Raw genomic sequence first — 54,096 nt, 5'->3', positions numbered from 1 at the left:
ACATTCGTCAGCATGTTACAGTGTATTAAATCTTGACTTAAAAGCTTTCGTGACTGCCAGAATTCATATTGTTTGGATCTTTCGGTAAAGTCACGGAGATAGGTTCAAAGAAATGAACAAAAAAAACTACTACGTTTCGACAGTGTATTATCCGTTCTTTTTAAATCCGATATATTTAGTTCGCTTGCTTGCTTGCTTGCGTGCTTGCTTGCTTGCTTGCTTACGACCGTGCAAATCTTTCGGTCGTTTTTTAACCCACTTCCCGTGATCCAATCGAGCTGACATTTTCCACACAGACTCGTTGTGCGAGACAATTAATGTTCGTGAAAAATGCTTTTCCAAAATTTTACACTGTTTAGGGAAAACAAATTAAATATTTAATTACCAATTGTTTAATACTGGCAGACAATCATCTGACCCATAGGTGGCAGCCATCTCAAGCCAAAGGACGAGAAGACTCTAGCCGCCACGCATATAAAGGATTTATAGTTAAAAACTTTGTTTTTACGGGTTTACTTGTTCCATTTTAAACCAGAGTCCCATGTAAGTGTTAGCATTTTTTTGAAGCACCCACCCTGTGTATACGTTATACGTTGTCCTACTGCATGTGATGGATTAAACGTCACCCCGCAGCCACTGGAGACGCTAGACAACGAGGGACGGTGAACCCAGTAAACATTGAACGTTGAGCCAACGTTGGGCGAAATGGTTCCAACCACTTGCCCAACATTGATGCAACGTCGCCACGTCCACCGTGCGTGCAGCTGGGTGGACGGGTTTCGTCTCGGGACGACTCTATCCAGCAGCAGATAGACCATGGCTAATGATGATGACGATGATGTTGTTGTCCACAATCGTTACCATGACCGTACAATTTCACAGGCTGAAATGGGGCCCGTACTGTTCCTTGCCCTCCAGCAAACCCAAGGGTACTTTTGTTTTTATTTAACGTAAAAGCTCCGAGCTGCTAACGCAGCCAAAACTAATTATTTTTTAAAAGTTTCTCGCCCTTGTGCAGTGCAAAGATCCCCCGTGTACCCTGCACAGACTGTTGGGGCAAGTGCTGGTATCGAGTAGCACCGATGAAGGCCGGCACTGTGGCAAACGAGGGAGTGGGTGGTCAGCACCACGCCCGGCCGCCTTTGTCTCCCACCACTGCACCAGGTACTCATTTGAGGCTGAGTCGGACCTCGGGGAGACCCAGAGGACCGGTTCAGATAATCGTCACTGGGCGTTGGTGGCCGTGAGCGGGAATCGAACCCGGGTCACAGACGGACACACAACACACACACACGTGTGTTGCTAGGGCGATGCAGTGCTTTGAGGTGACGTCGTTTATTTTATTTTTGGGGGGGGGGCCGATTCTGCTGCCTCCTCTACTGCCATCCCATTCACTTCACACCCCCAAACCTACCCAGCCACCCACCCCAATCCACCCTCCCCAATCCTTCCATCCACCCACACACCAAACCCCAATCCTTCCACCCACCCTCCCCAATCCTTTTACAACCCCCACAACCACCTCCTTTCCCCTGCCCAGACTCACACTAAAGATGTGTAAACTTTAATTTCCATGACCGCATTCTAAAACCCACACCACCGATGTTATACAGTACATCGCCAGACATTGCAATGAACGGCACCCGTCTCAATGCTCTTGTGTATTTTTTTCGTTACGCTGAATTCTTTTCGCTTCGTAGCCATGCGTAACTTTTATAGTGTTCTTGTATTGCTTGTACCATTGTGGCAGAGGTCGCAAACGGGGTTTGATTCCTTACCCGTACCCGGCCGCACCAGGGTCGCACCCGACCCCCGTACCCTGCCGGGTACGGGTATCGGGTACCCGATTGCGACCTCTGGGATGAAGCCATGTTGCAGGCGCGGGTGGGTTGATTCTAGGAACTTGAATTGTGAGAAGAGACAAGACGTTGGGAAATGAGTGACAAACGGTTAGTCACCAGTGACTTACGGCCTACCCGTACCCGGCCGCACCAGGGTTGCAAACGGGTACCCGTACCCGGCTGGGTAAGGGTAGTCAGGTATCGGGTAGGGTACGGGTATCGGGTACCCGGTTGCGACCTCTGCATTGTGGTGGCCCAGACTGATGGTGACCTCGTGAATTCTCTAACCTGGTTAATTCGAGTACAATACGGTACGGTAAATTGGGACGTGATTGTAGGAACCTCCCGAGTTCTCAGCACCGAATCTACAGGATGATAACTGATTAAGACGAATCTTTCGGCATATGTAAATCCACTGATGGTTCATGAAACCTTCGACCATGGGGGATTTTTTACCATACTTCCCCACGCTGGGCAGTACGAGTTGGCAGGGAATCACCGATTTTAGCCGTGTTCGGGAATAAAACTCGGGTCGTCGGGTTCATAGTGCAGTGTGCTAATCACTGCACCACCATTCTACCCCTCACTGTATACACATCTGAAGAGTATTATTGTACAACATTTTTTGGTTCCAAAAACGGAATTAACATACCGTCAACAATTATGAACTGAAAGCAAACAATCCTTCACCTTTCTAGTTATAGCCCAGCCGTACTCTTAGCTCTCATTAGCATGCCAAATCCAGTCAGCAAGTCGTGGCCAATGATTCAGTTGTTTAGCGCAACAAGGATCACTTGAAGTGCTTTCTCACTCTTGGAACTCGTCAACGGGCATTGATGAGTTGAGGTTCACACCTGTGGTGTGTCTAAAGGAATTTATATACTCGTATTTTTCTTTATTTTACCAGGTGAAGGCCCACTGATCTATACTGTACAGTTATTTTCAGAAGCGACCTGGCCACAAATGATAGCTCAATGAAGTGGCTTATCACGTGGACATTTATAACAGCGAAATACTCTCTGCGGATGTTTGTACATGTGGAGGGAAAAACCGGAGGACCCGGAGAAAAATCCACGCCACCACAAGGAGAACATGCAAACTGCAAATATACAAGCATCGAACTCACAACCTCCTATATACCAGGCAAGGTAGTTAACATCTCGCCACCGTGGCGAATGGACTGGCACTGCAAGTTTCCAGCTCCTTCCTTTAAAAGGTTACATTCGCCATGACTGACAGCGCGTTCACGCACAAGGCGACTCGCCTTTGTAAACTATGCCTTATTTTGGATTTACAATAAACATGCGTACATGCACGCACGCACGCACATACACGCACACAAGGTTATCTTCTCAGCCTGTACACTGCTGGTGCAAGTGTTCAAGTAGCTTCACCACCTGGCCTGTTCAGTTTTTATAAATAGTCTACCATCTCATTAGCGATGATATTCAAGATCACTACGTCACCATGGCCAAAGTCGTCGATGCCAACGCCACATCTCAACGCCAGATCCCGCGGCTACTCAACAGTTGACATGCCACCTCCTTCAAGACCGGCTCTAAGAGTGTCCCACCATCTGGCATTGAGATGGAGCATTCTGTTTCGTCAATTGCACAATAAATGTGTGCTCGTTCTCAAACAAGTGTCAATAACGTGGTTCATAATTTAAAGCCCTTTTGTGAATCCACGGCTGGATGAGTGCCTCCCCCTCGCACCGTGGCCGATATCCAGCGCTGTGCGTCCTCGCCACAAAACCAGATGGAGGAAGCGGTGACTTTGTTGAGCGGAACATGGCTTTAGGTATCTAGTGCCGGGCCAGGAAAATACACACAATGGCATAAAAAGGCATCGGCGGTTTGCACAAGTGGCTGCCTTTGTTAATTCATGCATACACCGATCCACAAAGACAAAGATCCCCCGTATAGCCTTAACAGACTGTAGGGGCAAGTGCTGTTAGCGAGCACCTATAAAGGCCGGATCGGTACACGAATGAGGGGGTGGGTGGCTAGCACCACGCCCGACCGCCTTTGTTTCCCCAGTGGCGATGTTTACACACCGCACCAGGTACTCATTTCAGGCTGAGTCGACCTAGGGGAAGCCCAGGACCGGTTCAGATAATCGTCACTGGTGTTAGCCGTGAGCGGGAATCGAACCCGGGTCGCCAGGATCATAGCGCAGCGTGCTAACCGCTACACTACCGCTCCCCACACCGATCCACACACACATTCACGCACACACGCGCACACGCGTGCTGGTGACACCAGGGCAATTGGGTGGTGGCCACGGAAACTTTCATGGCTGGCCCCCTGGGGAGCCCAGTGATCAAAATGCGTGAATCGTTACACAAGGGGCACGGCTCATTGGCGGCGAAGCGCTTTCTACTTTGCGTTTTGTTTTACCCCCGATCACCACTCACAGGCGTTATTGTTCGTCGACAGCCGTCACAATGAAGTTAATAAGGCAAAATGAAGCCCATAAGTGGCAACCGAAGCGTTTGTGAGTTACAAAGGCATCCCATGCGGGGAAATATTAATTATGCATCTATGTATTCTGTCTACTAAAATAATTATGATGCGTTTTCGGGTCATGCCACGTGTTGTCCTTTGGCGTTTCGCTCCGTGTGGCGGGTGCTTCTCTTTAGGAACGTGAAGAAGCATAAAAGCGGCCATAATGTGGTGCGAAACGTCGGCCATCGTGCTGAACGAGACGCGGCACAACCCAAAAACACATCGGAGTGCTGTACAGCAGCACAACCGCGTAACTCCACACAGCCGTAACATTTCAAGTGCGTGCGAAAACATAAAACGATGCACAACTCCACATGGAGACACGTGTTTTATGTCTTTCTCTTGGTCCACAGCGTCTGAGCCACAGATTCTGCCTAATTTGGCGTCGTTATGAATAAACATGCGTCAGCGTCTCACGGCTACAGGCTTAGGGCGTTTACAGCTGCCAATTAAATCATCATGACTTGCTGAAGTGCAGGGTCGGTGAGTGGAGGGGAGAGTGGTGGAGATGGGTGTTAGAATTGGTGTGGGGGATACTTTGAATGCTCAGCAGTGATGCGCAGGGGATACGATGACACTTGCGATAAATAGATTCATATTGATTCTTGCAGGATACATGCACCGGATCGTTCAGTACGTATCAACATGATGTATTTATTTATTGCACCGCGGGATTGTGGGATATGGTGACAGCCTGGGCAGGCCTTCATCCAGCAGTGGATTGACCATGGCTGCTGCTGCTGACAATGGTGATGGATATGCAAGTACTGTAATATGCTAATATTACATTTAGGCACATGGGGTGTAAAAACAATTGTACAAACGAGATCTAAAAAAAAACAGAGAAACAATACACGAGGCTGGAGAAAAAGAGACGAAAGGGAATTGAATCGTGAAATTCAATGGCAGAGGAAATTAAAAAACACTGCCCTTTCCTCTTTCCTCTGATGAGCCACTGACGCAGCTGATGAGTCTATTTTTGGGGTTTTTATTGTACCAACTCATGCTGAAGCTTGTCAAGCCCACGGTTAACCTTCGCCCAGTGGGAGGTCACTCATTGATGTCTGCTGCCTGCATGGTCTGGGAATTCCCTTCCCATAGTCGTCTGTGCTACTGACTCCCTGCCACTGTTCCAAGTCCAGGCCTAAGATGTTCTTTCTGATTACACCTCTACCCATGACCGATTGCCTCTTTCTATAACAAATATAACCAAACCGTTTCTGTGCAGCACATTGAGATGCGCTCACATTTATAAGCTCTACCAATATAAATTGTATTGTGCAGTGTAATATGAATGCAATATGAAGTGGCTTTCCCTGCCATGGGAATGTGGAATTTTAATCACCAGCTCAGGGTCACGAACGCATGTAATGCACTTCAGTTGATAATTACGCCACTCTAACTTGAACTCAAGGAACATCTGCAACGTGCATTCTCGGGACTCGAATTCTGTGAGCTCTAACTCGACAAATCCCGCTCTCAAACGCCCACTCTTAGCAATAATAATACTAATGAAGGGAAGTATATCATCATCAGCAGAGTACAGGCTATCATTAGCAGATGGCCAGGATACAGCTTAATTGCTCTAATTGCTAGAGCAGAACGGCTTCTATTATTGGCATCACGGGCTAAAGCCTCACGAGTGAGCGCGCCGTTCCATCGATTAATGTAAATTCTTAAAGATTACAATTACCCGTGTCCAATCACTCATGTTTAAGAATCGATATGGTCTACACGATAATTATTGTATGTTGCGGACAGTGCAACAAAATCCACTGTTGTACTGCACTTCTATGCTGCCCTAGACATTAACGCACCCCCGCCCCGCCTTCATCATCCCGCACGGACCAGCGTGCTGAAACGGACGTCAAATAATGCCAACGAACCACGTGGTGTGTGTAGAAAGTCCCCCCACCCTCGTTCAATTGTGGATTGACAAAGGGCTGTACATATACACGTTGTATGTAATTGGTTCACGTAACGCCCCCTTGCAGCCGCTGTTAGTAGAAAGCAAGGGTGCAGCCCTGCAATTGCTTCGTTCACACGCACTGCTGGCAGAAGGGACTGCACGAAAGGAAGCTCTCTAGAGCCCCCTTCTAGAGGGGCAGAGGCGGCCACTGTGTGTGCGCTATTATCCTCACCACAATTTGAATATAATACAGGGAAGTGAATCATTGGGTCCCTACTGACGGCTCTGTCACCGTCATTGTCATTCCTCCAAGGTCAGTAAAATAAGCACTTAGCTGCCGAGGGTGCAGCACAACCCTGAAGGGTAGCTTTCTGGTTCTCACCTACAGTGAGGGAAAAAAGTATTTGATCCCCTGCTGATTTTGAACGTTTGCCCACTGACAGAGAAATGATCAGTATATAATTTTAATGGTAGGTTTATTTGAACAGTGAGAGACAGAATAACAACAAAAACATCCAGAAAAGCGCATGTCAAAAATTTGTATGAATTGAATTGCATTTTAATGAGGGAAATAAGTATTTGACCCCCTCTCAATCATAAAGATTTTGCGGTCGAGGCAGGGTGGTTCAGCGGTCAGATCGTTGAGCCGACAACTGCTGAAATATTGGGTTTGAATCTGGGTTCTGTGAGAGTTTAATGGGTGCTTTGCTGGCTTGCGTTACGGCACCACCGATAGCACAATTGGAATGGCACTAGGGGAAAAAAAGGCAATTATTGTGAAGTTTCTACCACTAAATCATCTGAGATAAGTACTGCATAACACACTGTGAGCAATGGGACATTTACTGTACTGCACATCAACAGATGGAGGTCATATAAACGATTAAAACTCCTCTTTAATTCTAAATCCACAAATGGATGAAGGCCTCATGTCCGGGCACGGGGAGTTCTTTGACCATACTTCACCACGCTGCTCAGTATGGCTTGGTGGAGCTGGAGGGCAGTGGAGCAATTCTGATATCACTCGCCACTGATGTTAGCCGTGCTCGGGAATCGAACTCGGGCCGTCGGATTAATAGTTTAAGCGAACCACTGTATCACTCTTCTTCTTGGTTCTTTCGGTAACGTCACGTAGAATGGAAATAATAAAATAATAAAAATAAAACATAATAAAATAATTCTCACGACGTTTCGGCCACAACGCAAGCAGCCGTCCTCAGGTGAAGAACATGGTCTGTCGATAAGACAGAGTCTGAATGACACGTCCTGGGCTTGGAGCATCTATCTAAGCTGGGAGGGAGGAGGAAGAGTGCCTTGACAAAATAATTTGCATATCAAGAGGATTTTTTGCATATTTATGTAATATTACACTATGTATTATTCTATCCACCCTACTGCACACCACACTGCTGCATATTCACCATACAACTACGACACCATGTATTACCTTGTACATTGTATTAAACATTAAAATTTTATACTATTTATTATTATACAATCCGCTATACACTATATCCCTGTTCCGCAGCGTAAGCGACAGGTTGTCAATATCAGATACAAAGCAACACTCCCCATTATCTTCACACGCGTGTCTCCGCTTGAGTTAAACATCAGCGGCACTCGACCTTGCTTGAAAGTAGTGACCATTAAGGACCATAACCTCTAATTGTTATCATTCAAGTGTCTGGCTCCTCAGCATGACAAACGCACTTGAACGTTGCAAAGTGGACTCTGATGACCCTTAGGCACAGGAATGTATCCATACTGTACTGACTGTATTGGCCTTATGACCAAAATATACGGGAATGTTCCCGATAGCGCATGGCAGCTCTCTGAAGCTACGATTGATGATTGACAGGGCGTCCCGTGCTGCTGCCACGTCTTGGCAGCTGTCGGGCATCAGAGGGCAGTGCACCAAACGTTTCCTGTTGCACCTCACTTCGATGCCGCTCGTCTTCACCGGACCGCACTGACCAGCCTGGTGAAGTATGACCCGCATCGGGCTGAATACGTTACTGGATTTGCAAGGACAGACCACTGTGCCATGTTCAGGCCCCAACTATGTTCAATAAACGTAAACTTAACATGTTTTTTTTTTAGGATTGTGGTCGAAATCGGTCCTTGTTCAAACACTGTGCGAATCGATACAACATTCATTATATAACCACGGGGTCTTCCTGCTCAAACAAATATCCGTGGTGACTTGCAGAACGTGGCCCTTAGCATCTAACTGTGGGAATTCCACATTCCTGAGGTTCTGCCGTGGTGTTAATGTTTAGCGCAATGGACTTATAATTCATAGTTCGTGGATCCGCAACATCGAGGGAGGGGCTGTCCCGTGCTTCCTCTCGTGCAGGCTCTTCCTCCAGCAGTAGAGTGAGCAAGTAATTGCCGAGCTGCGCCTTTACCACATCCCGATAGCTGAGAGCTCAGTCCAGTCTCTGCGCATGAAAATCACTTCGGTACTCACTCCGCACACCTTATATCGTGACCCCTGCAATACGATTAGACAGTCCACGCGAAGCGCACAAACGCAACTCACCATGAGGTCGAGATTCTTGAAATCGTAGCTCCTTGGTCTCGTTGTCGCCCCGACCCCGACTCCGACCACTGGGACCTCGTGGCCAGCGGCCAGAGCCTCGGCCACCTCGATGTCCCTCTCCAACATGACCAGCTCGGGAGCAGGGCCTCCCATTCGGGCACCTCGTCTCGCCACCTCCAGGAGGCACAAGACCACCTGACGTTCGCCGCCCCCTCGCCGATCTTGTCGCCCGACTTCCATGAGGTCGTTGGTCTCGAAGGTGAGATGTTCTGGAACGCCAAGCTCCGAGCGGCACCAGCCCAAGAAAGTTGCCACACGATCTCGAGCGGCAAAAGTGGCCCTCTGCTCCATGACGCCGTTGGACCTCTCAACATCGTCCTGGTCCACCACCTCCTCCTCTTCCTCCTCCTCAACATCAACCTCCTCGTCTTTACGCCACGACCTCTGATTCAGACCTTTCTTCCAGTTGCAAGAGGACGACGACGATGAGAATAGTGAAGAGGACGACGACGACGATGAAGTGGGCGACGAACCGGTGGTGTTGGCGGAGGTTAGGAAGGTGTTGTTGTTGTTGGAACTCGAGATGGTACTAAAGGATGAGGACGAGGTCGAGGCCACGGGGAGGGCAAGCTCTGTGGGGACACCCCTCAACGGCAACCCATGGGCCCCGAGACCTGGGTTCGAGCCCTGTCCCAGGATCCCGCGCACGGGAACAGTCGGCGGCCCAGCGGCTCACGGCGTTGGCGAGGCGACAGAGGGGCCACCCGGCCGATAAGGTGGCCGTGAAGTTGTCGGCGGAGACGTCGAAGGCCACGTCGGAGAAGATGACGTTGAGCCACTGGGCGAGGTCCTCCTTCATGGCGTGCAGGTAGGCCAGCTCGCTGCGATAGGGCCTCACGGAGCGACCCGCGGCCGCGCGGACGGTCACCTGGGCCGGGTGCAGGGGCTCCATGCTGATGCTGACGTTGACCTCCTGACCCCCCGGGTAAGCCCGGGATCGAACCTGGATCCCGATAAAAAAAAATCTTCAGAAGTAACCGTACTGGAAGGAGAGTGGCTAGAGCATGCGACAGCTTATTCGTGACAATAGACGGATGTAGAATGAGGTCCACACTCGAGTCCGTCACGCCAACATTGCACTGCTTCAGTGATGGATGTCCAAAAGGGTGCGCATGAAAATAAACGATGACTCCTGGGTGCAGTACTCGCCCTGGATCCTATCTCCTACTGCGAGCTCTGAACCTAACCCTAACTCGACCAAGACGCTCTAACCCGATCTGCAACCCCGAACCTAGCCTTAACCGGCAAGCGCTACACCCCGACATCAAGATATGTGGCCTCCTCACCCTAACACCTACAGACCCAACTCTAGCCCCGAGGCTAACAAGACCCCAGCGGCATCGCTCGCCTCTTCGCCAGCGCCCGGATCATCATAATCACCCTGCACAGCGGCTGCTCCCCCTCCACGCCAGCACAGGCTGCAGACGCAAAGCACGAAACGCAACCCCCCACCACGCCTGGCGAGTAGTTGACTATAAGCTGTAGGCTCGCTAGCCCTACTAAAACCCTATAAGCTGTAGGCTCGCCGCTAGTCCTACTAAAACCCTATAAGCTGTAGGCTCGCTGATAGCCCTACTAAAACCCTAACCCCCCCACGAGCCCCAGGAGCGCACAAACACCAAAGTGGCCACCACACGCACACCACACCCCTACAGTATATGACACACACTCACACTCATACAAAGGACAAAGACCCCCCCCCTTCACCCCCGTGTAGCCTACAGAGAGTGCTGGTTAGCGAGCGCCTATTAAATGAGGGTGGCGGTGGTATGGTTAAAACCACGCCCGCCCGTCCGTCTTTGTCTCCCACGTGCTGATAAGGGTTTTTTGTTGTTAACACAGCGCACTCATTATTATTAAGCCCCCAGCACAAGATTTATGATCGGCTCGCCACTGACGTTAGCCGCGAGCGGGAAGCGAACCGCGGATTCGCCGGGTGCGTTACGCAGTGCGCTAAACACCGCGCCTATACAAAGACAAAGATCCCCCGTGTAGCCTGCACGGGGTGTTGGGGCAAGTGTCGGAACAGCGCACGAGGTGGGGTGGTCAGCATCACGCCCGGCCGCCTTTGTCTTCCCCCTCCCCCCTATACAAATACAAAGATTCCCCGTATAGCCTGTAGGGGCAAGTGCTCTCAGCGAGCACCTATGAAGGCCGGCGCGGCACACGAGATGGGGTGGCCAACACCACGCCCGGCCGCCTTTGTCTCCCCAGTGGCGCTGTTTGCTACACACCGCACCAGCTAACTCATTTGAGGTTGAGTCGACCTAGGGGAGGAGAGGCCCCAGTAACCGGTTCAGAAAATCGTCACCGACGTTGACCCCGTGAGCGGAAATCGAACTGGGGTCGCCGGTTTCGTAGCGCGGCGCGCTAACCGCTGCGCCACCGCTCCCCCCCCCCCCACACAGACACACGAACTACTACATGATATATATACTTCCATACAGTACTACATCAGCTCACCCCTAACTCTTTCCAGTCGCCGTTATCTAGTTGAGTAAAGCTACCGCAACCCACCCAAGAGTTGAGCGACTTAAACGCGACGAAATGAACGCATGACAATTAACCAGAACAATAACGAGACTGCAGCCACCGCCTATCCGCCGACACGCGCGCACAATAACGTACAGTCGAGAGAGCGAGCGGGCATTGTTTAATTATTGAATGCTCCGAAACGCGCGGAATAGTTTATTTATTATTTAGTTCGCCGCGCTGTCCGTGTGTGGGGGCAGGGAGGGGTTGGGAGCGACGCTCATTGTCGAGAGACGCGCGCGCACGCCCACGAACCCCTTCATCCAGCAGTGGATTGATCGTGGCTGATGATGACGACGATGCCCCCCAAAATCAACCCCCCCCCCTCCACTTTCAACCCTTCAACCCCTCCCCTTAACCCTCTAGCCCCTCCCACTTTACCCCTCTAGCCCCGCCTCGTTATCGTCAAGCCCCTCCCCTTTACATTCTAGCCACCCACCCCCCACTTCAATTTTCATGCGTTCTCAATGATCTTTAAACCAAGTGGTTCTTAAACCTGTACTGCAGCCTTGCACCCCTTTGGTTATTAATCGTAAAAAAATATAACATGTTAAAAAATACAGAGGTTCGATGAAACAAATTCAGATTCCAAAGAACACAGGATGAGATGTTACTATCCTTTGTGCAAGCACTTCCAAGAGTTCATGAACAGTGAGCCTGGTGAAATTTGGGGAGCGCATCGTCAGTAGTGACCCTTTGGTTCCTAGGGTGTTTCGGCCTTTCATACTATACACCCTCCCCAAAGGCGGCCAGCGACAGGGTGATCAATCCTACGCTTGCGTCCCATTCCCAATTAGTCATAGGAGTTGCCTTGTTGTTGGTAGCCAACATCCCATGGGACTATGCATGGCAGGGGCGTCCTCCTCCCTGAGTCAAGCATTGTTGACTGCATACCTCCTGGCCCTCTCACTTTGGGGCCCAGCTGGGGTCTTTCCTCTTCATCCAGAGCCACTGACTGCTGCCTTCTGCCGCCTCTGATACAGCTTTGATTGCCGAACGCTGGCTCTGGCCCTTAATTCCCAGGTCTCTAAGCAGTCTGGTTGTAGATGTTGCCACAAAACCTCTGCAGCCCACCTCCACTGGTCGGACTTCTGTGTTCCAGCCATGATGCCGTGCTTCGGCAGCTAGATCGGCATAGCGCAGATGTTTTCGCTCATAAGCCTCATCTACTGAGTCCTCCCAGGGTACTGTGAGCTCAATGATGAAGACCTTCTTGAGCGAACGGGACCAGAGCACCATGTCAGGTCTTAGGGTGGTGGTTGCGATCTCCGGAGGAAACACAAGTTGCCGGCCAATGTCAGCTAGCATTTTCCAGTCGCGGGCCAAGCGCAGCTGGTCTCGCTCTATTGGTGTAGAGCCGCTCTTCGGTAGTTTAGCCCCTTCGCGGACAAAGGTCGTCCGTAAGGGGTGTGATGCTGCTGGGGGTGGTAGGGAGTTGGTGGCAGCTCGCTTGTCCTCCAGGGCGGACGCAAGGTTTTTAAGGACTTGGTTGTGACGCCAAGTGTAGCGTCCTTGGGTGAGGCTTGTTTTACACCCTGTGAGAATGTGCCTGAGGTTGGCTGGCATGGAACAGAGGGCACAGTCCGGATCTTCACCATACCATTGGTGAAGATTAACTGGTGTTGGAAGGATGTCATATGTTGCTCTGATGGAGAAGCTCAACCGCCTCGCTTCCGTGGCCCACAGATCCTTCCAGCTGATCTTCCTCTTCTCCACACTGTCCCATCGAGTCCACTGTCCTTGTTTGGCAAGAGAAACTGCCTTGGCCCACCTTGCAGCCTCCTCCTGATGGCGTACTTCCTGCACTACCATCTTCCGCCGCTCTGGTGCAGTGGCCTTACTCCAAGCAGCACGGCTAGTTAGCCCAAGGCCTCCTCTCCCTTGCTGAACATGACCCACAATGTCAGCATGTCTGAGGGCTGCTGTTGCCTCCTGGACTGCTTTTCCTGGCCTCCATTTGCGCCCAGTTGCCAAGGTCGGCGCGTTGTTGCTCACCACTGGGTCTCGAGATTCATTCAGTGTCATCTGGAGCCTGGTTTTTGCACACTTGAATTTCTCGGTTAGACTGGTGAGGGGCAGCTTGAGGACACCATCTCCATAGAGGCCTATGGTGGTAAGGCAACAAAGTGGTTGTAACGTACGTGCGTAATTTGTCTTTCGATTATTATTTACCTTCTAATTAATCTGGCACGTCTCGCACCCCCAGAAAGGGCATCTCGCAGCCCATGTTAAGAACCACTGGTTCTTAATTGACAGACACCCAGCAACTCATACGCAGTCCGCATGGCCGGCACGAATCTACCCTGCATTGGACAAATTAGTTTCGTCATCGCCAACCATGATCTGCCCAGTGCTGCATCATCATCATTACCCACTCGTAAAACGTATTGCAACGGACTAACGTTTTGGGCAATTACCGTACATGGATATTGTTATATATAAATACGGTGATTACTGAGCGAATGCAATTGGTGCCGAATGGGTGCACTGGTCCCCATCATGGCAATGTGGAATTTCCATAATTGGCCCAGTTTTACCTAAAGCAGTTCAGCACTGCCCTGCTTTCGTTTGAGCACGAGGGGTTTGGGTGCGGAGAAGTGGTCATGGTTTGTTTTTTTGGCATTCAGGATGTACATGTAAAATATGGTCCCTGCATTGAACTCGCATTAACCAGCGTGGTGAAGTACGATCAAACAACTCCCACGACCGACCGGCAGAGCACGTGTAGGCCTTCATCTGGCAGTGGATTGACAAAGGGAAGACCATTTAATCTTTTTGTAAATTATACAATACATAATGCAGTGCAATATCATGTACGTCTAAGTGATTTATTATTTACACAACGACGCTCATGATTTTATTGAGGGTTTTTTTGTTATCACAGATCTCTCAATCCACTAATGGGTGAAGGCAGGGGTCGGTTACGCGGGGTTGTTTGACCATACTTCACCACGCTGGTCAGTGCATGTTGGCGGTGACCCGTACGGATTCAGACATCATCAACTCCTGACGACGGCTGGGAATAAGAACCAAGGTCACAACGCAGTCGCATAACCACTGCGCCACCGCCCATCCTCCTGTGATTCACGCACTGCTGGGAATAAGAACCAAGGTCACAACGCAGTCGCATAACCACTGCGCCACCGCTCCTCCTCCTGTGATTCACGCACTGCTGGGAATAAGAACCAAGGTCACAACGCAGTCGCATAACCACTGCGCCACCGCTCCTCCTCCTGTGATTCACGCACGCGCCATTTACGAAAAGTGCTGTAATTATACTAAATCGTGTTGTTTTCGTCGCTTACTTTCCGGGTGAGAAATTAAGGAGTGGGGTATCGTTGACAGCGCAAGCGAGTATTTGCAAAGGTCGCAGCAGCTGCTGCAGGCAAGAATACAGTGCAAATATAATGATGACGATGTGTTTTTTTTTGTATTGTTGAATTTGGTGTGGGGAGTTGCGCGCGCGTGTGTGTGTGTGTCACAGCGTCACACGTGCACCGCCTTAGGGAATGTTACCACGGTAGGTGAGGCAGAGAGAGGATCACTGGTGTGGCGCTCGGAATAAGCTACTCTAAGCAAAAGCATGGTGCCTCAAGTAGTTGAAGGGGTTCCATATTAAATTTCGATTTAAAGCTTTCGTGACTGCAGGGATTTATCTACTTGGTTCTTTCGGTAAAGTCACGTAGAATGGAAACAAAAAAAATAATAAAATAAAACATTATAAAATAATTCTCACCACGTTTCGGCCACAACGCAAGCAGCCGTCACCTGATGACAGCGTCTGACGCTGTCTCCCCGACAGACCTGGTCTTCACCTGATGACGGCTGCTTGCGTTGTGGCCGAAACGTCGTGAGAATTATGTTATTATGTTTTATTTTATTATTTTTATTGTTTCCATTCTACGTGACTTTACCGAAAGAACCAAGAACAGGGTTCCATATTCATGAAACAAAAATAGGAATACACCGGCTATATCAGCTCGAACTCAAATCCGAATTAATGTGAAATTTTCATTAAAATAAAATGAATGTCAAATCCTGTTTTTGCCTGCACCTGTCACATGTCACGACAACTGTCTCGTCCGTATCTCTCATCTCATCTCATGACGTATCTCTACTTTGACCACATTCCTCTCATCTCGCTACATCTCCGCCCCTTGTAATCGTATGTTACTGGTAGGAACCTCCTGGTTTCACCAGCCCACAGGGGATTATTGTGTCCGTCCGTCCGTCGTGCAGGGAGGGGCTGGGTGGGGAGGGAGGGGCTGGGTGGGGAGGGGAGGGGAAGGTGGGGCTGGGTAGGGAGGGGAGGGTGGGAAGGGGCTGGGTGGGGAGGGTGGGGAGGGGCTGGGTGGGGCTGGGTGGGAAGGGGCTGGTCACCCCGTGGTGCCTTTATAAAACTCAACGTTTAACCTACTCACGCCGGCTTGTGCCCGCCCTCACAGTCGGGCATATTTGCGGAATACACGACGCCGCCTTTGACCCTGACCATTGACCGAGCAACCCAACGTTCCTACCAGCTCCCTCGGCAGCAATGTGTTATCACTCGGTGTTTAGATGTCAAAAGGAGAGGAGGAGGGGGTCTAATCTAACTTCTGCTTTTAGCGCCACCAATCGGTGAGCACCGTCCATTGGAGGAAATTGTGAACAAGAGCTTCTTGGCTCATCGGATTCCTCGAGTCTAAATAGAGATTCAGATTCTGATAACGCGGGAGAGACACGGTACGAGGTGGGATCATGAGAGGGAGGTTACGCGCGAGAGACGATGAGACGGTGATAGCGATCGAACTTCCGGAAGAGTTACTCAAATCCCTACGCTCACGATGCAATGGAAATGAATCGTATGCATGGGTATCAATTATTTTCGATTTTTTTTCATGTTGTACCACGTCCTGTACTGTAAGTGATTCACGCGTGACCTTTGCAGCCACTGGAGGCGCTACGATCATCACAATAGTAATAGGTTTTTACCCTTTTAAACTGGTACAAAACTCACACCTTTATTCAAGGCATCATGTTTGCAATAACCACAACACAAGTAGTCAAAAAAGCAAACAAAAAGAAGCAACTCTGATAATGATATGTTTGCTTTTTTGACTACTTGTGTTGTGGTTATTGCAAACATGATGCCTTGAATAAAGGTGTCAGTTTTGTACCAGTTTAAAAGGGTAAAAACCTACTACTATATTTTGCCACTGGTAAAAGAGATCTCATAGTGATCATCACAATATTCGAGAAAATAATCGGTCCTCAGATCCAATTGCAACCCCGAATCTTGATAATGAATCGACGGGTAAAGTAGGCAAAGTTGAAATTTTCTTAGTACTTGGCCGAGGTATGCATTTGCTTTCGTGTTTAAATTGATACAGTATGTAACTATGTAAATGTATAATAGAAGTGTGATCTCAGAGTATACATTTTATTGTTGCAGTTGCTGCGTTGGCAGTGGTGCAGAAGCACAAATAACAATAAATACTCAACACGTCAATAACACTGGCCTTACAAATATGTTTCATATAATTAGATAATGGTCGACGTTTTCAGACTACTGATTTATGCGCTCTGAAGAAGGGCCATTGCCCGAAACGTCGCCTATTGTCTAAAATATTTAACTTTTCAAGCCACGGTGTTATTGACGAACGTGTAAAGTGTTTAGTTTGAAAATTGCACTTGTGCACCACTGCAAACGAAGTGTCTCCAAATAACGAATACAATTACATATAATTATTCTTAGAATGTGCTAATACCCCTGCGCCCAGGAATACATTGTGCTCTGTGAATATTAAACAGCATTTAGTCGACGGAATATGAATCACTCGTTAATGTTTGTCCTGGTCGCGAGTATGCTTCGTTGTTTTTATTACAGTGACCTAAGTCTCTCGTAACGCGTCCGATCTCGTCGTATCTCGGAATCTAAGCAGGCCTTGAGGCTGGACAGCGCTCGGATGGGCGACCACCGTGCGTGCATAACAGGTGCTTCAGGCTGCTTGCTGCTGCTGGTGGGTGCTACGTTGTGTGCGGCAGAGGTCTGTGCAGCAAAGTCAATCGTAGCATTGGACAGCACTCCCATGCTACGTTGTGTGCGGCAGAGGTCTGTGCAGCAAAGTCAATCGTAGCATTGGACAGCACTCCCATGCTCGCTGCTTTCGTCAACGCGCATCGACCAGCGTGGTGAAGTATGGTCAAATGGCAGCCCCGACAACTCGCGCGGCGTGAGAGGGGAGACTCCCCCTAGACCGACAAAAAGTGGCCCCACGTGTGCGTCGCCCGCCTTCATTTTTTAAAATCCTTTATATTAAGTTCACTTGCTTGCTTGCTTGCGTGCTTACGACCGTGCAAATCTTTCGGTCGTTTTTTAACCCACTTCCCGTGATCCAATCGAGCTGACATTTTGCACACAGACTCGTTGTGCGTGACAATTTATTTTCGTGAAAAAATTTTTCCAAAATTTTACACTGTTTAGGAAAAAAATAATTATATTTAATTACCAATTGCTTAATGGTGGCAGGCAATCATCTGACCAATAGGTGGCAGCCATCTCAAGCCAGAGGACGAGAGGACTCTAGCCGCCGCGCATATAAAAGATTTATAGTGAAAAACTTTGTTTTTACGGGTTAATTTTTTTTAGACGCGCGAGGTGGCCGAGCGACGTTGCCACTGGGCCGCTTGGTGCGAGCGGCTACGGGGAGGCAGCAGGCAAGGTGATGGGCCCCTTCGCAAAGCCCCGAACCACCCCTCATGGCGGCCACGCTGCTAAGAAGCCCCCTGACGCCGCCGCCACCGCCACCGCCGCTGCTGCTGCTGTTGTTGTCAAGGGGACGGCGCGAGGAGGGATTGAGACCGAGGCGCGGATGCGCGATGGGCACGCGGGCACTCGTCTCCCTGGGGGGTTGGGGGTGGGGGCCGGGGGTGGGGGGGAGGATGTGGGTGCAGGGGGGGGGGTGAATGAAATGGGTAGCGAGGGCAGGGTGGGTTGGTGTGGGAGAGAGGTGCGTAGGTGTGTAGGGGAGTGGGGCAGGTGTGGAGAGAGGGGGGCAGGTGTGGAAGGGAGGGGGGCATGTGTGGAGAGAGGGGGGTTGGCGTGGAGGGAAGGGAGAGGAAGGGGGGGGGTAAGTGTTGGAAGGTGTAGGTGTGTATGGTGGGGGGCAGGTGTGAAGAGAGGGGGGCAGGTGTGTAGGGAGGGGGGCAGGTGTGGAAGAGAGGGGGATTGGCGTGGAGGGAAGGGAGAGGAAGGGGGGTAAGTGTTGGAAGGTGTAGGTGTGTTGGATGGGGGCAGGTGTGAAGAGAGGGGGGCAGGTGTGGAGGGAAGGGAGAGGAAGGGGGGGCAGGTTTTGTCGGACGTAGGCTTGCAGCGAGGGGCTGCATATGTGGAATTGGAGGGGGGTAGGTGAGGAGGGTATGGTGAGGAATTGGGTGGGTGGGCCATGTGTGGGGGAAGGGCAGGTGTGGTTGTTGAGGGGGTATGTGTTGAGAGATCGGGGAGGAAGGGAGGTCAGTGTAGGGTTATGGTTTACGTATGGAAGGTTGGGGGGGGGGGGGGGCTGGGTTGGTGTTGGAAGAGAAATGCTCGGGGAGACATGAGGAGGGATGTTTAGGGATAGAGTCGGAGACACAAGAAGCGGTAAGCGCGCGATTCCACCGTTGTCTCGCGAGGCGTAACCATCGATATGAATCAATGAATCTATGCCACCTTGACGAACGCCCCATCAGTGACCGCTCTCACATCCCAGTGAGCCCTCTCTGATAAGCCCTCAGTCAAATCGCTTAATTGTAAATCTGACTCGTGCTCGTTAGCGCCGTTATTTTTCTACGTGCGGCATGAATGACCTCCTTCATGCTCAAGGTCACTCACCCAGCAAAGTGCTTACCCCCCCCCCCTCCCCCATATAATTTGCCACCAATCTTAATGTCACTTTGATCGATTTTGATTGTTTGTCCTGGTTTTTTTTTTCCGGCCTGCCATCGACAAACTGGTCCCCTGGCAGAGATGAGTCGGCCCTGCCATAGGAATGTAGAATTTCCACCAGGGCTCAAGCGCAACTTTCCCGCGCCGTTGTCAGAGACGTGTGCATCGCATGGTTCAACCCGACATGTCGAACCACCCGGGGAAAGAATGTCGACAAATATTGAATTCTCAAAGCCGAGTTGAGTGCAAAACCAAATTTAACGTTGCGTTCTGTGTGTGAACGGAGCCGAGGCGATCATTTCACTGCACTTAAACACCCGATGTCATCATGGGCGGCTGGAACCTAGACTCGAACCCAGGTGGTTCGTGGTCTTCTTTTATCGCGTGGCTGATGTTGATGTACAGCAGTGTTCATCAATAATTTCCAGAGGTCGGCGGGAGGAGGGGAGCACTTTCGCCGATAAAACATCAGTGTGAGGGCCGCCACACCGCCTGCAAGATGTGTTTTCGCACGTGCTGTGTATTGTCTGGGGACGTATGTCAGGGGCCGCGCTAAAGGCCACCAGGGGTCCCCAGTGGCCCGCGGGACTTGCAATGAAAAATCACTGAATTCGAGCAACAACCGGACTTTTATTTTGAGGTCGCCGAGCCAGAAAATCGTGTCAGGAATACATTTCAAGCTCTGACCACTGAGCCATCTCTGTAAACTTTTTTTATCTTCACCCTTATTATGTTTCTGCATCTTCGAGCCTACAAACCCCGTGACTGAGGCCGCTCGGCTCTTCTTTATCCATGAGCTTCTACGATTCTCTGCCTCTTCTCTGTGTCACATCCACGCTCATCAAATATCATTCCACCACGTCCTCCCATCTCACCGTCGATCTCTCTCTCTATCTCTCTGCTCCGTCTACCCTGCACCAATGGCAACTCCATAGCCCTTCTCATTTCACGCTCCTTGTCTCTTTATAATTCGTGCCCAAATCATCAACGCCTCGTCACCCTTGTCTTCTCAGGAATAATAGTGACCCCTTTTCCTTATAGATTCACGACATCTATCCCAGCATTCTCATCTCTGCCATTTCATGCCACTCTATCTCGATATATATATTTTCCCAATACCATCTTTTGTATTAGCGACACTTGACCAGTTCCTGACTTGCACAGAAAACCTGCGATAATGCATGGAGCCGGATTGAGAAAGTGGATTCATAAAAGTACAATTATGAAGGTGCAGCCCTGCAATTGCCTACTCGTGCCACAGCTGGAGGAAGGGCTTCAACTACAGGGAGCACTCCACAAGGGAGCCTATGTGGAGGGCAAGTTGGTCTACTCTCCCACACTGGCCAGACGTCTTGGAACAAGTGAGAATGCCCACATTTTACCCCACCACCTGCCGATCGAACTTAACTGTGGTGAGTGGGTGGGTGGGCAGAGGTGGGTGGTGGAGGCAGAGGTCGCAAACGGGTTTTGATTCCTTACCCGTACCCATACCCGGCCGCACCAGGGTCGCAAATGGGTACCCGTTCTCTACCCGTACCCATACCCTACCCGAATTGAGTGACAAACGGTTACTCACCAGTGACTCACGGCCTACCCGTACCCGGCCGCACCAGGGTCGCAAACGGCTACCCATACCCGTACCCGGCCGGGTACGGGTAGCCGGGTATCGGGTAGGGTACGGGTATCGGGTACCCGGTTGCGACCTCTGGGTGGAGGGGAATTTTAAAAAATTGCCCCATTTTTTTTTCAGCCGCTGCGCCGAGAGATTAAAATCGAACCAGCCACCTCTGGATTGCAAGTCCTTTGCGTTTACCATTCCACCACTGATGTAGCATGTGCTTGTTTTTTTAACATGTGAAATCAAACTCACGAAAACCGGTGAAAAATTCCAGTGGGAGTCATTGTAATTGATTAGAAAAAGCAAAAAAAACCCAAAAAACAAATCTTTAATTCAAAGTCTACAATAACAGCAACAATAATCACAGAGCTCACAAACGAGTCGTAATTGAACAAGAAATTATGACCTTAAAGGAAAATGCAAGTACAACAACAACAAACAACCAGCGGTTATTTTGAGATCGACACAGCAATGCAGTCCCACGCCAGTTTTCATGATTGTAAAAAATTATACAGGGATACTCTTTCAAATCTTGCTGCAAAACATTACCACGTGATAAGCTACTTTGCCGAGCGATCATTCGTGGCCAAGGTCGCTTCTGAAAAAGAAGTCAATAGTTGAGTGGGTTTTACCTGGTAAGATAAACATTGTTAAGTTTCAATCTTGATTAGAAACGTTCGTGACGGCAGGAATCCATACTCTTTGGTTCTTTCGGTAAAGTCACGTGGGTATAAAAAAATAAAAATAGATCACGACGTTTCGACCATCAGCTGACCGTCAGCAGTCCTCCTGCCGTGTGTTTGTTTCACACCTGGTGACGGTTGCTTGTGTTGCGATCGAAACGTCGTGATCTATTATTTTTTATACCTATATGACTTTACCGAAAGCACCACAGAGTATTGTTTAGTTTTATTTGAATATTTATTAAAGTGATTTGTTTATCTTTCTTGTACTGTGCACTCCTATCCTATTTTTTTTATTGTTTGTTGTTGAAACTGTTTGACCTGCCCCTACTGAACATCTATAAAACAGAGCTTTAAAGCTCCTTGGATTCCTCCAGTATAACTAAATATTCTGACTCTGATCACATTCAATGTTGGTAGGAGGGTGGCACGCGCGTGGAACGCTATTTATTGTGCGTGTGTACATGCACTCTCTACACATCGGAACCAGATTGAATCACGGGTGGCTGAAACACGGACTCGAACCCAGGTTCTCAGCGATACTGGCTGGTCCGTCTCTGACCTCTGTGCCACTGGGCCACCACAAAAGTCCAGTTTGATATTTACAGGAACATACCTACGCATTTCCCATAAATATGCTAAATTCCTGTTGATATGCAAATTATTTTGTCAAGGCGCTCTTCTTCCACCTCCAACCCAGCTTATATATACGCTCCAAGCTTGGCAGTGTTTCATTCTTCACCTGAAGACGGCTGCTTGCATTGTAGCCGAAACGTCGTGAGAATTATTTTATTATGTTTTATTTTTATTATTTTATTACTTCCCTTCTACGTGACTTTACCGAAAGAACCAAGAAGATTAATCCCTGCAGTCACGAAAGCTTTAAATCGAAATTTATAAATACTTGAACTGCTGTCAGATTACCGTGGATCGATGTTATTTCGGTAATTACATTTAAACTATTTAGGGAAAATTATGCATAAGCATGGATCATGTAGCACTTTTCAACACGCGTTTGCCTTTGGAGGTATTTATAACAATAAATATCAATAAATACCTCCAAAACGCACCGAGCGTCCTTTGGTACTGGATGGAGTCTGCAATTTTTTGGCAAGCCCTTTTATCAATGAGGTAAGTTTGTAATAGGGCAAGGCCTTTTATCAATAAGGCCATTTTGTAATAGGGCAAGTCCTTTTATCAATAAGGCCAGTTTGTAATAGGGCAAGCCCTTTTATCAATAAGTACAGTTGGTATTAGGGCAAGCCCTTTTATCAATAAGGCCAGTTGGTAATAGGGCAAGTCCCTATCAGCAACACAATTTTGTACGAGAGTTTGGTAACATCATCGTTACAAGACGGGATGAATGCGTAAATGCTTTGAAAGGAAGTCGTTGTTGTTGTTGCTGTTGCATTTTCGTTTAACGCCGATGTCGTGTGCACGAAGCGGCATTCAAATTTAAATAAATGCGCAGCTCCGTAGCTTCAAGTTAAAACAAACATTGAAAAAAAATCAACGTGTAAAAATATTATTGTACAAAAAATTATTATGAGCACCAAGAAATTGAATTTATCAAAAAACACACGTCCCTATACTGCTTGATGCACATGAAATTCACTTCCCACTTGCTATACGGCACAACGTCGACTTTGCTCGGGGACTTGAGGTATAGAAAGATAGTGAACATCAAAGAGAGAATGAAGGTTGTTCCCCTCCACGTCTTTAAACACGGGGAGACGCTCGACTGTGCTTTAGGAGTGACTGAACAAGCGCGAGATTGATTTGTGAACGTCTTACCTTACCAAAATCTCAGCAAGATATAAAGTCAACTGGAATATATTTACGCGGCAACAAAAGCCAAGGTGTATATGAACCTATACGTTGGGCGCCGAATGTTGGAGCATGAGACAATCCGATGAACGAAAAATTAGCGACTGCTCACTGAGAATACAGAGGAGAGGTTTCTAGACTTCAGGAGCAATGAGGTGCGGCGCAATGAGAGAACGACTGGGGCATGGGGTGACACTGATCCAAGAGAGAGACGAATCCGGTGGTTTGGAATGGATCTGGAAAGAATACCGCAACTTGGCGTTACACTACAAAGACAAAGACCCCCCCCCCCCCCCACGTAGCCTTAACGGACTGTTGGGGCAAGTGCTGTTAGCGAGTATCTATGAAGGCCGGAACGGTACACGAGGGGGTGGGTGGCCAGCACCACGCCCGACCGCCTTTGTCTTCTGAGTTGCGATGTTTACACCCCGCACCAGGTACTCATTTCAGGCTGAATCGACCTAGAAAAGGCCCAGGACTGGTTCAAATAATCGTCACTGGTGTTGGCCGTGAACGGGAATCGAACTCGGGTCACCGGGTTCGTAGCGCAGCGTGCTAACCGCTACATATCACTCACACTAGCACGCGCACACGTATACGCATGGAGCTAAAAACTGAACAATTTTTTATTTTACCGGGTAAGGCCCACTGATATATATAGCTCTGTTTCAGAAGCATCCTGGCCAAAAATGAAAGCTAAATGAAGTGGATTACGATGCGTAAATGTACAGCAGCCATATACTCCAAAAAGGTACGTCTCGAAACGTGAAGGGAAGCCCTGGAGTAAAAATCCACGCGACCACGGCGAGAGAAACATGAAAACTGCAAAATTACAGCAGCAGGCGTCAGGGTCGGGGGTCGAACACACGACCTCCTGCATACCCGGCGACGGAGTTAACATCTCCTAGCCACCGCGGCGCCCGATATGTAAAGCAACGGAGGGAGAGCAACGGTGCGCTGAATTGACGGAAATTAAATAAGAATTCAGAACAAAATAAAAGTGCGACACAAGGGTGGAGGAGGCCGTGAAGCTGGCGTGAGACAGGGAGGGGGGAGGGGTGGAGAGATCTCATTCGGTTTCATCGTCTGAACACGAAGAGAGGACGGGAACTAGACACGAACAAGATCGAAACATGTCAGTGACACCACGCTGATATAAAAATGAAATCCTCCACTCGGCGTGGGCGGTTAATTGGACAGGATGGATAAGAGGATCAGATACGCGACGTTGCTCTGTTAACCGTGTCGCCAACACGAGCGTCGACCATCATCACTGCCACGGCGACATCTTGTGGACGACCTATCTAGGGGGTGATAAAATAGATACCGCTTTGTGGGATGTGAACAAGTGACCGTCCTATGGAGAGACTGACCCCTGCCATGGAAACGTGGAATTTCCACCGCTGGTCAGGGAATGGCAGTGGAGATGATCTGGGATGTTATGGGGACATAATGGCGGGGTCACTACACGCATTTGGCATTTCTGCCCTTAACCGTATTATCTCTGCAAGGCGAGGCAAGACCGGCTTAGTATTAGGGTTATGCTGTGGACAGACCGGCCCTTGCCATAGGAATGTGGAATTTCCACTACTGGCGAAGGACCATCAAGAGAGAAATGAGCAGGAGATACAAGACAAAAAAACATCCCCCATACAGCCTTAACAGACTATAGGGCAAGTGCTGTTGGCGAACGCCTTTGAAGGCCGTGGACAAAGCATTTACAGGAACTCCTCTACTTACGAACGAGTTAGGTTACAGAGTTCTGTTCGTAAGTCGATTTGTTCGAAAGTCCCAACTTTACCCCTGTTTATTCCAAACGTGTTGCTACGGCGTGTACTCTAAAAGTTGCATAATGTCCCGTAGATGTTGATGCCACTGGCTCTTCATGTTCTGTAGATACAGATGCAATCACCGCCATCTATTGCGCGGCGGTTGAACTTACGACTTTCAGTCCGAACAGGCAATTGGACAAGTTTCAAATCAAGATCAAATCAAGATTGGAAAAGTTTGTCCGTGTCTCTGAAAGTTCGTAAGTAGCGGAGTCACTGCACACACTTCATCCAGCTGGCACTTGTTGGTGGCAATACGGAAGGGGTTGACAGAAGACAGACACTATTATCAACCTTCTGCTTGGTCTGCTTGTTCCTACCCTTAACTGAAAACCTAGTGCCCCCCCCGCCCACCCATCAAATATTTATTCAATCGGGTTTCTGCCTCTCGACTAAAGAGCAGCATTGCCCCCTTACTCTGTGCCTCTTCCCCCGTTTAGAGGCAGCGCTTCGAGCCAAGTGGGGAGAGTTTTACAGCCATGGGCCAAGTTTGTCACCGAATCGTTTTCCGAGTCGCTGGTCGCGTGCAGTAGGGTGGCACGTGACTCGTAGTAGTAGCCAGAGCCATAGTGAAAGGGACACTGGATGTGGTGTACATCCCCCCCCCACCACCCTCTGCTAAGAACATACAGCTGTCAATTTCACCTTCCTACCACTCCCCAACCCCCCCCCCCCCTTCACACCACCCCTGCCCCATAGCTAAGGTCCAAAAAAACCGGGATGTTTCATGGGAATGAGAAGAATATCTCACAATACCGCGAGAGGGGAGAACCACATGTAAATGCATTGCCTTGCGCTGTGTACCACTATTATTAATATTCGTACTGTAACTACGGAACTGAGACTTTTGATATCCCGGGAAGGTTTACATATTTGCCAAGGACAGCAGCTACCTCCACAAATGAAGATAATCCTGGGAAAACCAGGACAGGTGGCAACCCTAACCCGTAGCGCAAGCTCCAGTACCGGGCCTGCCGTGGCCTTTCCAGTTTTTTTTTTGGTGTTTGGTCGCGACGCGCGGTTCAGGCCACCGAGGTCGCTTGTCCGGGCGTGCGTGGAGCCACTCTCCTCCTCCTGAGCTCCAGGAGACGACCAGCGTCGACTCCACCTTCTGCCTCGCCGGCCGGGAGTGGCTCTGGATGTCCCGGTGGCGGTGGGGGGGGGCAAGAAGGAAGATTGGCAAGGTCAAAAGGTCATTTGCAGGCAATGCCATAGATGCCACCGTACCCACCTTCCTTCTGCTCGATGAAGGTTTTCCCAACAATCCAGTGTGGTCATCGCTCACGGGTATTCTCTCCTGCATGCACGACCGCCGCCGTTCAGATACGAATTAAATCGGCGCACACCGCGCGCGCCCGATGGTTACTAAACGTGCCCCACGTGCACGTAAGAGGGTAGCCCCGATTCAGCTTGAGAGATGTCGTGCGTGCACGTGTGTACAGCGCTCGCGTGTCCCACGTGACCCAGAGAGTTGGACATCTGTGAAAACGATCTTCGCAGCTCCTCGGATTCCTCCAGTACGAATGCATATTTATATTCATCTTCTTGGTTCTTTCGGTAAAGTCACGTAGAATGGAAATAATAAAATAATAAAATAAAACATAATAAGATAATTCTCACGACGTTTCGGCCACAACGCAAGCAGCCGTCGTGAGAATGATCTTATTATGTTTTCTTTTATTATTTTATTATTTCCATTCTACGTGACTTTACCCAAAAAACCAAGAAGATGAATCCCTGCAGTCACGAAAGCTTTAAATCGAAATTCATATTCCGAGTCTTAGTTCCTCGTGAGAATCGTGGGACGCGTTTGGCGACCGCCAGCGTGCACGATTGTGAGGACTGGCGCTCGGGGAATCTTGTGCCAGGGGCCCGTCGTCATCGCTGGCACTTCATGGATTTTACCCCCCCCCCCCCCGCTGAGATGCACGAAGGCCTCCCCCGTGATCTGTCACCGACAATCTCGCACGCCGCGGCCACCGTCTCGTGAAACTCGCAGCCTGCGACGCTCGCCCGCTGCCACCAGGAGGCGCTCTCGCCTCGCGATGCATCGGCGATCAAATTCTATTATTTCGCATTGATTTCGCGCCCTCTTCCAGGTGCGCTTTAAGATGCAATCCGACGGTGTTCAGTGAGGAAGGCGATGGAATGGGTGGGGCTGTGAATGGAGCTGATGTTGCAGGGGTATGCGAGGCGGAATAAAGTGGAGTGTGATGGTGAGTGAGGGTGTCTGATGGGTGCAGCGTGAATGAGAGGCAGTCGGGTATAGGGGTCATTCGTGAAGTTGAGAAATGGGCATGGATGAGGATCGTTAGAGGGTGATCTTACCTGAACTCACAGGTGATCTCGCCTGAATTCACAAGGTGATCTCGCCTGAACTCACTGATCTCACCTGAACTCACTGATCTCGCCTGAACTCACTAGTGATCTCGCCTGAACTCACTGATCTCACCTGAACTCACTGATCTCGCCTGAACTCACTAGTGATCTCGCCTGAACTCACTGATCTCGCCTGAACTCACTGGTGATCTCGCCTGAACTCACAGGTGATCTCGCCTGAACTCACAGGTAGCCTCACCTGAACTTAATGGTGATCTCGCCTGAACTCACAGGTAGCCTCACCTGAACTCACAAGGTGATCTCGCCTGAACTCAGTGGTGATCTCGCCTGAACTCACAGGTGATTTCACCCGAAAGGCACAAGCTAATCTCACCTGGCCACACCATCTCCTCCAGTAGAGTTACGCGACGCAGCAGCAGCTGAAACTCGGCCTGTAGCTCCTGGAAGGCCTGCCAGCCGTCGGACTGTTGAGGGGGGGGGGGGGGTCACAGTGTTACATTTTTTAGTCAGCATTCTTATTTCACGTCAATCTCAGTCGCACATCCGATGAGCACGGTTGGCTACGTACGGCGCGAAAGAAGTTAAATGTGCAGTACGACGACAACCTGGGTGCAATTCTAGCCAAGTCAGTGGATTTCATTGACTCACTGATCTTTCTCTGACGCAATTCTGGGTTCCGATTTTTTTTTTCAAGAATCGTTTTTTTAAAACGACAAAAAAACACCCAAAACACATTGCGGCGAATGTAGTTGCTGCAGGAGCCGTCACATGAGCCCAATAAACAGACAACATTAAAACCACATATGTTGACAAAATGCACCATTATAGCCAACTGGAAAGAGTCACGCTCCCCCAACACTGCAGGAATAGGCCAATACATTGTCAAAGATTGCTGCTGTAGAGAGCGTCTTGAGTGCACAACTAAGGGGCAGGGAGGAAGCTCACCACCAAACACGAAACCCCTTCACTACCTCTCCTCCAGTGGGCATGGATTCTTAAGAGCATTCACGAGGGCATTTAGGCACTACCAGCCCCCCTTACCTTCTTCTCCTACAGGGATATCAGACCTTAGGAAGGCACCGGGGGGTTGTAGGGTTTATTTAAACATGCCGATTTTGGCAGGTTTCCATTGCACCGTAATCCGTGGGTTGTGCTGGTGTCACAACCGCCTTTCATATCACGTGTTTATCGTTTTGTTAATAATAAAATACTTTGGGACAAAAAAACCCGACATGTATAATAGGAACTAATACATTCTTGCAAACTCAGGTCACTCTTGCAAATGAGACTATGCTGGCCTCTTAAATTCTCAACCTGGTTAAACAGGTAAAATTGACATGATAAATTACAACCCTTTGCCAATCCACCAGCCGTGCCGGTCATGGTGGGGTGAGGGGGTTGATTGACTAAATGTCACCATGCCGGTCAGTGCAAGTGTTGAAAAATGGGGTGTCAACGAACGTTTCGAATATCGCTCGGCACCCATGTTCCAACATCACAGACATTTGTAGCATTAGAAAGAACCGATTTAGCCAAACATCCCAGGCAGGACTTTGCTAAGCACCAGTCTCGAGACCTCGGCAAGGCTTGCCTGGACAAACGAAGGATTTAAAAATGATACAAACAATACAGGTTCCACTCACGGACTCCCCCTTGCTCCCTTTCGCTCCAGTGTCACCCTGCACAACGAGAGAAACACAACGCCGATTGTAAATCTGACAACGCAACACCGACAATAACGCCATGAGCGGTAGTCACAGGCTTTGTTATTGGCCGGTACTCATCGACATTTAAGGCTTCTTAACAGAGCAAAGCTCTCTCTCTCTCTCTAGCTCACTCGCAACCCCATTCACCGCCAGCGTTGCGTTGTTCACACGCGGCCCACACCGGAGCATTTTGACTGCTTGTGTTGTGGTTATTGCAAACATGATGCCTTGAATAAAGGTGTCAGTTTTTTGTACCAGTTTAAAGGGTAAAAACCTACTACTATATTTTGCCACTGGTAAAGGAGGTCTCATAGTGTAATTGTAGTGCGTATTTAATGTGGCGCTGCACTCTGATATTGTAGGAGAAAACATTTATTAAAAAGTATATTTAATTAAGTAGAACGTGTTGTCTATATTTATTTAAAGTTGCACATTTTGATGCGACGTCACATTTCTCAACCCCCCCCCCCCCTTGTCACACATCGTCACAAATGTCTGACCCCGCCCTCCCCTAGGTGCGTGACGTCATTTATGGACGTCCCCTAAGAGACAGACTGAAGCCGAGAGAATGGAGGTTATTCTTTCCTCTGTACCTGGGGACCACGCGATCCCCGCTCTCCGCGCTCCCCCTGGTGGCCGAAAGAGACATAGCACGTTTACAAATCTGCCGGGCAGCTTCACCGAACACGTGGTGTGGGGTGTGAGGCTACACCATATCAGCATTACGATACTCACAGCCAGCATTGTAAATCTTAAAATACTTTGATCATTTATGCCAATGATAGTTATACCAACGGTCATTCATAATTGGTGAAAATTATGCGTCATAACAATGACACAAATCGATATTAATCGGTGTCAGAAACTTGCACACGAACGACGATAAATGGGACGACGGGTTGAAAAGTGCGCAAAGATGCAAGGGGAGAAGCGGCATGCTTGGCATTCCACTGAGAAGACTGACGGAGACAACACACGGGGTCAGGAACAAACATCAGGTCAGAAATATATTGCTCGGCAAAGTAAGGGGGGGGGGGGGGTGGGAGTCATGCTCTGAACAAGTCTGTGCAGGATTTTGCTGCCGTGTTTAAGGGCCATGGTGGTGAAAAAACAAGAAGAGGCTTTATCCCTTTCTGGCAATACAACAGGAGGGGCAAAGACTTTCAAACACCAAATACAGACACATCGCAAGGCATTTAGTCTGCATTAAGCACGCATACTTGTGACAACACATGGCGACAAACATGCTCTGGTATAATGTAGCATTGGCTTTGAAACTGAGAGGTCTACACCGGCGTCAGATCAGAGAGGACGCCAAAAGGCGAACAGCAAAAAACACAATGCAAGTATCGAAGTGTTAATAGCTCGGCTTGAGCAATGATGTCTATGGGACATTTTTGCCAGTATCACAACTCATGAATAAATAAGAAGTGTTTATCCTTTCTGGCAATACAACGGGAGGTATTCTTGGTTCTTTCGGTAAAGTCACGTAGAAGGGAAATAATAAAAATATAACAAGAAAATAATTTATTATTATTTTATTATTTCCCTTCTACGGGACTTTACAGAAAGAACCAAGAATATAAATAATAATACATTATTGTTTATTTTTTTATTTCCCTTCTACGTGACTTTACCGTAAGAACCAAGAATATGAATCCCTGCAGTCACGAAAGCTTTAAATCGAAATTTTACAACGGGAGGTGTTGAAACGTTCAACCACCAACTAGATAGCTATTGCAAGGCATCCTTTTTGGCGTTCTCTGTTCTGACACGGGTGAGACAAGGGCTTAAAGACGGCTGTCTCTGGTGTAGGCCAATCAGTTTCGAAGACAACGCGTTTATCTTTCAGAGCATGTTTGATTCATTTCTTTTTTTTTGCGCCACAAGTGCGTGTGGTCGATGCAGACTTGATGCCTCGTAACAGGGATATCAATTTGGCGTTCGAACATTTTAAAACCTGTTTTATTGCAAGAAAGGTTCAAGCCTCTTCATCGATTCTTCACCACTGTGATACGGCACTGGCAAAAGCGTCCCCGTAGATAAAAGGGCCATTGCCCGAAATGTTCCCGAGCATAGTAAATATTTTTTTATCATCTTTGGGGGAAATCGGTGTCACGGACGATTGTGTTAGGGTGACCGTGTGTCACGGCTACTACAACGACTACTACACACCAGCTCGCCTTTCTCTCCCCTAGGTCCCAGAAGCCCAGGTCTCCCCTCCGGCCCTGGGAGACCCTGACAGAGGCGAAAGAACCAGCACGCGCGGTCGTTATTCTCGCGGGCGCGATAAACGCTCGGTCACCAGGGAGAGCCCTTGCTGAGAATCACCGACTCTCTTTCTGGAGGGTCCTGCCGAACCTTCACAGCAGGCGGCGATGCTGCTGCTGCTGCTACTATGGGCGTAGACATCTGCGTATATGAGATTTGATCCTTGTGCATAATTAACGTACAGCGTTGTGGGATGCCGCTGGCATGAATGAGGCTATATAAAATGATGAAACAGTCATAACGCGAATTGGATTTCACGCGAAGAATATATCAGAGAACAATTCTAGATTTGAAGCTTTCGTGACTGCAAGGATTCGTATTCTTAGGTTTTTTTTCGGTAAAGTCACGTAAGTAAAAAATTAAAATTAATAAAAGTAACATAAAAATAAAATAAAAATCACGACGTTTCGGAGGCAACACAAGCTTCTATTGTACTTTTATTAATTTTAATTTTTTACCTACGTGACTTTACAGAAAAAACCTAAGAATATCAGGGAACACTTTTTTGTTCATAACAGACGCGAATTGGATGTAACGCGATTGAGTGAATGGAACCGCATCGCGCGAGTAGTCGTACGGCTGCCTCGGCGTAGCAGCGCACAAGACGGGATGCTGCTGGATGCTTCTAGATGCTACCCACATGCCTCAGTTTTTGTTCAACCTGCGTACGCATCTCGCGTGCTATCGTGGACTGTGATTTACTCTTTATTCTATATTTTAAAAGGCGTTTTTTCCCCATAACGCGGCGTTCTTCAGGAACGCAACTACCGCTTTGTAGAAGAACAGACATTATTATTGCGGGCAAACCCAATTTGAGTAATTTAACGTACGATTTTAAAAAAATGATATTTGAGGGTTCTGGTGAAGTCATTCGAGGCGTACAGTCGATGATTACCGCCCCCCTCCCCGGTGCTCCCGCCCCCCGCGCCCCTCCCTCCCCCGCCCACCCCCTAACCCCGAGAGAAGGGGTCAAGGTCACTCACATCCCTCCCTGGGAAACCACGAGGGCCCTGGGGACCGGGATCTCCTGTGCACACAGAGGCAAAGTGGGGAGGGGGGGAGATAAGAATCACAATGTAATCTTGACTTAAAGCTTTCGCGACTGCAGGAATTTATATTCTTTGGGTCTTTCGGTAAAGCCACGTAGATAGAAAATAAATAAAAAATGTCATATTTGTATGTCAAAATAAAATTGTATTTATTTATTTTTCCATCTACATGGCTTTACCGAAAGACCCAAAGAATAATCACAATCATCAGATGACGACAACGATGATGACGGTGGTGGTACCGGTGTTGAAAACAGTGGTGCGGTAAGGATGATGATGATGAAGAAGATGATAGCAGTGATGGACTGATGATGATGATGATGCTGATAGTGGTGACAGGTGATGTACCTGGGGGTCCGATGGGTCCGGGGGTGCCGATGGGCCCCACATCCCCCGCTCGTACCACGTCAGCGTGCACGTGGGGGAGGCGGCTCCCTGCCGAACAGTCACGTGACGTTGATCAATGAGCTGCGTGATCTATTCGACGGATTTTGTAGTTTTTTATGAATTTGTTGAAATCGTGAATATCGAACGCAACGATTGACCGCGTCTCCCGCGATCACTTACTCTCTCCTCGGGCCAGAGCCACGTTCTGGTTGCTCGACGTGGGACTAGGGGGGCCAGGAGGTCCGGGGGACCCCGGGAGTCCGGGGGGGCCGGGGACCCCTATTCCTCCAGGCGGTCCCATAGGACCCAGCCCACCGGTGGGGCCGGTTCGCCCCGCCACGCCGGGCCGGCCTGCAATGCAACAGCAGAACGAGATGGACACACTGTCAGTAAGTTACAGCGAGCGCGGCGAGCGGTGTCCCAGAAGGGCAATGTTGTCCGCTCCGTCTATACATTTATTTTCGTGCTTAAATCTCCAATAACTGCCAGAGGTGACGCAAGACACATCAGACGCGCGCCTCGACCATTGTCAGTGGCAACTCACGGGTACGGGCTGAGGAGGATAAAACGATAAAGGGGCAGCCCTGCAATTGCTTGTTCATTCCACTGCTGGTAGAAGCCTCCCCCCCCGCCCACCCCGACAACTAGGGGACGAACCCTCAAGGGTAATTGCTCTACTCTTCCACATTGACCAGACGTTGTTAAAAGAGGTGGGTGCACCCCCCACACGTGACCCCACCACGTGCCATCTCTTGTGGACCGGCGGGACTCGTCGCTCTACTCGTTTGTAACCGCTGGGTGGTCAGAGGCGGCATAAACTCGCCCGGTGTTTTCAAACTGCCGCCCCGGGGAATCGAATGGGAACGGGCGATCCTCGAGGATTGCAACATCCAGTGTGGCTAAACCATCACGCAGCGGGGTCCTTCATTCCATAATTATAAAATATATATATAAAAGCTGAGTCGACTGGGACAATATGTCTCATCTGCACGAGAGATATGGTGGTGGGGGAGGGGGTGAAACGAAAACGTGGCGGGTTCATAGAAGAAAACGCAGTGAACACAGAGAGATACAAAAAAAAACGATGGAAATGTAATAAAATTATAACTTACGTGTTGAGAATATCAGCATTTGATTTGCATTACTCGTGAACAGGGACGCTGCCGTGGTGCCATGGCTAGCACACGGGACTTGCATTTCGATTTCCCGGCGCGGCAGTTATCCCTTCCCCCCCCCCACCACCACCACTCCGGCCCCTCCACCCCGACTCTGTCCACCCCAGAAGTACGAAGGGTCACCCCGCAGTTAGTCCATGTGGGTAACTCCCACAGACTCCAAGACGCCCGGGCCAGCGTGCTGGGAAGAGTAGGCCAAGTACCCTTCGGAGAGGGCATCTCTATGGGCTCCAGAGAAGTTGAAGGCCCTTCTGGTAGCAGGGACATGAGCAAGCAGCTGCAGGGCAGCGCCTTTGCCTACTTGTTAAACAATCGATCGATGCACGTGTCGTGAGCGTAGGAATGAGATAAGGTTTTTGTGCGTCTTTTGAAATCGATGATGAATCGATGATTCGTCGCATTCCGACCCGTGACGGAATAAAAACTCTTGTAAAATCGTGCCATAATTAACATCGAGAACTCGATCTACGGAACACAGAGTACGTATGTTTTTGTTTTATTTGTTGTTGGGTCAGCCATCTGTGCGCAGATGTGCGACCATGTGTTTATGAGCGTGTGTGTACGGGCGTGTGCATGTGCGAGCGAGGGTGTGTTATATGTATGTGTGTCGGTCTTCGCCACCCACCCACGCCCTCGTGTGTCGTTCCGGCCTTCATAGGTGCTCGCTAAGAGCACTTGCCCCAACAGTCTATTAAGGCTATACGGGGGATCTTTGCCTGTGTGTGGGGAGGGGGGGGGTAGCGGTTAGCGCACTGCGCTGCGAACCCGGCCACCCAAGTTCCATTCCCGCTCACGGCCACCAACACCAGTGACGATTATCCGAACCGTTTCTGGACCACACGCAGATCGACTCGGCCTCAAATGAGTACATGGTGCGGTGTGTAAACATCGCCACTGGGGAGACAAAGGCGGCCGGGCGTGGTGCTGGCCACCCACCCCCTCGTGTGCCGTTCCGGCTTTCATAGGTGCTCGCTAACAGCACTTGCCCCAACAGTCTACTAAGGCTATATGGGGGATCTTTGCCTTTGGACGCGGATTTATGTGTGTGGGTGTTTGACATTTAAATTAGCCCTCGATTCCAGCTGCCTAAACAGCCAATAACGACCCGGCAAGGCAAAAGGACACTTACTATCAACGTTTACCCAAAATCCACACACACACACACTCTCGCGCAGAAACACACGTACACAGACCGGCACACTTGCACAGATGCCCGGCTACATTTGTCACCCAGAGTAACGATGTTTACACACCGCACCAGGTACCCATTTAAGGCTGAGTCGATCTAGGGGAGGCCCGGGACCGGTTCAGGCATTTTGGCAGTGAGCCAACATATCCGGCTTATAGCAGTGGCCACTCTAAAGCACAAAGACAAATATCCCCCTATAGCCATAACAGACTTTTGGGCAAGTGCTGTTAGCGAGCACCTATGAAGGCCGACACGGCAAGACGAGGGGGTGGGTGGCCAGCACCACGTCCGGCCGCCTTTGTCTCTCCAGTGGCGATGTTTACACATCGGCACGAGGTACACATTTGGGTCTGAGTCGACCTCGTTGCGACCCACACACACACACACTCAGCCATGCACAGAGCCTTGATTAAACATTCGTGACCTGTAACGTGCTGGCGTTTTGCTACCTCATTTGCAATATCCTGTGACCGCACTTGACCGCCATTGTTCACTATAAACACGCAATTTGCCTAATTACACGCATTGCTTACATTAAATAAACAAATGATTGGACGTGAAAAAAACCGCACACACACGGAGGTCCACTCTCAAAACACAACCTCTCTTTAAAAAAAAGAAAAAAAAATCCGTCGGTCGTTCTCCGGACCCTTTCTATTGCCTCTTCCCACACACTCGGAGACATTGGCCCAAGCGTAAGCAGCAGGCACACGTACAGGTAGAGACGAGGTAAAGGGGCAGCCCTGAAATGTCTTGCTCATGCCACTGCTGGCGGATGGGCCACCAACTAGAAGGGAGTTCTAGTTGGTGGGTATTTTTGGGTGGCAAGTACCCGCACTCTACCAAGCACCCACACTTTATCCCACCACACGTGACCTGACCGATCGACTTAACCGAGGCGGAAGGCGGCGAGGGGTCTGGGGGGTGATATAAAAAACGTCGCATCATTGTTTCGACTGCCGCGCCGGGAAATCGAATAGAAACCGCGCCCTCTGGAAATCAAGTCAAGGAACAGAAACCATCAACCACGCGAACTGCGCTGCATCGTCGCAGCAGCTTGTGGCCAACAATTAGAAAACCAAGGCGGTGGTCACCGCATCGCGCGCTTCCAGATGCGTTTCAGCGGCCCGTCAGCAACGCGCTTCCCCTCCGATATCACTGGTCAACACACTTTTTCTGGCATAAGGTATTGCAACGGTTTTAAGGTAATTTTGGGGTGCTGATTCCAAATCTGGCATCAGTTTTTGTCTATCACATTCAAGGTTTTTGAGATATCAAATATTGCATTTTCAATAAAAACTGCAGAAGAAAAATATTAAATAAATGTGGATATCTACATAAATTATATTATAAACACACTATCCTAAAAATACAACACCATATTTTAACACTAAAGCAGTCACTGACTCGCAACAACTTGCAATTAATTTCGGGTAAAATCGATGAAAATGGGGTATGCCGATAGCATAAAATGATATGTGATAGAGCAAATCTGAGATCAGATTTGGAATCAGCACCCTGAAATTAGTCTAAAACAGCTGCAAAAGTCCAGGCCAGAAAAAAAAAACTTTTTTTTGTTGTTGACCAGTGTATTGGGAAGCCGCAGGAGCTACGCCCTTTGAAATCATCGAGATCGAAAACTTACTTCTTCAGAACTACTGACTGTCTTTAGTTTGTTGTCCTTACCCCGGCACCTGCGACGAGCACGGTTGCCTACGTACGGTGCGAAAGAATTTCAACAAACGTACATACCAAGCCCGGCTTGCTAAATCATGACACGGTAAATATTGCAGTTTGGATTCATCGTGGGACAGAAATAAAAATAAATAAAAATGCTGAAATAATAAATGAACGGTCGCTCGAACGTGCAAACCGAAAGTTTCGTCGGATCGGCTGGCGGGGCAAAAGCACTGCCCCGGGAACGCTCGCGAAGCAGTCGTGGAAATTCCACATTCCCATGGCGGCGTCAAACCGCTCTTGTGCATGCTGTGAATGATTGTTGTTGTTAAAACAACAGCAGCAGCAGCAGCGTCGTGGTGGCTGTTGCACGCCAGGTGTGGTAATTGAATCCCGGCATAATGGTCCTCTCCCGAGAATAAGCAAAGTCAATAAAAGCTTCTAAAGCCCCGACTCTGCACCCCACGACAGCTAGACTTAATGTCGTCCCTGTTAATTACGCCATTCTTAGGGCCACTTATGCCCAATTATGTTTACTTTGTATAATGGGCCATTTCCCCCTACCGTGTTAGCACACGGACGTCTACATTTGCGCGCGCGCGCGTGCGTATCAGCGGTTAAAGCGCGGCGCTGCGCTACGAACCCGGCGACCCGAGTTCGATTCCCGCACACGGCCACCAACACCGGCTGTGACGATTATCTGAACCGGTCCTGGGCCTCCCCGAGGTCGACTCGGCCTCAAATGAGTGGCTGGTACGGGGTGTAAACATCGCTACGGGGGAGACAAAATGCGGGCGGGCAGGCGTGATGCTGGCAGATCTGTCAAATAGGTGCTCGCTAACAGCACTTACCCAAACAGTGTTAATTAAAAACTACACGCGATGTGGTCTAAGTGGCATTGACGTTACCACGGCGCTTGTGCCAGGCTAGGTGCACTTTGGGGCCACGCGAAGTGTCGAAGGCTCGCTGGCAAGATGGTCAACGGAACCAGACCCAGGTGTTATGGGTTGACTGACTTGCGATGACTTTGGCAGAGCCAACGTACACAACACGAGACAATACCCCCCGTGTAGCCTAAGAACGGGCTGTTGAGGGGAAAGTAGCGCAGACACCGAGACGCGTGTGTTTTTAAAGAGTGGAAAATTACGCAAAAGTAAGGAGGGCGGATTACGTTAAATCCCTGTTTATTTTTCCTATCTCGCTTCCCCCATCGCTCTCTCTCTCTCTCACCGTCTTAGCCGTCTCGCCTCCATCCCTACCCCTGTGATGTGTGGGTGGTGGTGGTGGTGGGAGCTCGGGGTTATTGGGCGTCGTTGAGCCGTGACCCACTCTGAAAACCGCACCCAGACCGCGTGGTCGTCACGGCGAATATTGCACGGAGTGAGGTACAGGGCACAGGCGGACACAGAAACGGCAGGTAGCAGATACAGACAGGTGGATGGACACACAGGTGGACATACAAACGTACAGGCAGACAGACAGACAGACAGACGGATGGACAGGCAGACGTGCATACAGGCACAATTATAGATGGACAGACGAACGGATGGACATGCAGATAGACAAATAGACAGACAGATGGACATAATACGGATACACAGACAGACAGGCAGACAGGTGAGCAGGCAGGCAGACACAGTGATAGACAGGTGGACCAATAAACATCACAGTACATGGACAGAGCAGACAGAGACGAGACAGACAGACAGACGTATGGATTAACAGACAGCCAAACAAAGACAGACACAAGTTTCTCTGACGTGGGGCTCGACGGAGCGAGAAAGGTGCGGGAAGCACATTCAACTAAACTCTGTAACTCATCACCCCACCTCTATCGTCCCACCCGATTATAATTTGCCTGTTGTTGTTTTTTTTTGCAGAGTAATAAGTGCCGACCACTTTAGTGCCCGTCTCGGATCTGCGCTGTTCATGGCGAGGATTGCGATTCACGTCGGAGGGGTCAAGACTCTTCATCTAGGAACTTTTTGATCAAGAGACCCAGTGTGTAGAGAGAGGGAGACGACGCAGAAGAAGACAGGAGAGACACGGAGGTGGAGAGAGTGGTAGATGTAATGTACTGTATGTTGAACTTCTTTCGCACCGTACGTAGCCAATCGCGCTAATCGGAGGTGCGGGGGACGAGGAGAGAGAGATAAGTGAGACGCAAGCATTTTGGAATTGAGTCGGAGATGACAAATCACAGCCAAGTAGAGACACCGAGAGGGTGGAGACACTAAGACACCGAGAGGGTGGAGACACCGAGACACAAAGAGGGTGGTGACACCGAGACACAGAGAGGGTGGTGGGTGAGACACGGGGATTACGAAGAGTCATTCCTTACTCCACCATCGTATGCCCTCGTCTTGCCGGGCCAGGCAACAGAGGCTTCATCAGCAGTGTGGTGGGGAGGGTCCCAAGACAACAATAGCGTCGTCTCTATGTGTTGGAGAAAGCTTGTGGAAATGAAATCATTGTACGGCTATTTGTGACGCGCATAATGTAGTTGGCGTCGCTCGAAATCCCGGGGGCAGTGGTGGGAACTTTGAGGCAAAGTCTATCAATAATTATTTGTAAGGTGCCTTCCACTAATGTCTCAAGGATTGACTGCTGCTGCTACTGCTGCTGCTGAGAATGTTCAGCAGCAGCAGCAGCGGGGAGAGGGTGATGATGTCCGCGTCCCAGACGGCCGGGCTTGCCACGGAGAAACGACGCCCGTCAGTGACCATGGACCCGGCCCTTGGTGTAGAGAAGACGAGGAGGTTGTGGTGCAGACAGGGGGCAGGAGTGCGGAGAGCAACAATGAGTGGCAGTGGCGGTGCTGGCCCTTGGAATATGTATGTAGTGTGACAGCGCCGGCTAGTGGACAGCAGCGGCAACTGTGGCGGACGGAGAGCGCACACGCCGGTGAGGGCGTGCGCGGTGTGTTGGCAGAGCGGAGGAACTGGGGCATGGGTCACGGAGGACCCCGTCTGGAGGCCCCTGGAACCTGCTGGTGGGCTCGAGAAAGGAGGCGCGGTCAGGGCGGAGCCAGGCCGCGCTGGGTGGCATAAAAGGAGCCGAGAGAGGGAGCTCAGGGCTGCCGGTTCTTGGAGTGGACTCGTCTCGTCGTCGCTGCTGTCTTCGCTGGATGTTGCGCGGACAGATAGTTCTTCTTGGTTCTTTCAGTAAAGTCACGTAGAAGGGAAATAATAAAATAATAACAATAAAACATAATAAAATAAAATTAGCACGACATTTCAGCCACAACGCAAGCAGCCGTTGCAGCCGAAACGTCGTGAGAATTTTATTTTATTATGATTTATTTTTATAATTTCCCTTCTACGTGACTTTACCGGAAGAACCAAGAAGATGAATCCCTGCAGTCACGAAATCTTTAAATCGGGACAGATAGTTGTTGGCCGTCTCGGTCAGCGCCATCGGTGTTAGACGATGAGGGTTGTGGTCAGGCTAGGCAACTATGGAGAGTGCGAGGACGAACCTGTGAGGTGTGGACTTGTTAAATAAAGAAGGTGCCTCCTGGAAACCCTTGTCTCCGAATCACTGGCTCTACACATATATCGAGGAGGTTGTGAGTCTCTCTGCTACTGCTGCTACTGCTGTTACTGTGGAAAGTTTTACTGTGAGCTGTTGCCCCTTGGTAAATCATTTCGCCTCCTTTAAAACAAAAAAATGGCTCGGTGCTGCTCAATATTCGCAGCCATCCCAGCCACCTCGTAAAGTCCAGTTTCTAAACAGAAGGCGCCCTTCATAAACACTCGGCTGGTGTCTTGTCATCACAAGCCATTGGGCGATGTCACATGGCCACAAATGGCGTGGCTGATTGTATTTATATAATAAGATACATCGATCGCGAGGGCGAATTCTCCGTTCGCCTTGTCTGCCTTCATAGGTGCTCGCTAACAGCACTTGCCCCACCAGTCTGTTAAGGTTATACGGAGGAGCTTTGTCTCTGTGTGTTCTTCTCTTTCCCTCTCGACTCTTTCTCTCTTCCCTTAGGTCCCGTCCAGTCCAAACACTTAAATGGAAACAGAACTGGCCCTGGCACCGCTAAATGTGTGTACGCATGTGTGTGGGCGGGCGCGTGCAAACTCGCACGTGTCTCTCTGTGTGTGCTGTGTTTATGCAGACGTTCGTATGTTATATACTGAGCGGTATACACGTGTGTTTGTGTGTAAGTGTAATTACATGTTCACCCCTTGACACATGCGGGTCCGTCCCACGACTTTCCGCCAGACAGCCTTCGACACTTCACGTGATAGTCTAAAAGTGTACCGAGGCTGGCGCAAGCACCACGGTGGTGATGTCACCGCCACTGAGTGGCGATCAGCGGCTGCTGTTGTGCGTGTCAAGTGTGCGTAGCTTAGTCCCGGAATGCGCACGATGCGTTCACAGGTGAGTTTTCAAATTGTGGGAAGTCAATATTTGGTTGTCGAATGTCTGGAATGGCCAGAGCCACGAGAACGTGGAATGTCCACCATTGGCTGAGGACCACACTCCATCGTCCACAAAGTTCACCTTTTGAGTTTGTCTCCGTCAGGGTAAATGTTGGGGTTCACATTTTAATTATGTGAAAAAAAATTTGTCCAAGGTTAAACGTCCTAAAAGAATGTGGCCTATATGAAGACATTTGGTGTATATTTTATGTGCCCATATTTCACTTTTATAGACTGGTATAATATAAATAACTTTTCTGGGACTACTATCTGACCGAGTGAGTAACATCATCATCATCCTTGTCAGCAGCAAGAGGATTAGTTATCGTGTTATTCCAGGTGTTGAGAGACCAATAGGGATAATTTATAACGGCCACAAATATTCAAACAATGATCAAAACGAAAACGTAAACCAGACCTTTAAAAAGCTTCCCAGCGACCCAAGGAATTACATAAACTGCTGCGAAAATAAACCATTCGCACAGCAAAACCCAAACAAAAGCTTAGAAACGTCAACAAAAACAGCCTCACAAACAAACATAAACACAGGCATCCACTCAGCCAAACAAATATCCAAACAACCAAACTGGCTGCCAAAAACTTAAACACTCAAACGTGTGGACGACTGTGGCGTGCAGTTTGCGGCATTGTACCGCTGTTCGGCGCGATGTCCGACGTTTGCGCTCCGCCTCCAGCGCGTGCAGCGGATTCAGTTCCAGCGTGCGGAATCGCGCCGAGCGGGGGGCGCGTGATCAACACCAGAAAAACGCTTCGCAGGGTTACGTAAGCATCCACACAGACAGCAAGACACAAACACGCGCGCACGCGCACGCACGGACGACCACACACTGGCCTGTGGGTCCCATGGGTCCTGCTTTTCCACGGGTCCCTTCGGTGCCAGGTCTCCCGGGAATTCCTGGGGGTCCCGGTTGTCCAGCCGGTCCAACAGGGCCTGAAAGCCAGGGTCAGGATTAGGTTGGTGTGACACGGGGAGACAAGGAATCGTGTTGATAGTGGCGGGGGCTGTTTGCGTGGATAGGTCGAAGGGCTGTGGGTGGGGGGGTTGTGGAGGGGAGGTGATGGTCGGAGCCAATTCAGGCATCACGTGTGTGTGTTGAACTTCTTTCGTCCCTTACGTAGCCAACCGCGCTAAACTCAACACACACACACAAAAGCAGTGGCAAACATTTGGCTCGCTGTCGTTAGCCATGGCATAGAATCAAACTCGGATCACTGTGGTTCACAGTTCAGTGCTGCCAGCCATCGCCTCCCCCCACAACCCCGGCCCCCTTCGCACTCTTTCCCTCCCCCCCCCCCCTCAGCAAGTCTCCTTCTAATAATGCTGATAGCCACAATCGGGCCAATAATTTACCCAGGAAACCCCCAACGTGTAGGCAATTTCTAAATTAATTCGTGAAAGTAAATCACGTGTTAATCTTCAATGCGGCATGCATGGGAGGCCCTGCTAAGAGACAGGCAGACAAGGCGCGTGCGTTCAACGGCGATTCCAACGGGACGGACGAATTCCTCCGCTAATGATGATGATGATTTACTACAGCAACTGGCAGCCACGAGACACCGAGCAATGAAATTCGGTTCGGTCCACTTGCCTATGTCTGGCGGCTTTACAACATTACTTTTTCCCCTTCTCCCCTACCCGTTCTCGACTCCTGGATTGTTCGGAGAGTTTTACTGCTCTCTGTCTGGTGGGCTATGCACTTCCCCCACCACTCACTCTCCCACTCAACCACCCTATCTACCCACCCTGCAACTCTGCCCACCATCACTGCCAGCACTAACCACGACCTCCAACGGATAACGCCCAAATTATTGTCGATCCCATCCCATGTCCAATATTTGTCAGCTTATACTGGACCGTAGGATAACATAGCTGAGCCATCCGATTATTTGAGTAATGGAGTACTCTAATTGTATTAAATCGGATGACCACGAGAATAGTTGGGGAAAAAATCTGTTCCCATGGTGGCCGGGGCTTGGTGACATCATCGGCATCATCAGCTGACCGTGGCACCATCGGGGGTTTCCTGCCTTCCAGAGGCGAGGAGGTGGCGAGCGGCCACCGCTTTTGTTGAAAGGGATCCGATGAATCACCGACAAACAAAGCGGAATAAATCAGCGGACAAATACGCCCCCTTCACATATGGCATCGCTCCGCGTGAAGAAAAACAAAACAGTGTATTTTTTTTTTACAAACCATCAGTCGCACACGGTCTTCTTGGGAGTGCATATTTATTTCAGCAGCATTGGTTCAATCCGGGCAAACTCTGGGCCGGTTGTGACAGTCAGTGTCTCATCATCAGCAGAGTCAGGCTCGCTTGAATCAATGCGGGTGAACTGGCCGATCTTACAGGCAAAGGACCCTCCTCTATTTACAATATGGGACCATACAAAATTCAGTTAACGACCATTTTACCTCATTGAATCAACTTAATCAACAAACAATCCAAGCTTGAAGCTATATATTGGTCACATGTGACCGCCGCTCAGGATACTGCACAAAAACAGTGGCCTTGTTTATACTTTATTATTTATTACACAGAAAGATAGAGAGACAGTCATCGACAGAGGGAAACGTAGGCCTCGAGCCTGGACTTGAACAGGGGTGGAGGGAGTCAACAACACGAATGGGAGTCCCAGACTGGCGGGGCAGGTCGGCACTGCAATAGTGAATGTAGCGGCCCCTAGTGGTTTAAGGGCTCGCACACGAACCAATTACATATAACGAATATGAAAATAACCGATGATATTATTTCATCGAAAATGAACGTTTGATGGATTTAACTTTTCTCACCTTGCTTCCCGGGCTGTCCGGCCGGTCCCCTCTCCCCTTGGAGCCCTGTGGGTGCGCGCGCGAAGACACGCCACGGATCAATGAACGCATGTACCACGTGTCTTACATTAGTTAACACCTTTGTTCATAGTTCGGCAATTGTTAATTTTGGGGCAGAACATACAAAACTGAATCTGACCAGGTGGCATTGTTCGTAGCACAGTGTTCTATCTGCCGCACCACTGCTATATGGACGCAGAGACAAAGATCCCCGATATACATATCCATACAAACTACATCATTAGACCTCCTTTGCCAGTACCAAAATATAATAATAGGGTTTTGTCCCCTTTTTCCCCAGTTTCAAGGACAATGCATATATTATCATAGTATGTTTTTGTTTGCATTTTGACTGCAAGTATTGTGGTTAATGCAGACATGAATCCTTGTAAAAAGGTTTCAGTTTTGTTGCCAGAAAAAAGGGGAAACCCCCTATTATTATTCCATACAGACTGTTTGGGGCAAGTGCTGCTAGCGAGTTGCTTGACGGCCAGGGCCGGTTCAGTTGTCACTCGCCATTGATGTCAGCCGTGGTCAGGAATCGAAGTCAGTCGGCACACTCCATGGCACAGCACGGTAACCCACTGCACCGCCGTCACACGGTACCACGCATCACAAACGCACGTGCCGCGCGCATACGCTGGCGCTTCTGACCTTGAGGGCCAGGCAGGCCCATGGGCCCTTGCGGGAGGAGGGACCCGAACGCGACCTCTGCCGTGACCTCAGGCCCGTGGGCCCCTTGACCCGCGGCTTCGGCCGGGAGCTCATTGCTCGAGTCCCCTGCCGCCCTGTCCCCCGACTCCATCAGGCGCACCTGGCGGAGGGAGAGTTGGGGGGGGGGGGCGGACACGGCGACGTGAGCCGACGGAGCCAACCTCGCGAGCAAAGCGCGTGCGCATTCACAGGACCCACTCAACCCTAGCGTTGCATACACTGGGTTTACAATTACACAGGTGATGAGAAATAGCGATGGTGCCAGGTTGACTTAGGGGGTCCGTGAGAGAGCTGTGTGAACATATTTTTTAAAAATGATTTTTAGAGGTGGCTGGAGTGGCTCAAGGGATTCGAGGTCTGAGCACCGAGGCCTGTGCAGCTGAGGTCCTGGGTTCGATTCCGAGTTCGGCTACCCGTGATGACACCACCAAGACATTGTGTTGGATTGAAAGGGTGAAAGAAGAAGTTCAGAAGACGTAAATAATAAAATAAATAGCGACATCGAAGCGGTGAAAGTAACGCATACAGAAGACTGACTATGGCTCATTTAAAATCGCTCTCATTCTCCAAATGTGTGCTCCAATCAAAGCACTTCCTTTTGCCAAAATATTCTCTAAAGCCTAGTGAACATAGACAAAAAAAACCCCCATCACAACGAATATTATCTTGGCATTTTACTATAACGTAAAAAAAAAATCAGGTTCCTGTGAGCACGGGAGGATTATGAAAAAAGCGTCGTGAACATGACGGCTGTCTCTTAATTCCCCGTTGCAGAGCAATAGCAGCTTCTCTCCTCGTAATTGTCAAAACAATTCCTCCCTCTTTGACACACGTGGCACGACATCCAAAAGCGTTTGTTTCTGGTAGGAACCTCCTGGTTCCACCAGCCCACAGGGGATTATTGTGTCCGTCCGTCCGTCGTGCATCCAAAAATGGGAAGGGTGGGGCTGGGTGGAGAGGGGAGGATGGGGAGGGGCTGGGTGGGGAGGGTGGGGAGGGGCTGGGTGGGGGGTGGGAGGGGTGGGGCTGGGTGGGGATGGGCTGGTTACCCCGTGGTGCCCTTATAAAACTCAACGTTTAACCTACTCACGCCGGCTTGTGCCCGCCCTCACAGTCGGCCATATTTGCGGAATACACCACGCCGCCGTTGACTCTGGCCATTGACCGAGCAACCCAACGTTCCTAGCAGCTCCCTCTGCAGGAATGTGTTTAAAAGAGAACCCACGATATGTAGATTCCTGTGCTGGTCTTAGAGTGGAGACTATCTCCAGTAGGAGAGAAGATATCGGCTTAGTCAAATCAAGCAGTGCCTGGAGCAGGGGTCGTGAACAGAAACAAGAAGAAGAACCATTTCTGTTCGAATTCGGTAACCCCCCCCCCCCCCCCAATATTTCAAGAGCCGCAGTGCACTGTGTGGTGAATACGAGAGACGGTGATATCCTCAATAAATACCGGTCACGAGGCAGTCCTTAACGAGCCCCATGCGGATCCATAGCCGCAGGTTGCAGACCCCTGGGTTAGAGTAAAGGCTCACAATCACGAGTTTGGGATTCTAGATTTGAAGCTTTCGTGACTGCAAGGATTCATACTCTTAGGTTTTTTCGGTAAAGTCACGTATTTTTAAATTATTTATTTTTATTATTTATTTTTTACCTACGTGACTTTACCGAAAAAAAACCTAAGAGTACGAGTTTGGGAGTTCGATAACAAATGTTCTATCAAACAAATATCAATTTGGGGGTGGGGGGATGTCAATAGCGGCTGTGAAATGAAAAGGCTCGCCCCTGCCAATGTGGAATTTCCACCGTTGGCTCAGCGTGAGCCATTAGCGTGACCTTTGTTTAAAAAGGAGGGGAGGGGTAGGGGGGCATAACTCTGTGAGGGCACGACGCGGTCAATGTTAAGTAAACTTTAAACAAACGTTAAACGTACTCTTTGGTTCGTTCGGTAAAGTCACGTAGTTAGAAATAAAATAAAACAAAATAAAACAAACGTTGAACGCTGAACAGAATGAGTGACGATGCTCAACTAAACCATTTTTTTTAATTTTATTTTAACCAGGTAAAGCCCACCGAGTAATGTAGCTCTTTTAAAACAAGCAAACTGGCTATCACAAACGAATGCTCAACGAGGTTGCTGATAATAGTTTTTTTACCCTTCTATCTGGCAACAAAACTGACACCTTTTTACAAGGAGTCATGTTTGCATAGACCGCAATACCTGCAGTCATAATGCAAACAAAAGAACATAACTCTGATAATGTGCACTGTCCTTGAAGTTGATTGGTCCACACCCGAGACAGCTTTCCTTAGAGCCTAGTCTCACATGGGTTGGACCAGATGACGCCAAAAGGCGCACAACTCAAAGACAATGCACCATCAGAGTATGAGAGCTCGGGGCAAGCATCTACACTATGGGAACCTCATTTGCCAGTAAAAATATGATAATTGTTTTTTTACCCTTCTACCTGGCAACAAAACTGACACCTTTTTACAAGGAGTCATGTTTGCATAGACCGCAATACCTACAGTCATAATACAAACAAAAGACATAACTCTGATGCAGGTATTGCGGTCTATGCAAACATGACTCCTTGTCAAAAAAGGTGTCAGTTTTGTTGCCAGATAGAAGGGTAAAAAAAAACAATTATCATATTTTTACTGGCAAATGAGGTTCCCATAGTGAGGTTGCTGATGTCATCATCACGTGGACGTTTTATGGCGGCAGCCAAGATGCAACCCGCTGTTGTCCATCCTGTATTCGGCTCTCGTGCCCTGTGCTGTACAGGAGGCCGCCACTGCTGATAAATATTTCGAGAGTTTAGAAAGGGGGCCGCTAAACCTTCAGCAGGGCGTGGATGATGATGGGGGGGGGGGGGCTCAGTCAATGGTGGTACCAGCTCATTGGGGGGCCGGACCTAAGCATAAATTCGTTTTTGGGTGCGTCATGTGACAAACAGTCTGCCGGGAAACAACGCTACTTATATTAACTTGCGTTTCAAGTTTCAAGTTTATTTATTAGGTAGAGCCCCGTGAGCCATGTGGCTCTTGACTCGGGTGCAACCGCAACAAACTAAAACATGGACACAGAACATCTTAAAATGACGACACGCAACACACGAATGCTCAGCGTAGTGGCTGATATCATCATCGGCGGTTTTTGGCGATTATATCGACGTGTGAAATAACAAAGGCTATTGATTAATTACAAACATTTGTAAGTGTGCCATTAGAATGATGAGATTTCTGTATGCATTTATTGACACAAGGATCTGAGTTCGAACTGATATTTATTCGTTTTTTGTTAAATACATCTGGGAACCCCTTGGTTTACTTGGGGCCCTAAGCTTTTGCCTGCATTCCTAGCGCCACACCAGTGATCCTCTCCCTTACGTGGGTGGGGTGGTCAGGGATTGCGAACACGAGACGGGTGATGTAAACTGTTCAGAATCAGAAAATTTATTTGTGCTGGAGGAATCCGTTGGCTGCGGCCATTCGACGCCTGAACATTCGCAGACGCAGGTCAAGTCGGACTGGGTGGCCGTCGCTGCTTCTGCTGTTGCTGCTGCCTCACTCGCGTGGCTGTCGCTAAACCGCGTGGCGGTGGCAAAAAACGACGACGCGCATCTCACCGCACGCGCGATGCAGCCGCCGCTGTCTCTGCGGTGCGCTGGGGGAGGTCTCGCAACAGACGTGGAACGGTTCAACTCCCACCCTGCCAATACCCACCCCCACACACACCACCACACCCCCACCCCACCCCACCACACCCCCACCCCGCCCCCACTACCCCCACCCCACCACCCCCACCCCACCACCCCCACCCCACCACCCCGCCCAAACCCCACTACCCCCCACCCCACCACCCCCACCCTACCACCCCCCACGCCGCCCCCACCACCCCCACCCCACCACCCCCACCCCACCCCCACCCCACCACCCCCACCCCACCCCCACCACCCCCACCCCGCCCCCACCCCACCGCCCCCACCCTACTACCCCCACCCCGCCCCCACCCCACCACCCCCCGTCCCGAATTAGACGATTTGCCAGAATTGTCATAATTCGCAAGAATGTTTTTTCTTTCATTTACACTGCGGTTATTGGCGAGCTGAAGCGATTCATATTGTTTTTAAAATGGTAATTATTGTTATTAGCATCATCATAAAAAGCCACTCAGGGGTTGACTTGGTTCAGCGTCTTTCCCCGCGATGCCTTAAAGTTTGTGTTCAAGTAGAGTGTATGCCTTTCAGTTCAATAATAATACAAAGTAATATTGATTATATATAGAGACCTTTCGTTAATCCACTGTTGGATGAAGGCCTTTGAACCAACCGTGTCAGTCACGAGGGTTTGTTGGACCATACCTCACCACGCCAATCAGTGTGGGTTGATGACACCCACGACCCTTTTGGAAATCGCTCGTGGCTGGAAATTTGAACTCTGATCGCACAGCGCACTAACCACTAAGCAAACCGCTGCACCCCTGTACTCATTACTCACAGCGTATACAAATGCAACGACGGCATCGATCATTTCGCGCGAGATTTGATGCACGTGGCAAGGGCCGAAGAAGAATCGGCGTTATTCGCAATGACCACGGGGGAACCCGCTTGCATATAGCGATCAACATCCAGATATCACCCACGGGCCAATAATGATGTCGGGTACCATCATCACACATTGCCATCACTTCCTTCCTCCTGCCTGATCCGGCAACTGTCACACAGTCGACACCCAACCTCTGAGGATTCATTGTTAACGCCGCCTGGCTTCAGGTCTTCCCTTTCGCCGCAAAACCTCCGGGTGCCACTGCAGCGCCGGTCTCTGGGACCTGCCCCCCCCCCCATCCTGGAACACGTTGTCCCACCCATCACAACCTCCGCATCCTGATTGTAGCTTTCAAATTGATTCCCTGTCGCATCCTATTTTGAAATTCCATGTCGAAGCACTCTTCACTTTTCCTGCCACCTCTGGAGGATTAAAACGACAACAACAAAACCCCCAACTATTAAGAGAGTGAAGAATAATTAATTTTAACAAAAATGTTCAAATGTTCTTTCGAATTGGTCAATAAAATGTAGACTTCCACTCACATATAAACGAACGCACCCACAACAAGATGAAGACCGGACTGAGACGTCTTGATGCGCACCTCCGATTAGCGCGGTTGGCTACGTACGGTGCGAAAGAAGTTAAACGTGCACACGTACACTTGAGGACAAGGTCTAATCACAGGTGGCCAACCCAGAATCTTAGCGGTGTCCGATTAACGCTCGAACCACCCGGTCACCTAGAAATGTTGTTCAATCCATTTGAAGGATTCACATTGTCCGACTGAACTGACGTGGACTTACGTTTTATTTTTTATTTACTTGGGACAATGATGGGTTCAGCATTTGGCGGCCAAATGTGACCGATTAAACCTCTAATGTAATGAATGGGGCAGTGAATGTGAATAAAGGACTTTTTGAAAGCCACACTGCCGGGCTGTGTTTACTCCACTGCTCGCTAGCGGGTAGTATAATCAATCTGTTATTGTACGTTACGCCTAAGTTCATTCAAGCAGCAACTTCATAAATCACACGCACGAACACACGCGCACACGAGGCCTGTAAAGATGCCTCGGTTTAACTGATGCGGTTGCTTTGAGACGCTGCGGATTTTAAACGCCGTTTGAGCGAAAATCCTCAAATTCTTATTCAAATAAATGTTGACGCTCACGATATATGCTTTGAATCGTTCTTGGAAGCAACGATTGCCTGTCATTTATGCAAACCATATGCACATGTATGTACTTATAATATAATTACCCTTATGATAGTTGTTGTTGTTATTATTTTGTGTTCTTTACTAATATAAACTCAGCTCGTGTGCAGGAGCGAGGTGGACTGTCACACCGCAGGATTTGTGAGAGATGGTGGCGGCTTGGGGTGGTCTTCTCCCAGAAGTGGCATGACCTTGGCTAATAAATATGATACTAATATCACGAGGCATATCAACAAACACCAAGACACTGATCCCTGCCCCCTATAGCCTGAAAAGATTGTTGAGGCAAGTGCTGTTAGGGAGCTCCTATCATGGCAAACGCGGCACACGAACGGGTGGTGTTTACACACCGCACCAGGTACTTATTTGAGGCTGAGCAGACCTAGGGGAGGCCCAAGACCGGTTCAAATCACCATCACTGGTGTCGGCCGAGAGCGGGAATCGAACTCGGGTCGCCGGGTTCGTAGAGCGAGTGCACAAACGACCGCTCCCCTACTATAAACACACACACACACTCTCTCGCACACACGCGAGCACACAAACACGTGTGCACACAGATGTCTGACCCAACAACAACAAAAAAACAACACGCCCTGTGTTCCGTAAAAACGAGTTTACGATGTTAAATTATGGGACCATTTTAGAAGTGTTTTCTATTGCCAGTCATGAGCATTTAATAGTGCTTCGATTCATTCTGTTCTCATTAAAATGTACACACAAACTTGAATACTCAATTGCATATACAAAGGCGAATATTCCCCGGCTAGCCTTTAACAATCTGTTGGGGCAAGTGCTGGTGGAGAGCACGGATTTCAGGGCCGGCCAGAACCTCACACGCACACATAAATACCCAAACACATACACACGCACACATAAACACCCAAACACATACACACGCACGCACACACAAACACCTAAACACATATACACACGCAATAAACACCCAAACACATGCACATAAACACCCCAACACATACACACGCACCAATAAACACTCAAACACACACACACATAAACACCCAAAAACACACACATACATAAACACCCAAACACACATACACACGCACACAGATAAAGTCACCCCCGTCCGGTATAACCAGACGGGCTCTTATGGTAAATGCTGTTAGCGAGCACCTATTAAGGCCTTAATAGGAGTGGCGTTGACGAGCACCACGCATATACAAAAACAATCAAACACACACACACACGTGCATACAGACACATACACGAATGCACAAACGCACATAAATTCGCACAGATGCATCGCCCGAGATTTGAGTCGACGCGTGCCGGGTGTTCGCTGCAAAACTTCCGCGTCCGAACAGAACGACGCAGCATTTGCTCTGTAACGGGCGCCATCCATCAGCCTGGAGCCTTGCTTCAGTTTTTTGTCTCGAGACGAGGCCCTGGGTTTTGTCAAGAAGCTCTCTGCTTCGTTACTTGTTAAGCAAAACGTTGAGCAACCCCCCCCCCCCCCCCCCCGTGACTGACACGGGGCCTTCGTCCAGCAGTAGATTGTCCAAGACTATTTACATTGTCATTGAGATGCGGGTTGCGTTGGAACGCTGCGTAAATCCGAATTGAAACGCACTGCATTGTCCGGAGGGAATGCCACCAGCCAGCCATGGCGGTGCTAGAGGAAGGAAACGAAAGGACGTGGAGGGGGTGACTGGCGTAGGGGAGAAGGAGACACAAGGACAAAGATTCCCCGTATAGCCTTCAGCAGGCTGTTAGGGCAAGTGCTGTTAGCGAGCAAGTATGAAGGCCGGCACGGCACACGAGGGGGTGGGTGGCCAACACCACGACATTTCTCTACCCAGTGGCGATGTTTACACAGCACACCGGGAACTCATTTGAGGCTGAGTCGACCCAGGGGGGGCCTAGCACCGGTTCAGATAATATAATCGTCACTTGTATTGGCCGTGAGCAGGGCTCGAACTCGGGTCGCCGGGTTTGTGAGCGCAGAGCGCGAACCGCTACCACGACCGCTCCCCACGAGCACAGCAACACTGGCAATAGATGGGATGATGTTGATGCTGCTGCTTGAGGTTTATTGATCTAGCAGCCTCCTGAAGAGAGGCTGGACGGGAAGAAGAAGAAGGTACTGACGTGGTCATTAAGGTGTTCTCCAATCTACCAATTTAAATACCAGTGTAAATGCAAAGGCACCAGCAATTGCCCAAGCTCTGCGATCCTTTATACACGAACGTTTTCAGCCAATGAATGAGTGCGCATACAACAAGTGGGAGAAAAACCGGAGGACCCGGTGAAAACCAACGCGTGCGAGGGGGCAAACGCTCTAATCCATGCAGAAGGGGCCGGTGGAGATTAGTCCACAATTGTGCCCTACCGCCTTCTCTTGGCGAGCCGTGGTACGGGCTCCTCCCTCGACGCCCATGGAAACGAGGGAGTTGTGCAACGTTCGTATGATCCACTAACCCTAGCTGCCTTAGCAGTGCTTCACCACTCCCGCCCGGCTTTCATAGCAAGCCCCACCTGTTTTGTGGTTATGACCTTCCTCTGGGCTCACCTTGGCCTCCATGTCCTTGAGTTTGCTCGTCAGCTCGGTGAGGCGCTCGCAGTCCACCCGCATCGCACAGCGCAAGCACAGGAGGAGGCATTGAGACATCTGAGAGGTTTATTTTTTTTATCTCCTTGCAAAGTGATATACTTTTTGAAATTCATAATTCGAGAATGAAACGAATAACAACGCAGTCGCGGTGGCCGAGGGGCTCGCGAGTTCAGAGCGAGGAGCCGGCACGACTAAAATGCTGGGTCTACTCCGGGGTTTCAGCCACCAATGACTGCTCCCAAAAAAACAAACCCATCGCCACTTAATCATACAACACATTTTTTATATAATAATTAAATGCGTCTGGCTGTCACGCGACGAACTTTGCCCTCATATGGCAAAGCGGGTGGTAAAGTTATGCCATTTACTGTGGACCAGGGGTCACGTGAAGGAAATCTCAAAGGTAGCTCTGCAGTGTTCACTTCTGCGGGTCATCCTCTAACATAAGGCGTTGCACTGCTTTGCGAGCAATCCGCATGGATGCTGCGTCTCGTGACGCATGATGTTGACGGCACAAGTTGGGATTATAACTGGGGCTAAAATTACATCAAAAGCACAAAACAAAGCTTGCTGAATCGGGACAGATTTCCTTAACTGTAGTGTGCTGCAAGTTGCAAGCTATGGTGTGCGAGACAGGCCAAGATCACCTAAACTGGGCCCACCTCTGAGCATCAGTTGGGCCACGAATCGCTCAACTGCAATCGCCTGCA

The 54,096-nt window shown here is 49.5% G+C and overlaps 2 protein-coding genes across 2 annotated transcripts in view; both read right to left on the bottom strand.

The window, feature by feature from the left end:
• LOC133348919 (GAS2-like protein 1) overlaps positions 1–10,436 on the bottom strand; it is a 21,930-nt gene extending 11,494 nt beyond the window's left edge. Inside the window, 2 exon segments of the mRNA XM_061562034.1 lie at positions 8,800–9,402; positions 9,404–10,436. Of these exon segments, the coding sequence (XP_061418018.1) occupies positions 8,800–9,402; positions 9,404–9,751 (951 nt within the window). The 5' untranslated portion in view covers positions 9,752–10,436.
• A 10,788-nt stretch (positions 10,437–21,224) lies between these two features.
• On the bottom strand, positions 21,225–53,407 carry LOC133348725 (collagen alpha-1(I) chain-like). The gene is made up of 12 exons (XM_061561661.1): positions 53,345–53,407; positions 44,987–45,146; positions 44,294–44,338; positions 42,335–42,433; positions 33,188–33,358; positions 32,969–33,055; positions 32,555–32,598; positions 31,476–31,538; positions 29,894–29,929; positions 29,238–29,273; positions 27,968–28,058; positions 21,225–26,389 (listed from the first exon to the last, which is right to left on the bottom strand). The coding sequence occupies exons 1-12, from the start codon at positions 53,405–53,407 to the stop codon at positions 26,277–26,279; spliced, it is 1,008 nt and encodes a 335-aa protein (XP_061417645.1). The 3' UTR covers positions 21,225–26,276.
• Between the last annotated feature and the right edge of the window lie 689 nt (positions 53,408–54,096).

This window comes from Lethenteron reissneri, chromosome 28 (genome assembly GCF_015708825.2).
Source record: "Lethenteron reissneri isolate LAM-NWPU_2019-01 chromosome 28, ASM1570882v1, whole genome shotgun sequence".
NCBI lineage: Eukaryota > Metazoa > Chordata > Hyperoartia > Petromyzontiformes > Petromyzontidae > Lethenteron > Lethenteron reissneri.
Note: the sequence above shows the minus strand (reverse complement) of the source record. Positions and strands in the feature narration are given on the sequence as shown.

Bases quoted from the DNA above. Each gene is read 5' to 3' on its own strand.
- LOC133348725 (XM_061561661.1), bottom strand. From the start codon at position 53,407: ATGCGGGTGGACTGCGAGCGCCTCACCGAGCTGACGAGCAAACTCAAG. The intron at 29,274-29,893 runs GTACAGAGGAAA...CTCGTTGTGCAG, and splicing joins GGGGATCGCGTGGTCCCCAG to GGTGACACTGGAGCGAAAGG. The intron at 26,390-27,967 runs GTGAGATTAGCT...CGGGACATCCAG, and splicing joins GGAGGAGATGGTGTGGCCAG to AGCCACTCCCGGCCGGCGAG.